Source organism: Centropristis striata, chromosome 14 (assembly GCF_030273125.1).
Source record: "Centropristis striata isolate RG_2023a ecotype Rhode Island chromosome 14, C.striata_1.0, whole genome shotgun sequence".
Classification (NCBI taxonomy): Eukaryota; Metazoa; Chordata; class Actinopteri; order Perciformes; family Serranidae; genus Centropristis; species Centropristis striata.
In genome coordinates this window covers 4331423-4403511 of record NC_081530.1, presented here as the reverse complement: position 1 = coordinate 4403511, position 72089 = coordinate 4331423, and the positions used below count along the sequence as shown (strand labels likewise).

General features: G+C 37.3%; 4 protein-coding genes across 4 annotated transcripts; 1 reads left to right on the top strand and 3 right to left on the bottom strand.

Annotated features, from left to right (window-relative positions):
- Positions 1-11849: 11849 nt before the first annotated feature.
- Positions 11850-47297, bottom strand: lpcat1 (lysophosphatidylcholine acyltransferase 1). Its single transcript, XM_059349665.1, has 14 exons — positions 46932-47297; positions 34086-34225; positions 31279-31493; positions 27702-27814; positions 27490-27550; positions 22847-22905; positions 19437-19471; positions 19145-19199; positions 18025-18107; positions 17808-17933; positions 16200-16353; positions 15648-15746; positions 14742-14883; positions 11850-13185 (listed from the first exon to the last, which is right to left on the bottom strand). Exons 1-14 carry the CDS (start codon positions 47016-47018, stop codon positions 13058-13060), a joined length of 1497 nt encoding a protein of 498 aa, XP_059205648.1. The 5' UTR covers positions 47019-47297; the 3' UTR covers positions 11850-13057.
- A 4395-nt stretch (positions 47298-51692) lies between these two features.
- Positions 51693-54217, bottom strand: mrpl36 (mitochondrial ribosomal protein L36). The gene is made up of 2 exons (XM_059349683.1): positions 54107-54217; positions 51693-52173 (listed from the first exon to the last, which is right to left on the bottom strand). The coding sequence occupies exon 2, from the start codon at positions 52160-52162 to the stop codon at positions 51782-51784; it is 381 nt and encodes a 126-aa protein (XP_059205666.1). The 5' UTR covers positions 52163-52173; positions 54107-54217; the 3' UTR covers positions 51693-51781.
- A 1690-nt stretch (positions 54218-55907) lies between these two features.
- On the top strand, positions 55908-58834 carry ndufs6 (NADH:ubiquinone oxidoreductase subunit S6). The gene is made up of 4 exons (XM_059349681.1): positions 55908-56078; positions 56918-56971; positions 57394-57516; positions 58698-58834. The coding sequence occupies exons 1-4, from the start codon at positions 55935-55937 to the stop codon at positions 58764-58766; spliced, it is 390 nt and encodes a 129-aa protein (XP_059205664.1). The 5' UTR covers positions 55908-55934; the 3' UTR covers positions 58767-58834.
- Positions 58835-66929: 8095 nt separating this feature from the next.
- irx4b (iroquois homeobox 4b) lies at positions 66930-70719 on the bottom strand. The gene is made up of 6 exons (XM_059349667.1): positions 70381-70719; positions 69900-70088; positions 69502-69608; positions 69012-69168; positions 68669-68822; positions 66930-68580 (listed from the first exon to the last, which is right to left on the bottom strand). Exons 1-6 carry the CDS (start codon positions 70423-70425, stop codon positions 68009-68011), a joined length of 1224 nt encoding a protein of 407 aa, XP_059205650.1. The 5' UTR covers positions 70426-70719; the 3' UTR covers positions 66930-68008.
- Between the last annotated feature and the right edge of the window lie 1370 nt (positions 70720-72089).

The window sequence follows — 72089 nt, the reverse complement described above, 5'->3', positions numbered from 1 at the left end:
AATTTCATTGAGTTTTATTTTATGTTAAAAACAAAACATTTCTTTAAAAGCCAACGTCAGACAGATGTGACCATTGTAAAGAACATAAGAGCTGGACAGAGAATATGAGATAGAAGAGAGGCAGGGATAGCAGTCTCACTATCACTCTCATTTGTCATTACATGCCTTCAGGCTCAAATTAGCATTTTTCCTTTAAAAGGGCTAAACATGCATGCAGCTCCATTACAAGTGAAGCAACAGCAGGCAATCACATTGCCAATGAACTCATCAGAATTCTAGAAATGGTTATGGCTGACCGTACGGATGTCTCACACATCCAGACATGAAGAGATGTTATTTCCCTCTGCAAGCACAACTCAATCTAAGCATTTGCAATGGCCAAATTCTTATCCGCAATATACAGTCCATCACCATGAAATACTTAACTGCAGGTCGTGTACAGTATGTGTGCAGGGAGGCGACAAAATGAATAGTGATATGCAGAAATTCATATCAGTCAGTGGATATTTCTATCCAGAAGGGTACTTCCAGTTTTGCACTCTAGCATTCCAGTACAATATGTAAAATTTTAGGCCATATCACATGTACTCTCCGTGCATTCCAGATAAAGTTCTCTACATCCCACAACCAATCAACCTTTGCTTAGTCGATGTTAGAGGCTGTGAAGATGAAACAAGATCTGGTGGGCAGACCAACAGCTTGTTTCATCAGCCGAAAGTCTCATTAGACGAGCACATCCTCCCACAGTAAAAAGAAAAAAGGAAAATCTGCAGAGAATATATTTATAGCTGCTATATCTTCCAATCAGAAGAGTCAAAGGGTCATGTTCAAGAAATGATGAGTGCATTGACACAAACATTAACTTAATTTAAAGTAAATTAAGGTTGATTAGTTATCAACTTGTGTGTTAAACTGAGGTGTTTTAGGTTAAATACTAACCGGCATAGTCGTTATTTTTAAAGTTCTCCTCTAGTCGTGTTTATATGAAGAAAACTTTTCTATGATTGATATTTTGTTTAATGATTTTCCTACATAAAAAGTAAAGAACAAACTGAGAAGGGCTGGAAGCACATCTACTCTACTTCCCTCACTGAGAAATTCTGGATCTGGCCTTGAGTCTGATTATTCATCATCAGGTTAAACTTTTTAATTGGTTTATTATTTAGGTTTTGACAGCCTCTGCTGTCTGGTTCCAAGACAATAGAGGCTGTAGCTTGCTGTAGCTTTATGCATTACTTTCAAGCCATTTGAGATAATAGAATGCTTCAAGATTTGTAAATCCTATAAAAAGTTGCTCAGTGGTGCCTGAAGCCAAACAACTTCTGTGTATAAAACTATCTGAATCCTCTGCATTTATGGGCCCATAAAGCAAGCACACTAACATTTTCTTTAGTCCCGCCTCCCAATCACTCTGACTAATTTACATGACTGAAGCAGGCGGCAACCTCCTGGTCTGAGCAGTGAGGCAAACCAGGAAGTGCCTTAACCTGCATTCTACCGAAAATTTCAACAGGGGTGCACTGACGGCGGCTGCAAAAGCATTTTGGCCCGTCCATTTCAATACAAAATGAGAAAAATTCAAAATTTTTACCTCAGAATGAAGGACATTCACCAGTTTGGTCTCTAACTTTGACCCTTTCACACTGTATTTTCACTTAACGACAATTTATTTGAACGTTTGGTTCATTAAAAATGTCTTGTTCAGCATTTGTCGTCATTTTTGAGGTAATCTACAAACATTTTGTTTTTGTTTTTTTGCTAGCCAAAATGAACATCACAGTTAATGCAACAACTAATGCAAACAAGAATAAGCAGCGACTTTGCTCAGTCAGGTTGCCGGTGTAGAGAGGTGTGTAGACATATAACAAAATCTTCAACCTAAACAACGGAACAGAGCGTTCATCAATGTCACCCATAGCGACTCATATGAGCGTATCTCCAAATGAGCGTTTCGCGGCTCACAGTACCCCGGATCGTTCTAAGAATAGCACACATATCATTATACATACATGTACGGTTCTCGGTTGAAAAAAAGACATGTACGGTTCTTGGTTGTAAAAAAGGCTGCAGTTTCTGTGAATTTAAGCTACAAAATCACCGACTTATGTTTCGGGCAAAAGACTTTCTTGTTAGGTGTTTCCTGGTTAAAGACCGTTTAAACAGTAAATAAATGTGCATAAATGGCAGAAGTGAAGTAGTTACGAGGGTGACGGGAGACAGAGAAGTTACGCAAGTAATGTAAAAAATGTAATTGACAAACCTTGAGCCACAGAAGTAAAAAACGTTTAAAAAAAAAACATAAGTTGTGTAAAATGGGACATAAACCTGTTCTCTTGGGTGGAAGTCTGCCATTTGATTGACCCATTCTCCTCCCCTCCCTTCCACCTTAAGTGTTAGCAATATGGCAGTGGAGGACAGTCTAAAATGTAAATATGAGTCGTATTTTGCTGCCTGTACAAATGCCCTATATGGACATTTTTGAGGGGAGACCAGTCTCCATAAATATGGGTTATTTGGATATTCATACTAGAAGGTGATCCTCCAAAAAAATTAGCCATGCATCTATTTACAGGCATCTCTTTTCCAGTGTAAGTCTATGGGCAAAAGCCTTTTAGGGAACAATGGCATGACTGGAAGTTACTATTCTAAAGTTTGGCCACTATGTGAAATTGACCTCAAACAACTCTGCTGTACTTAAAAAAAGTAATTTGGCCATTCAAGAAATGAACAGCTTACATTCCTACCAGGTGTAACCACTGCACTTTGATTTTACAATACATCTTACAAAGACACATGATGTAACAAAAAACAAGACAGAAATGATAAAGGTAAGGTGCTGAGAATAAAAAATTCAAAGCTTAAGATCCTAAAACCTTCCAGAAGTCGTATGAAAACTTATAATTCTTCTGCCGTAATATTAATAAACCCGTACATCCACTGGGATTGAAGCAGCAACTCATTGCATGTCAAAAGTCATTCAGCAAAAAGCAGGAAATCACTAACTGAGTGGAGGGGAAGTACAAAAAAAAGTAAATTAAAACACTTCATCACAAAATAACTCCAGGAATACATTAAAACATTAGAAATTGATGATATATAACAACGTCACATCATGTGAGGCAGACTTTAATTTCAATTTTAATAACTTAATTTTAATACATAGCAAAAATCGTTCTTTTTTTTCAACAATTTCCTGTACCGTGTTGATCTATCCTTGTTAAGTATTTATGAGAGGAAGGTGATAATAAGGTAGCTAAATTCACTGCTGCAGGTATGCAAAGACAGATATTAATAAAGTCATATTAGTGGCAAGTAGCATTTTTGATTATTATTGTGTCTTAAGAGAATGTGTTGTGTAATAAATGGAGATCTGTAATTCCCTCCTTCTTATCAATAACCTAAGCAGTGTTTGCTTATGAAATAAATGTATATGGAATAAAGTAGGTATATGTAAGATTGTTCCACTTAGTGGAGGCAGCTCTGTCATCCCTGATAAGAATGATGAATGTAAAATAAGTATTTTGTGTTTACAGCACAGTGTTTCCTCTCCTGCAGTATATTTAAAGATTATCTATTTCTCACAATGTCAATTTAAAGTCAACTGACAGAAGAGCCCAAACATGCCACTCACCTAATCAAAAGTTTTCATTGTGTAAAAGTTATTTTTCCTTCTCCTTTGTCTGGAACCCATCACGAGATTTGGCACAGTCAAACACCTCTGCATATTTGCAGTCACCATTGGTTTGTTGAGCATTAAAAATGTTAATTGGAATTTTTAAAAAGGAAAGAAAGTATCGCATTACCATCCCACCTCCTCCAGTCACAGGCTGTCAAAATGCAATATTCCAAATTAGATTGTATTTGGATAATCTTTTGAACTGTAATAGGTTTCCAGCCAGCAGGCATATTACTATTGGCACATCATTATTAAACAAAAGTGACACCGAACCATCACTTTGCAGGCGGCGCCAGATAAACGTTCGACACCGTGCAAATAATATTAGTTCTGCTTCCAGAGTCACTGGCTTATCTCTGGGATGCTATATTGGGTTCATATCCCTGTCGGCTGGCGAGGGCCTTCTGACGGAAGTGTCTAAATTTATGAGTAGCCCATATGTGTGAGGTGCATGTATGAATAGGCTGCTGTGTGTGTGTACTATGTAACGTGTGTGTCGCACATTAACGCTTTTATATGTAAATGCTGTGTTTGTGTGTGTGCATGTGTGGGTGGAGAGATGAGTGTGCGCCCGCTTGTGGGTGTGTGTGCAAAACTAGATGCATTCATATGTAAATAGGCAGTGTATGCGCGCCTGTATATGCAGACGCGACCCATATCATGGCATAATGAGATCCGCCACTGTTGGTTACCCTCAGACAGTGGTAATTATGGCTGCAGTGAAAAGGACTGATGCTGAAGGCAGGATGGACGCTCACACACTAACATATTCCACCACACACAGGCCTCAGTCCCACTGACAGCCGGCGGCAGGCAAAATGACGACCTGTCCATTTGGCAGCGGGATGGGAATGGGATGCCTCTAACTGGATATGATAAATTACACCTGCATCCGCTTTCTAATCAGCTTTACAAAACATTCATACCTGTTATAATATTCAACACCAGAAAGATACAGGACATTCACACTGATGTCAGGTCAATAAAAAAGTGATAAAGAAGCTTAATATCAGGCAGCATGATGCAAAGAGCTACCAATAAAAACAAGAAATTTGAAAAAAGAAAAGGTTTTCTTTCACCATATCATGTAGGGTCCTCAGCGTGATCATGCTTCCAGCAATGCAACATTGAATATCACATCTTCTAACAGCGAGTAGAGTCGTCCGTAGGTTCTGTTCAATGGACCAAAAAACATCGCCCTTTATTCATATAAAGGAAAGGCCTGGACTTTAAAACAATGTGCATGGTCAGTGCCTCTTGGCATCAGATATAGACACTGCGGGCTTTCAAGTAATTTCAATGAAAGCCCCTCTGCTTCATTTTTAGCCACTTAGAGCAACTGGAGTTAGCCTGGGTATACCCATACTGCCTTGCGCGCTCGAATTTAATTTCGAACCTCCATCCAGTCTGGCAACCAGGAAGCTTTCTTAGCCCTGTTTTAGGGATCCAATCACAGAGCGGGGAGGGACGGCAAGACGATGACACGTACTACTCGGCACTTGGAAGCTTGTAGTTTTGTAGTTTTCTTACGGATCCAACATGGCTGCTGCAGACGCGAAACTCTCTTTAGCTGTAGATGGTGTTTTAAACAGTTTAGAGCGAAAGTTGAAAGTTGAAAGGCGAAAGGTCTCTCGGCGGCTCCGCTGTCCCCCGGCTCGTAGCGAGATCACCGGTAGCGCCGGTGATTAGCGCCGCTATCGGTGCTACGAGCCGGCGAGACTGCTGGTGATCTGGCTAGGGAGAGGAGTTGGATGGATCGAACAAACCAAGACTAAACAAAGCCTGGATTTTGACCCAGGAGAACGGTGTTAGTGTATTGAGTGAAACTAAAAGTTAACCTTAAATTAACCATATGTAGATACTTCATAATCATGTAAAGTAGTTGGATACAGTATTGGAAACTCATTTTCATTTCAACCTGCCAAATACTGCCCCTCAGCGTGTGATACTGGCCCTGAACACTTTGCTTCAGCTCTTGACTGTGTGTCACTTTGTGCTAGTTTTATGCATAGTGGCTTTTCAAAAATAAACTTCAGTGTTCACTGGAAACGGTTAAAACCACTTGACTAAGGTTAGAGTAAAAAGAACAGGATTGGGCTTAAAAAACTACTTCAACTCTCAACTACCTGACCCCAGAGCATAAATGTGAGGGTGTTTTTGTGGCTGTTTTGCAATGATAATGTACTTGATAAATGAATTAAATTATTGCAATTCGTGTTTCATGCTGTGTTGTTGAAATGAATGGGAGATGAAAACTGCCTTGAAGGTAAGGAATGTTTTATTTTATTTTATTTGAAGCACTAGAACATAGTTTAAAGTAAATGGATGAAAACATGAAAAAAATAAATGCTCCATAAAGAAGCTCACTCAAAATGTTTGTACCCAGGCCTTTCGTGTCTCATCTCCATTTATAACATTTGTCATCACTGTAATTGTCCTTGTCCCAGTGTTTCTCCTCTATGGACAGACCAGGCTGTTCTCTGACTGCTGACAGCCTGTTCTACCTGACAGCCTCTACATCCTGTTTGCACACTGACAATTGCGTCAGCCAAGTTCTGATTTATTATCTTGGTACTCGCCTTGAACCTTTCAGCCACAATCTCGCTCTCTTTACATCTCTCCATCTCTGAGTACAAGTGTTACCTCCCTGCTTGTCTCAATGGCTAATGGACTCTACACAGCACGGCGTATCTTTTATGGTGAGGGCTACTTGATCAAGTGCATTTTTCAATGCCCCATATATGCAACATGGAGGAAAAACATAAAGGATGAATACTTATATGGTGCTGTTCTATGGGTTCAACCAAATGACCATCAATATGCAGCACTCAGAGAGCAGACGCATGCATTTATCCATTTTCTTTACGTATTTGATGTCAGGTGAATGGGTTTACATCTACGTATATGTCAACAAAGTTGGATTTTTTTTTCCAAACTAACTTATTTAGAATGTTAACCCTTAATAGGGCACTTATTGAAATACTTGCAAATTCCAAATTTCAACCCTAGAGAATATTAGAGGATATTACATACTGTGAGAATGTGTAAAAAAAAAAAAATACATACGGACCCAGGGGGAGGGGGATAATATTTTGAGAAAAAAGTTTACGAGATTAAAGTGACAAATCTACAAGGAAAAAAATACGTAGATTTATGAGATTTAAAGTGGTGAATCTGTGAGAAAACAAATTGCTTTTTTTTTTTTTAATTCTCGTAAATCTGCATCTTTTTTTGCACAGATTTCCCACTTTAAATCTCTTAAATGTGCAACTTTTTTTCTTGTAGATTTGCCACTTTAATCTAGTAAATTTGCAACTTTTTTCTCTAAATATTATTAAATTATTATCATACTGATTAGTCAGATGTCATGGTGTCACCGTCTGTGACATAGCCTGATCTTTGCTGATTAGCTGGAAGAAATCCATGTGGTTCTACGACCAAACAGAGAGACATGGGGACCTCAATTAGATATCCACTGAATATACCAAATATAGTTATTCGCCCAATAAAGGGTTAATAGCAGTATTTAAAACCCATATTGTAAGTGGGAATGCAAAAGCAACAAAAAGTTTTCAGAGTTTATTTTTAGTGTCTTGCTTTTGACATTACCAAAAAAAAAGAAGACGAAAGAAAACATGTTTGGATATAACCTGGAGGAGGAATGTTCAAAAGTGAGCAGGTTGAAAACATGGAAAGTGACTCAGAAGAACCTGATACAAGCATGCCTCCCTCCTTCGACACCTACAACACTCTGTTTTTGGAGGAGGCATTGCACGAAATTCTCATGTGGGAAAAGAGTCTGTGGTGTGAGGCCCAAACAAAAGTAGTGAGAGTGAAACCTCCACAGACAGCCTACAGATGTCGTGCTGCTCTTAACACCCAACAGAACAAAGTGAGTTCAACAGCCAATCACATAAAAGCCTTTTTTTGTACAGAATATCATTGACAAAAAAAGAGTTGGAGATAAACAGATGAGGAGAGGCATTTAAAAGCCGCCGAAGTACTTGATAAATGAACACAGCGACACGTTTGTACGGTCAAAACTGTCGCTAAGCAATTATGCGATGATCAAAAACAATACGTCACCTCCAGAGTTTTGTAAATCCCTCTCTGGCCTTTTTTTGTAATGGAGACACGCTGAGTGAGCGGACATTTAAGAGGGCGTGGCCTGAAGCTTTCCCAGCAGCCACTCTTTACCCTGATGGAAGCACGCCTTATGAGTCTGTTGGCAGACCACTTTGGACTAGACCAGTAGTTGTCAACCTTTTTGAGTTGCGACCCCCAATTTTAACATGCATGTTGTCCGTGACCCCCGCTCACTGAACACAATCTCACACGCACAGTTCAGGTCACCCAAAAAAGGAACAAAATGACCCAAAAAATAAAACAAAATGACCAAAAAACACACAAATTGACCAAAAAAAGACACAAATTGACCAAAAAAGACACAAAATGACATAAAAAAAAAACACAAAATGACCCAAAAAAGAAACAAAATGACCAAAAAAAGACACAAAATGATCAAAAAAAGACCAAAAAAGACACAAAATTACCAAAAAAAGACACAAAATAACCTAAAAAAGACACAAAATGACCCAAAAAAGACACAAAATGACCAAAAAAAGACACACCATGACCAAAAAAGATATTAAGTGACCAAAAAGACTAAAACACATTAACACATGAACACTTGTGCAGACAGAGCTGACATCCAAAATGATTTGGCGACCCCCAGAAATCATCTCGCGATCTTGGGACCCCAATTGGGGTCCCAACCCCAAGGTTGAGAATCCCTGGTCTAGACTAAGGTATCTGAACAGCTGTAAGATGGACCACCACGAGATATTCTTGGTCCCCAGAGCATGAATTCTAATAACTTTGGCGATCCCTTGACTTTTCTTATTGCACCATAATGAAGTCAAAGTTCTCACTTATCAAGTGAAATATTTTAACATATTGGCTACTAGATGGACACATTTTTTACAGACATTCATGGTCCCCATGTGATTGACTCACTGTATCTTCAGGCATTTTTTACACCTGTGATCTTCAGACTGGTTAAATCGGTCTTGTTTTTGTCCTTGTTTGGGTAGGTGAGAAAACCATAACCAGGTGCACACTCAGACCTTTTTGAGGTGCTCGGTCCTGTACCAAACGAACTTTGAAGTTGTTGTTTGTTTGTCTGGGAACATGATCCGACCTCAATCTGGTCCAACAGCTGTGCTCCGCAAGTTTGAGCCAAGGTGTGTGGCCGGTTGCAGCTGAATTAAAAACTTGAATTCACTGAATTCTCCCTGGCAGACACATGCTGCTGCCGGCCACCAGCCCGCTGTGATGCTCTCTGTCCTCCCCGTAAAGTCTCTAGTGGCGGGGAATGAGGCAAAGGGTCCGCGGGGTGTGCTAGTAGGTTAATTCTTGTCTAATTAGCACTCTGATAAACAGAGAGAGAGAGAGAGAGCAAACATGCTGAGCAAACTTCTGTTACGAGGTGAAATGGGCATTCAGGGACAACAAGGTACATTGTACTCTATTAGTGTTGATAACCATCTACTCACCCCAATTTCTAATCACTATAATTTTGAATGAAAATTAATCTCTAGAATGAGTTTCTTTCCTGATGGGACCACTGCTTTTCAGCCTGACATAGCCTTTCAATCCCAAGATTAAATTGAGGGCTATCTTTCCTTGTAAATAAAAGAGAGAAAATTGAATATATGAAACTTTCACAAATGTGTAATACATTGTGATTGTGCGTTTCTTTCTTAATGACTGACTTATTTCCTGAACAGGGAAATTGGCTGTAAACTAGTGCTGCCATAGTAAAAACTGAATTTCCCCGGTGATGATTTAATGTACTATATTTGTCAGTGAACTCAGTGGGTTGATGAGCGTGATGATACCACAACATGAAGCAGAGTGGCAGGAGACATGTTTGCTCAGATGTGTCATCAATCACTACACCCAAAATACATTTCACAGTAGCAGGAATAGCAGAATCAGGTCACAGCTAAAACCCACTGAAAGGCAGTTTAATTGAATAATGCCAGCAGAACAGGAATTAAACAGTGAAAGTCAAAACATGTCTACAATTACTGGGTCAAGATTATCCTACAACTAATTTAGTATAAGGGACAAGGAACAGGCCTGCCAATGTCCAATGTCCTTGCTTTTAGCTAAATATTTCAACTGTTTTTCTGTTACTTTAAGCTATTTTTTCCCGTTGTTTATCCTTTTAGCAAACTATTGAAAATGCTTATTTGTTACTTTTGTCTTTTTTTGTTGATTTTAGCCAACTGTATTTCCATGAATGTTACCTTTAGCTTATTTCAACAGCTAATCCAATACGTTAGCTAACTATTTCAACAGTTTGTCTTTTACGTTTGGCTAACCGTTTATCCATTACGTTTACTATTTAGCCATTACTTTAAGCTAACTTTAGCGTTTAATTTTAGCTAATTTATACTGTTTATTGGTTAATTTGAGAGAACTATTTAAACTGGTTATGCCATACTTTTAGTTTACCATTTCAACCATTAATTAATTACTTTTAACTGTTAAGTGTAACCATTATATATTTGAAAAATGTTTCCATTGTATACATTGCTTTTAGCTAATTATTTAGACTTCTCTGCTAGCCGTCATGCACTCACTTAACTTATCTGTAATTTCCCAGCTTCTGTAATTTCCCAGCTTGGGATAAATAAAGTCTATCTATCTATCTATCTATCTATCTATCTATCTATCTATCTATCTATCTATCTATCTATCTATCTATCTATCTATCTAACAAAAAAAAATTTAAATCTTAATTTAGATTTTTTTTTCTTTCAAAGTAACTAAACTACTGCACAATCTTTCCACATAACTGCTGTAGATGTTTTAGACCACAGGTCCCATTAGAAAAAACCTTTACGCTGGCACAGCCATAAAACAATATGGCGACAGCTCTGGCTATGCAAGTCTATAATCACATTAATCTGTATTAAAGCCATCGGATAAAACTATGATTCAAAGTATATCATTGCCAGTGAAGAGCCCAAACAACATGGGAAAAGAAACAGGCTAATTTCCAGGCATAGGCTATCAAGAGGCTCAACCACTTGGCCTGAACAACAAAAATAAATAAGACAACTGTTAGCCGAGCTGGATCTTTGACCCTGCAAAGTACAGTAACCGCAAGGGATCTCCAGTGGATGTACTGTGATGTTCCCTCAACTACAGTCATTGGGATTAGATCCAGGTTTGTGTTTACTGTAGGGGGGATTTTGCTTGGCCAGGATAACGGCTGGAGACGGATCCCTAAATACTGTGAACAGATTCCAGCCCAGCTATGTGGTGGGCTGCGGGCTGTGGCTGCTGTCTTTTATGGCAGATTCCTTTGAGGCAGGAGTATCTGAGAGAGACTGCAGAGAGGCACTGCTCAATGAGCAATTTATATGTTCTCAACAAAGCTTCTTCTTTAGACCCTGAAGGCAGGTCTTAATTGTTAGACGTGATATCTCCACTCCCCCTCTGCCTCTCCTCTTTCTTTGACTGTTTTCTTCTCCCTCCTCCCACCCACCCTCCCTCCAGCTATTAGGAATTGGATTTGGAGCAGAACGATCCATTTAGTCTCTCTCCTCCATCTCTATCCCTCTCTTCCCTGCTTCCACACCTCCTCTGTAGGTTTCTCTCATCAAAGCCCAGGCTTAATCTGTCTATTTTTACCTGAAGGAATGAAAGGAAGAGATGAGGTAATGCTTTTCCTGTCCATCAGGTGGGCAGTGGTGCATGGTCTCCCTGGTGCATATAGCTCAGGGAGCTAGCGCCACCATGTGGACGGAGAAAAGATGAACCGTTATGAAAGCAGCAGCAGGAGGGTACAGTCTGAAGTCATTTACTGGATGATTATCAAAGTGATCAAAGGGAACATAGAATCTAGAGCTACAGTAAAAAAAAAAAAAAAACTAGAAATATTTTCTTTTTTAAATAGGGCTTTATAAAATTTAAGAACCATTTATTTAATTTATATGACAACTCCCTTTGAGGGACTCCAAAATCAAAACACCTTTAAGTGAATGCGTGAGAGCAGAGCTCCACCTAGTGGATAAAGACAGTAGGTAACAACAACAACAACACAAAAGTGATTTTTTTTTTGATTTTTTTTTTTAGTTTTTTATTTGTAAAATAAAAGCCAAGGAGCTTTGATTTCTGCATTTAGGACTCTGATTGAAAAATTGAACTTTTCTGAAAAATTGCAGCCAAAAAGGTACAAAGTGTGTCAACCCAGGATAGCCCATCTGAGATCAATATTTAACAAGCAGAAAAATGCAACGTCTCAGGAAAATGAACATACAGTATGTGTCGTATACCTCTATGCCTGAGGTTTAACCCATTGAAGCCTGGACAACGGATACGTCGTTTTGTAGTATTTGTATAAGCTCTCAAATACTTTTTGAATTTCATCTGCTACAGAGGCTGAAAAATCTATTATTTAGTAGAAGCGTTGACACTTCTGTTGAATTTCCAGAAAAATTTCAGGTTTTAGGGGTTAGTTATTTTAAAATCGCCCGTTTTTTTGCCGGTTTTACAGGCATTTCAGGCCTCAATGGGTTAAAAGAAGGAACTGCTGGTCCAAAAACACCAAACAATCTTCCTCTTGAATGTGAAATTGGTTCCTTGAAGTGTGAGAACAACTGTTTTTGAAGAACAGTATGCAGATTTTTACAAATAAAATGAAGATTGCTCATCATATTACCAAATAAAATAAAGAAAACAGCAAAGTCACTTCCTGGTCATCGTCAACTGTCCTCTCAAACGCTTGTAACTCTATGGCAGTGACACAGCTGGTTAAAGTAAGAACTAATTTCTCTCAATGTGCATAGTCTTTATTACATAGTTTGGTGTCTTATCACAGAATGGGAGCATGATTTATATCCTGATCCCTTTTACCTGAAATTAGGTTCCTATGTACGCTATGATTATGAAGAGCAGCAGACAGGGCAGTGTGCTAGTGTCCATTTTGCCTGAGATCAACAAAAGGGCTAAAAATATATATATATAAATAAATTTAAAAAACCCTTTTTCATCAGCTATCTTCTTAAACATCTGTATGTCATACATAAGAAAATACATGTAAAAATAAATAATATATATGCAGAGAAAAAAAGTGTTTCTTTATACCATAATGGGAACAAAAATACAAAGGAATGCAAAGAAAGATCTGAGATATGTTCCATTATCTGTGCTGCACTGATCCATCCATTACCGTTCTTCACAACTTTGTTACTGTCTGTCTCTTCCTTTCTCTACCTGCATTAAAAAGGCACAGAGGTGATGGGAAAGATGCAGCGTTTGGATATGCTGTTACATCAGATAGAGAAGGTCAATAAAGTCCGTTCTTCAGTCATCTTTGTTCTCGCCGTTGCGGCTCGGACGTCGGACGCAGCAATGTTTGCGCGGATGGTTTTTAAAATCGAGGACATCCTGGACTAAGCGTGGGTGCTGCTCTATAAAACGATGAAGTTCATCTGGAAAAGACATGAGAATGATTAATGTTAAAGGTATAATATGAAACTTTTCTGCATAAACTGCACAAAAACATCAAAACCTCTGTTACAGATTTTGTTTTATTCCAATATACCAAATTACTACAACAACAATACAACAATTATCAGATCATTTTAATGAAAGTAACGGTTTGTTTATTTTAATGCCTGGTACAGCTAAAGGTATATTTGTTTGGAGAAATATAATAACAACAACAGCTCATAAGAGTTTAATATAAGAGCTGATATCTAGACATTTTCCATGGTTTTCTTGATAATAACCAAAATCATTATCAAGAAAACCATGGAAAATGGCTAGATATCAGCTCATAAATTGAACTTAAATTTTTTTGTAGTTATCATTATATTTTTCCAAACAAATGTAAATGTACTGTAATGTTAATTGTACCAGGTATTAAAATGAACAAGAAATTGAAGAAAACAAGGGTGGTCTAATCATTTTTTCCATGACTGTAACTCCTCTTCAAACAACTACAAAGACAGTAAGGCATTTTGTTTCATTATTCTTGATTAATGTGGAACTGGAACTTAACAACTAGAATGGAGAGTGGTGGTGTTGGCTGAGGCGGACTCTTAATTATTGTATGAATGTGACTGTCTGCAGACTGTCTGTGGGAACTATGTCCGAGCCTTAAGTTTGTGATAAACAAACTGAGCAAACGGTAACTACAGCTGTCCACTAAACAGTGTTGGAGAAACAGTGATTTTAAAAGTGAACCTGCTTTATAATGGTTTAAATTTTCTGGTCTGTTTGTTTGAGGAAGGAGGAAACTGCTTGTAAAAACCTCCTGATGATAACTGACTGAATCCTAACTGTGGATTGCAGGTGCTCTGAACAATACTGAAGGAGCTTTTGTACTTGTTTGATTGAGATCCCTCTAGCAGAGTTGCTACAACTGTTGATGTTATTATAACTTTGATTCCAAAAAGGTTGGGAAGCCGTGAAAAACATAATAAAAACAGAATGCAATGATTACATTCAATTAAATACAGTACAAAGAGGAGAAGATAACCCACGTTAAAACTGGGAAACTTTTGTTTTTGTTAATATATAATTCCATTTCTATTTACGTTTTACACAATTTGATGCGTGTTGCACTTTAATAGCATTATGTTATTACTTTTTCTATTTAGAAGCATGAGTATAATTACTATGATGAATCCAGAGCAGCTTCCATTTGTTTGTATACTGCATTTTACATTGTGTGCAGATGGGAAATGTGCTGCAATGTTTTATGTTCAAAGGAGAGATTGCTTTATAGGACAAAAGAGAAACAAGGAGTGTATGAAGAAGCTTTGACAGTTTCTAGAGGAGGCAGATGGTGCATGTAAAGGACGCTGTAAAATCAGCAACAGACGGTGCTGATCCTCTTCAGTAAAGCCAAGACAAAATCAAATGTGATGGTGACAGCACTGAGGAAGCACGGACACACTCAGAGATGCTGTCAATCATCTCCACAACAGTCTCACATGCACCAAGGTATCATAATTCATTTTGTAGTGAAGTGGAGTCTCACCATATGTGATCTTCTCTGCGTCAGGTTGGTCCATCACTAAAAACAGACCTGAAAGTTCCACCTCTTTCACTCCTAACATTATTTCCAAGATGGCGGCGAGGTCCTCCTCTAGGACGTACCGGTCCTCCTCGCTCTCATACATCTGAGCAACAAAATATATATTTAGGTCAAGGTCAAGGTCACGTTTATTTCTAGAGCACCTTATATACAACCAAGGTTGACCAAAGTGCTTTACATAAATGAATAACATCAAAAAAGCCAATCCAATACAAGATACATAGTTGAATAACGATAGATAGATATATAGATATATAGATATATAGATATATAGATAGATATATAGATAGATAGATAGATAGATAGATAGATAGATAGATAGATAGATAGATAGATAGATAGATAGATAGATAGATAGATAGATAGATTACTTTATTCATCCCCGAAGGGATATTCGGTTGTCACAGCAGTCCGGTATTCAAGTACAATAAAATACAATAGAATAAAAATACTGAGGTAGCATAAATAAAAACAACAATAGAAAAAACACAGAATAGAACAAGGACACTTAAGAAGTTAAAAAAAGAAGATCAGACTAGTCGGTATATAATAATAATAATAGTACAGTATATAATATAATATATATAATATAATATGTAATAATAGATCATAAACAATATAAAAACAAAATGAAAAATATAAATAAAGTCATTTTAAGTAAAATAATATACATATTATAAATAATATACAATACAATAAACTCACAAATAAAAATAAAAGACAATTTGATCTAATAATATATGAGATGAGATGTACAATACAACACACAGAAACAACTATTAAACAACAATTTAGAGCAATGGGCAATGGCAATAAAGCTGAATCAAACCCATTGGTTAATGTGCTCACCTTAAAGGCCAGTCTGAGGCTCTCCATGGACTCTAATGGCCGATGAACAGTAGACAGAGCAATAACATAGAGTCTGACGTCTATCTGTCCATCTCCACGCTGTCAACACAAGACGGAAAGGAACATCATCCTGTATGAAAATGTCATTTGGTGCGCAAAGAATTACATTAAGACTGGGATGGCTGTGGCTCAGTTGGTAGAGTGGGTCGTCTTCTGATCGGAAGGTTGGTGGTTCGATCCCCGACTGAACTGACTGATACTGAACCCCAAATTGCTCCCGATGCTGTGAATGAACTCCCAATGGTGGCAGGTGGCACCAGTGTGCCCTGGTAGCCTGGGCCACCAGTATGAATGTGTGTGTGAATGGGTGATCTACAAAGTCTATTTGTAAAATAAACAAATTAATTTGTATTATGGATGTTTTCTTTCTGCTTGTTTGAAAAAAGTTATCCAAGTAAAATAGCACACAATGTCAAAATTGACCAGTGCTGTAAAGTGTTTTTGCCTGCTAAGAAAACACCTCTATTGTACCTTGGATGTGTGTGTGTTTACCTGGTCAAAGAGACTGTGGACTTGTGTGAGTGTGTCTGTAACTGGCTGGTTGAGGAACTGGGCGAAGTCGTCCACACTGAGCCGCTCGCCCTGCAGCTTCCTGGCTCTTCTGGCCTGCTCCTCCAAGTCTTTGTCTCTCATTCCTGCTCTCAGCCTGAAAATACCAAAAAAAAGAAAGTCACATCATGCAACAATGTATTACCGAGTTAGGGTTATATATATATATATATATATATATATATATATATATATATATATATATATATATACACAGTACAGGCCAAAAGTTTGGACACACCTTCTCATTCAATGCGTTTTTCTTTATTTTCATGACTATTTACATTGTAGATTCTCACTGAAGGCATCAAAACTATGAATGAACACATATGGAATTATGTACTTAACAAAAAAAGTGTGAAATAACTGAAAACATGTCTTGTATTTTGTATTCCTCAAAGTAACCACCCTTTGCTTACTAGAATATAAGACATGTTTTCAGTTATTTCACACTTTTTTGTCAAGTACATAATTCCACATGTGTTCATTAATAGTTTTGATGAATTTACAATGTCAATAGTCATGAAAATAAAGGAAACGCATTGAATGAGAAGGTGTGTCCAAAATTTTGACCTGTACTGTATATATATATATATACATATACATATATATAGAAACAAGGTTTGTCATCCTCATATTGGTTGGTTGCAAAAACCCAGCAAAACTCCCCAAAACAGAAAAAGCATGAGTCATGTATTCATGTTCTATCATCTCATCAGTCCTCACACTCAGTCTGTCTGTTTTAAATCTAGAGTATTTTGCCAAACAACTGCTGGAAGTGTTTAGCCTTAAAGTGACTGCAATCACATGAGGCCCAACAATTAGATATTGTCCCAATCCTTCACTCATGATACTGCCGTTTTAATCATTTTGCCATATGCTTAGTACTGTGATTACATTTATTACAATTTAGAAAACCTTGTCCGAAATGTTGCATGAATTATTGTATTACAGTCTACATAGTCCAGCTGAACTGATTGCAAAAATGTGTGAACCACTGTGCAGGTGGACATAATAGAAAAATCTGCCCTGTTTAACCTGCTACCTCCCCCTAAAAATCCACTGCCTCCCACCCTCAATTCTCTAGCAAATGGGCGCCATTTTTTCACAATTTTAGGATATTTAAACTGCTAAATTGTGTGGCAAAAAATTATTGAAAAATGGCCTTTAAATAAAATTTAAAAAATTAACTGATTTTTTTTAAAAAGAAGAAAAAAAAGTACTTTATCTAAATGATAGATTTCCAGTATCTCAGTACAGGATAATTGCTTCTATATGATCAAAAAAAGGTAGAAAAACAACATACATAATCAAATGAGAAACAAACAATAACAATTGATTAATATTCTTTAAAAAGGATATCTGACAATGGATCCTCTGGATATAAAACCTGATAGCAGAGAAAGGTCTTTAGTCTTGACATTTGCTCATTTGATTTCAAATATTCTGCGTGTGTTTCTGTCCTGCCGCCACTAGGTGTCAGTGCTTCGTCTTGGATCCCAAACACCCTCCACCCAGTCCGACCAGTCGGTCCAGTCTCCCTCCACTCACCCCAAGCGGCACACCAGCTGGTTGAACTCCAGCAGGCTGCTGCAGTCAAATATGCGCAGCGGGCCCTGTGATAGGCTGATCTCACGGTCATCAAAGGAGAGGTCTGTGAGTGGCAGGTCCAGCGCCCTATCAGGACACAGGTTCACATGTGTCTGTGTGTTATTAAGATCCAGAACAAGGATGAGCGGATGATCAAAGTAAGATCAAAGACACTTACTTGGCCATGAGCTTTCTGACATTGTTGGCAAACAGGGCAGGGTTCTCCTTCTCCTCTTTGGATGGAGTATAAATAGGCAAATACTGAGGAAAGAGACAATGTGACCTGTCACAAACCTGTTGACTGATCAGCCACTATACAATAATTATAGAATTACACGTCACATTCATTCCAAATTAAGAGAAACATTGGCTTAAGATATGCAAGGAAAACTGAAGATACCGTGACAAAAAGGTATTCTTTATGCAAAACTTTACCAGCAAAACTGGTAATTTAAAAAAATAATTTACAGAATGCTTTTCTTATTAACATAACACAGATTCAGAAATTAAAACCAAAAAGATTACTTGTTTCCTTTTTTTTATGGCCAGGATGCTCCTAAGTGGTCACTAAGGAGGTGCAAATTCAACCAATTTTGGCAATTTACAAAGATCTCACAGCATGGCTGAAGCTAATACAAGGCATTACATATGAGGCTATTCTTTATGCAAAACTTTTTTCAAACTTCAAACTAAATCTGCAAGAAAACTCACCAACAAACGGCATTAAAAAAAAAAATTCCACACCTGTCTCAATAGACAGCTGGGCAAAATTGTCCCTAAGCTGAAGTAATTCATGTCATTTCATGTCTTTAAAAAAATAAATAAATAAGAAAAAAAATTGACAAAGCGTCGACAGCTAGATTAGCATTGCCAATTGATTCAAACCATTGTCAATCAATTCATTCAACCATCGGCCCTTAATCCATGACCATCGGTAATGCCTTGTATTAGCTTCAGCCATGCTGTGAGATCTTTGTAAATCGCCAAAATTGGTTGAATTTGCACCTCCTTAGTGACCACTTAGGAGCATCCTGGCCATAAAAAAACATGAAACAAGTAATCTTTTTGGTTCCGATTTCCGAATCTGTGTTATGTTAATAAGAAAAGCATTCAGTAAATTATTTTTTAAAATAGATATTACCAGTTATTTTAAGATTTTACACTGTAATGTCAGAAATAAAAGTAAACATAAAAGAGTCAAAGTATTTTTAAGACTTCTGAAAGATTGATTTAAGACATTTTAACACTATTAATGGCCTTCTTTTTAGATCTGGTCTTACTTAAACACTGAAACTCACCTCTATCTCCATGGAGTTATGAGGTTGGCACAAAGTAAGCCATAGGATCTTGAACCTGAAAGACAGAAGAGTTGGCTTTGTCTATATATGACGAGATCATATCAGAAGAGTATAATTATGTAATGGATGGAAACAAGATTGCAGATAATGGAGGTTTCCCTGTAGCATAATGGAAAACAGCTCACTGGTGTTTCAACCACAGATTCAGCTGAGGGAAGTAGAATATGTGTATGTGTGTGTGTTATTGTTAGATGTGTGTGTAAGAGTGTAGGTGTGTGTGACAAGCACTCACGCTCCGGGACCTTGCCACGTCCATGAAACAGTATCCTGTGGAGAGGAAGGACAAAGAGGAAATGGCTCTGAACAAACACACAAACAGAAACAGGAGGGTGATTTCCTACAACTTCTCTCACTTCCTGGAACTGCTTGTTGGTTTTTCTTGGTTTTGTGTTCTGTGGGTTCTGAAGATTGCTGAAGACTAACACTCATTACTGCTGATTAACCCATTGAAGCCTGGAAAGCGAATACGTCGGTTTTTTTTAGCATTTTGTAGCATAGAAATGAAATTCAAAAAGTATTTGAGACTTTTTGAATTTCATTTCTATCTGCTACAGAGGCTGAAAAATCTATTATTTAGTAGAAGCGTTGACACTTCTGTTGAATTTCCAGAAAAACTTCAGATTTTATTTTAAAATCGCCCAGAGGTTTTACAGGCAGTTTTAGGCGTCAATGGGTTAATGCCTTAATACTGTCATGCTGATTTGTAATGATAATGTAGACGCCATGTTTTCCTGCTAAAAAACTAACCAGTGTTGCATGTGTCACTCAGTGCTTTGTCACAAATCAACTTTTATTTATTTATAGAGCCCTTTAAGACAGCGTTAGCTGATACAAAGTGCTGTACATGGCAGGACAGACCAACAATAAAAACAATAAAAACAAAGAACAAGCAAAAACAACTAAAACAAAGCGAGTCTCATGCTGGGTAAAACAAAAACAGTAAATAAAAGTGGGTTTTAAAATTAATCTTAATTTTAAAAAACCACAAAGAACAAATAAAAAAGAAACTTTGTTGCTCTGATTGGTTGTAGGTCTGTTCAGAGGCACTTCAGAGGTCTGTACCTGTTTATACAGAGAGGTTCTAGACTAATATTTATTTTTTAATAAGTCTGCTGATGCCAGGCTAAAAGACTGCATACAGTACGACTGCATATCAGGAAAAAGTTGTGTAAAACTTTTATGACAGCACAGGGAGGTGTGCCAAGTTTAATAGGTCTAAATTTATGCAGGGGTTTTTTTATGTTTTCCCCTCCTTTGTTCTCAAAAATTCCATTCACAAAAACATTTTTTGTTCAAATGAAAACGCAAAAACAAAACTGTGGTACTGTCAAGAGCACGTCATCAAGTCACACTGGCCAGTCAAAACATGTAGGCCAACCTTAAAACATGAAAATAAGCTTTTTCACTGGAAAGCCACTTAGATGCAATGACGCATCGATCGGTTTGTAGCAATCTGATGCCTCTTTTCCTCAATATACAGTACAGGCCAAAAGTTTGGACACACCTTCTCATTCAATGCGTTTCCTTTATTTTCATGACTATTTACATTGTAAATTCATCAAAACTATTAATGAACACGTGGAATTATGTACTTAACAAAAAAGTGTGAAATAACTGAAAACATGTCTTATATTCTAGTAAGCAAAGGGTGGCTACTTTGAGGAATCTAAAATACAAGACATGTTTTCAGTTATTTCACACTTTTTGTTAAGTACATAATTCCATATGTGTTCATTCATAGTTTTGATGCCTTCAGTGAGAATCTACAATGTAAATAGTCATGAAAATAAAGAAAAACTCATTGAATGAGAAGGTGTGTCCAAACTTTTGGCCTGTACTGTAGTTTAAGAGTCCTGTTTGAAAAGTTAGAACCAGCACTATTTGGCCATGTCCACCATTGCACAAAGAAGCTTACAATGCAAATTCTGACATTATAACTCAAAAACTTGTCCAACTGAAAACAAAAGTTTTACAAAATCTCTATTTTCAATTACCTAAAACACAGTTTGCATTTGGACAAATGGCCAAAACGCAAAGAAAAGCTATGTTTCAGTTATAAAAATAGTCATATGTGTGTGTGGACTCAGTTTGAGTGGCAGCATGAAGGAAAAAAAACCTTGTTGAGCTGCACTGATTTCACAACTGGTAAAAAAATGTCTTCTTGTGTCATCTGATTTTATCAATACCAGAAGGCTTCTTGGCTGCAATGGCAAATCAATCACTCTGTAGCAAATGTTGATGCCTCTGCTCCTCAGAGGAACTGTATATTTATGTGTAAACATGTAAACAAGTCCTGTTAGCAAGGTTAGAACCAGCACTATTTTGACCATGTCGCCTTATTTGTGACAGCTCACAAAGGAGGCACATCCTGCCATCAGCATCCAAAAACTGTTGTCCCTGTTTACATAAACAAATGGAGCTTCTACAAAGCTTCTCCCTGGATGAAGCTTTGCAAAAGGTCAGATTTCAGTGACCTAAAACGCAGTTTGTGTGTTGACAAAAGGACAAAATACATAGAAAAAACTCCATAAAAATATATACAGTCATGGAAAAAAATATTAGACCACGCTTGTTTTCTTTAATTTCTTGTTCATTTTAATGTTTGGTACAACTAAAGGTACATTCATTTGGACAAATATAATGATAACAGCATGGTTTTCTTAATAATACCCAAAATCATTATCAAGAAAACCATGGAAAATATCAGCTTTTAAATTAAACTCTTATAAGCTATTTTTGTTGTTATCATAGTTGTCCAAAAAGCATACCTTTAGTTGTGCCAGGCATTAAAACGAACAAGATATTAGAGAAAACAAGGGTGGTCTAATATTTTTTTACTTCAAGGCTATATTAGCTGCTACCAGCATAATATATCTAAAGTGAGCTGCATCTGAGCTGAGATGCATCATGGGAAATGAAGGCACCAGGATTTGACAAGGAGGTGCAATATGTGTGGGGAAAAACACAGCTCTGATTGTGGTGCACTGATTTTGCTATTTTTTAGGGAAAAAACTGTCCAACATGAGTCCAACAATATTACAGGGGTGCGATGCTTTTAAATTGGCTCGCTAACAATCAGTATTTTGTGTGATTTGTTTTCAATGGTCATGGCTGGGTGTACTGGCTGGACTGCTTCCTGGTGTTTCCATTTCTACTTGCAAAGTTCCTCTAGAGCTAGATGAACAGATGGAAACAGATGGAATGGAAACACTTCTGCCGGTGGAGAAATAAGGAGTGTTACTCAGGTTTTCTTTACTTCACATAACTGCCGTGTGCTGCCACGTTGTCACTGAGGTCAGCACAGTGACTAAAGTCAGCACAAAGGGAAACAGTGACAAAAAACCAGGTAATAAGAGCTGCATAATTCATGAGAGAGCGAGGAGAGGCGCTGAGAGAGCGACACGACACCTGCATGTGTAAGAAAGAGAGAGAGAGAGAGAGAGATAGGGAGAAAGAAGGGATGAAATATCATCCCACGAGAACATGAAGTCATTCAACACAGGAGGAGCACTTACTAACGCGAGGGAAAGAAACCATTACATCACAGGTGTGGAGGTTTGTGTACATGGTGGAGTCGGACTTTAAACTTGGACTATGTCCAAGGTCACACATGTCTAAAGGAATAAAAGAAAGTGTGTTTACCAGTTTGTTTGGGTAGCGTAGCACCACAGGCTGCACTGGGAGTCCTGGTATAAAAGCACCTGAGGAAGACAAGAAAGAAGGGAGGTGATGAGAGAACAACAGAGGAGACAAAGGAATGATTTAATTACTACACGCATATATTATTAGCAGAAGAGACAACCTCAGGATAACCTCCAGCCCAGGCAGACAAGCTCTCCATTGAAATTCTATAATGTCCTGCTGATGACAGACGAGCTGATAGAAGCTACATACAGTATTTATTACAGGAAGAAAAGACAGATTCAGGCTTCTGTGTGAGCTTTGAATAGGTGAAAATGTGATATGAATATTACTAATGGGAAGTAGAAGGGCATTCAGAGAGGGTATACTAAGCCATGCTTCTGAGCCCTGCCAGAAAATGTTCAGAGTTCATCATTAATATATTATTTTGGGGATTTTTTCTCCCCATTGGTGTTAGTGATATTTGTGTTTTGGTGAAACAGCGCCCCCACTGGCATATGAGTAACAATTCAGGTGGACAGTGGTACTGCAGCATGAGAGGCTTCTAAAACAAAAACCTGCAAAATTTATCATTACTATTTATTGTTTTTTTGCTTATTTTATGTGAATATGACTCTCTGGTTCGGGGGGCGGGGGGTTGTTCTAAAAGGGGGAAAAATGGGTGAATTGTACCTTTTCTGATTGAATATGTATTATGTCCTGACAACCCAATAAAGATATATATGAAAAAAAAATAAAAAAAACCTGCAAAATGATGATAAATTCAGAAGAAGTTCTATGAGAAGAGCTTACGATCTGAGGGAAAAGCTGCTAAATGCACCACAGCAACTAAAGAAAGTGCTGTGTCGTGTCGAAATGGTGTTTGTGATGAGAATGTCACTATTGACAAACACATTTTCCTTCTGTCCATTTCTCATAAATGAGGAACAAGGCGAGAAAAAGTACAATTTTGAGGTACTTTCCACATATGTAACTTTATACTTCTACTTCACTACATTTTAGAGGCAATATTCTGCTTTTTACTCCACTCAATTTAGCTGGCAGCTTTAGTTACATTTTTCTGGTTGAGATTTACCATTAAAAACACAACAAATATGATCAATTAAATTTAAAATGATCGCATAAAAAGTATATTATGTAGTTAAAATTTGCCCCACCTTGATTACAAAAAAATGCTGCTTACATAAAAACTTCAAAAATAATAATACAATAACATATTTAGAAGATAACAACAATCTGAGTTGGTCCATTCTGCATAAAGAGTACTTTTACTTTTAATCCTTTAAGTACATTTTGATGCTGATACTTTTGTACTTATACTGAAGTAAGTTTTGAGTGCAGGACTTTTACTTGTAGTGGAGTAATTCTGCAGCGTGGTAATAATACTTTTACTTAAGTACGGGATCTGAATACTGACAACAGGAAATGCTTGGACGGATTCACAGATGTAGGTGGAGGAGTCATAGAAAAACATTGAAAACATATTAAGTCTGAGCAGCTGTATTCATCAAGAAAACCTCCATCATTTAACATATATTACATCTGATTTCCAATAGAGCAATATTGGCCCCACACATACTGGTCTAGCTTCACATGAGACGGTAAAGGACATAAGGGAGATCAGTGCATACACACTGTGAATAACAATGTGACTATAGTAAAGGGACGGACAGGGAGAGAAGGGTGGACTTGAAAGTGACTTCTCTATTAAAAGACCTTTTGAAAATGACAAAAGGACTGGAGGTATGTGCAGAGTGTGTCATGCACAGGTGGCACCATGCACACACACACACACACACACACACACACACACACACAGAGCAGGACAGCTGATATATAATGCTGATGTCATGTTGTAGGGTTATTTTTGCATCTGATAAAATACAACAATTAATAATAAAAAACAAATGAGACATAACATTGCTTAAGTTAAATGTATGCAACACTGTTTTTAAGCTAGTGAGGCTTACATTTCGTATTCCAGCTCATGTTTTTTGGATTTTCTCCCTAAAAAACTGAAATCAATCTAATTATACAGACAGTCAACATTGTATACGTTATTAAAAGTGGTCATTTACATATATTTAATAGTTAAGAATTTAAGTGAGACATTTTCACACACACACAAACACAAACACACACACACACACACACACTTTTTGAGCTAGTCATAAAATACTGGTATCATGTGAAACTAATAGATCTAAGGAATCCACTGGTACCAACCACAATACCTTGCCGTAAAAGGGGCTAAATAACTCTCAAAAGTTAGGCTTAATTTAAGCGAGGGAAAACGGACATGGATGTTTGTCAATTTTCCACAAAAAAAGGCTATATTTGGCGCCAAATCTGTGGAAGAAATAGTATCAACACAAAAATTTCTGCAACAACTTGTAAAATAATTGAGCATGGGAATGTACTTCGTATACTCATATCATAATGTTCAAATCCATTTAACTTTACACTTTAACCAATTATTAGTTGTGAAATAAATAAATATTACAGATTTATGACCATAATAACTTGGCACACCGTGCTGAGATGCATCTCAAATTAATCCTCAGGTTCCAAGCTTTCAGGTTTTCAGGTGGTTTGAACTTTCTACAGAGAATAAATACATTAGTGTTTTTAATAAGACTTCACCACAATGAGGAAACACACACACACACACACACCACACACACACACACACACACACACACACACACTGTGTTGTGCTGGGAGCCAGTGACGAGACATAACTAGAGGAGACACATCCAGAGAGGACTGGTAACACACAACAGACAGATCAAGCTGGACACACACGCACAAGCAAAGCAGGGCAGAGTGTGACCAACAGGGCTTACTGGGAGTGACAGATTTACAGACTGGAAGAAAGGGGATTAGACAGAGCAGGCGGGGAACAATGGCTGACAGCGTAAAAACACACAGGACGTGAGCAGAAAAACAAGCCCTCCAAAAAGATGGGTGCAACCGTTATGTGTCCTGCTGAGGTGTCCCGGAGCAAGACACTGAGTCCAAACCTGCCGGGCCAACACTAAATTAACTTGCCCAGACAGCTACACCTGGAGTTGGCAGCTAGCCGGCTGCAGGCGCACAATATTAAATGAACACTAAACAAAGTGATTGCACACATCTTCTCTGTTAACACACAGACACACCCATGGCTGGAAATTACCAAAAACCACAACCAACGACTCTTCTGAACTGCTTGGATAATGTTTGATCAGCTGCTCTGGAGAATATCAACTCAAACTAAGACTTTAAGAAGCTCAAGATCAGTGGTGGAATGTAACTAAGTACATCTACTCAAGTACAGTACATAAATACAGTTTTGAGGTACTTGTACTTTACTTGAGTATTTCCATTTTATGTAACTTTATACTTCTCTCTTCTTTCTACTTTACTACATTTTTTATTGTACTTTATACTCAACTACATTTAGCTGCCAGCTTTAGTTGCTTTTCACGTTGAGATTTAACATAAAAAACATGATACGTTCAAAGTGATAAAAGATTATTTTTTAGTTAAACCTCATAACAGTATATTAAATTACCCTTATCCTTACAAAATTAAAATGCTGCTTACATAAATGCATCAATACAAATAATCTTATAATATATTTGTGCATGTATTTTTTGACAATATATACATACATATTTTTTTGTCGTGTATATGTGACTTGTGTATTCCATTTTGTGAAAATTACTACATGAATTCTTGGGTTATGGCCAAAAAACGGGTTTTGTTAGGTCACAAGCGGCATCTGAGGATGGAGGTTTGTGGTAAATTTGAAGAAATTCCTTCCAGACATTCCTGAGATATTGTGTTCATGGGAATGGGAACCTGAAAACATGGTTATCATTGGCATGGAGGCATAAAAAGAGGTTAGTTTCCTATCCTAACCCAACAAAAAGTATTCCTATTATTCTGTACAGCTTTTAGATTACTGATATGGCGGCCAAAATAGTAAATATTTTGAACTAGAATAAAAATATACTTTATCTGTGGGGATTTTGCAATGATATCACTATGTAAACATTCTCAGAAGGTTGCTTTCTTCACCCCTTTTTAGCCAACGTTTTCTAGTAATGGACTTTTTGAGTTAGTCATAAAATACTGGTATCATGTGAAACTAATAGATCTAAGGAATCCACAATACCTTGCCGTAAAAGGGGCTAAATAATGCTCCAAAGAGGGAAAACAGACATGGATGTTTAGCAATTCTCCACAAAAAAAGGCTAAAATTGGCGCCAAATCTGTAGAAGAAATAGTATCAACACATTTCTGCAACAACTTGTAAAATAATTGAGAATGGGAATGTACTTCGTATACTCATATCATAATGTTCAAATCCCTTATACACTGTAACCAATTATTAGTTGTGAAATAAATAAATATTACAGATTTATGACCATAATAACTTGGCACACAGTGCTGAGATGCATCTCAAATTAATCTTCAGGTTCCAAGCTTTCAGATGGTGAACACCACTGTTTTGTGGCATCTAAGTGTGATGTGGTTTAACCTTCTACAGAGAATAAATACATTAGTGTTTTTAATAAGACTTCACCACAATGAGGACACACACACACACACACACAAAGTTTCATGATGCCTGAAGTAGAAAGGGGAACACATACCAGCCTTGAATAAGATTAGCCCCGACCTGTTGGTGCACGTCCCCTCTGGGAATATCATGATCTGGAACAAATAAATACACATTAGAAGGTGCACTTACACACACACACACACAAACGATGCATCTTGCTTGTGATTGTTGTGAGCTGAAGTGACATGAGTGTTTCTCTGTGTGTATGTTTGGCTATTTGCATTGCATTTTCATGCATGTTACCTGAGGCCACTCGCCTCCTGAACGGGCTCTCCGCTTGATCTCCTCCACAGTTTTCCTCCTGGACTCCTGATCCGACCGAAACACAAACACAGGCCTGATGTAGCTGATCAGAGCTGAGGGGATGACGGTGCAGAGAACAACGTACGTCAGAACAAGAGAGAAAACACAGATGTTTTAGTGAGTTCATGTCCAGAACATTTCAACTAGAAGAAAAGCTAAAAAAGACATAAAGATGCATGCTAAGCAGTAAAAGATGCATAAATAAGGATCACAATGAGATATTAATGTCCATTAAATGTACCTTTTTTACTATTTTCACTCCAATGATTGTCCCATTCATAAAAATTCATAAAATATTTTGTGCTGCAGGAAGACACTTTCACTGTAGTTTATAGAAATCGAGGGGTGCTTGAGACAATCACAGCTCACATCAGAAACTGCCTCACAGAGAGCATCGATCTGAGCATGTGACTCATTCTCTACCATGCAGGTAGCTAGTGATTGTCCTACAGTTATCTGCTGCACCCTCATGTTAAAATGCAGTAAAATATGACTAAAAAAAAAAAAGAAAATAGTTGAACCAACTTAATTGAATTGTTTCATTTGGTAACACCTAAATGAATTAAGTTCTTTCAAATGAATTTAAAATCAGTTGTGTTAATCTAACTTATTAAATTAATTTGAAAGAACTTAATTCATTTAGGTGTAACCAAATGAAACAATTCAATTAAGTTGGTTCTTTTTTCAGTGTAGTCACAAACACGGGGTAGTTTATGTGAAGGTAAAAATGAAGGATGATCATTTTCTTTCATTTTCTACTGTCTCAGAAAGCTGAATCTAAAGAGAACTGAGTTTCAGACCCTGTTTACACTTGGTTTTAACACGAGGCAGTCGGATCACAAGTGGTCAGCGCTCAATACAAGTGTAAATAATCACCAAGATGCATTGTGATTGGACCACTCGAACCACATGCAGAGCTGCTAATGTAAATGCTGTTTCGTCCTGATGGTCGTCCCTGACAACGTAGTAACAGGAAAATACTTCATCAATTAGATTAGATTAGATTAGATTTTATTTGTCATTGCACAGAAATACAACGAAATTCACTGCACTCAGGTACTGGACTCATAAAAAAAGCATAATAAATAGTAAATAACAAGATACATTCTTATCATCTCATCTCAATAAATAGTAAATAGAAAAGATACATTCTCATTCTCTCAGCACTTAGTATATTCATGTCATTGCAGGCCTCGTAGTGGTCCAACGGTCCAACACAACAGTTTGTTCATCGCAAATTATTTTGCTCCACTAATGTTATTAATTGCAATAGGCCATACATGTAAATACATTTATCAAACATCTTCTGGTAACACTTTACAATAACCAACTAAGTAATGTTTATAAATGGTTTATAAACCAATTATTAACCATTTACAAAGTGCTATACATACTTAATCTTTAAATGTTTTCAACCAATTTCTTAAAGGTATATGAATCATTTCAAAATCATTAACATACTTAATGATGGTGTTGAAAATGTTAAATTGAGTGCAACTAAAACTATTAATAAACTATTAATTATAATTTATTGGTTTGTTAACGGTAAAAAATCACTATAAACTTACATTAATATACCATCTATAAATTATTTAGTTAGTTCAACATTATAAAAAATATGTATTTACCATTCTTAATGGTCTATATACGGTTTATAAATGATGATTAAACATTAATAAACTATCTGTTTACCATCTATAAATGATGGTTATTGTAAAGTGTTAGCCATCTTCTTAGCTAGCCCAAGAAAGGTTGTTTTGATGTAATCCAACGTAATAAATGTGCGTGAGGCAATTTCACCTTCGAGCAGAAGTGTTGTGAGCTGTAACAAAATCTGACCACAAATGGTCAGCTGGTCGCCATGGAGACGCATGACACACACACACGTGTAAACATTAGTGTCTCATCAGTCCACTGATGTTTGGATCATCATGACTAAGTGTAAACAGGGTCTTGGTTTGGAAAACCAGATATGAAACTACTTTTGTTTAGTATTTAATTCAATACAAGGCAAAAATATTTTGAGCCCTACCATTTCAGTTTTAGCAAAGCAAATTCACAGTTTGAATTCATTTAAACAAATTACAGTTAGAGCACGACCCATTTATCAGTCAGCCAATTTTATCAGCTGATATTGGCTTACCACAGACATAACTGTATTTATTTGTACCGTTGTTTACAATTTCCAATATGCATTGAAATTTTTACATGATATTATAACTCTTTATTCAAAGGATCAGCAATTGACCAATGCTGAACATACAGTATTGATGTTTATTTAGCTATTTATTTTATTTTCTATTTATTATTATATTTGCGTCATCACATCATTGTAAAATTGGTGCAAAATATGAAAGGTCTATTTTCATTCCAGCCAAAAAAAATTTGTTTTGGTTTTGCCATATTGGTTACTGGTGATTTTATTTTCCCCCTCTAAAATAGTATTAATAGCATAGTAATTCCCTTGTCATAATGCACAATGTCAGACTATTAACACCAGATATAAACTATTACAATTTAAATGGATTATTGCGCACATACATCACTCCTGCCCTGTTACATCGCTTTGATAACAATAATCCTGATTTCTGTATTAAATGCAGGCAAGAAGAAGGAACATTATTACACTACCTATGGAGTTGCCCCAAAATTAAAACATTCTGGGAAAAGGTCATACAAACTACATCTGATATTATCTCTATCAAACTGCCTGTCTGCCCTCGGGTATTTATCCTAGGACTACTTTCAGTGGAGTTAGGAGTGTCAGGTGCAAATAAAAAGATTGTCATTTTGTGCTCACTTCAGGCTAAACACTGTATAGCAACTTCCTGGAAGAGCACTGAATCTCCCACAGTTAAACATTGGTTTGACAGTCTTTCCAATGTTCTAGCCATGGAGAAGTTAGCCTATGCCACCAAGGGAAAAATACAGAGCTTTTTTAAGCTATGGGGACAATTTATTGAATATCTTGAAAGTCACCGATCAAGATGTTGAACACTTGAAAAGGACAATGAAGTCTATAAAGAAAATGTAATATTCAACACAGCAGCTACATAGGAAATACAGGGTTGTAATTTTTATTATTATTTTTGTATCTATTGGTTTTTTGTTTTACTTTGTTTTGTTCTTTGTTTTAGTGGTAATTTGTCTTGTCTGTTTTGTTTTGTTTTTATCTAAGAATATGGGCATGTAAACCCTCATTAATGTATGTGTCATGTTAATTCTAAAAACCCAATAAATATAATTTTCAAATAAAAAAAATAAAAAAAATAGCATAGTAATTTCCAGTAAAAAAATCCGATATCTCTCTGGCTGTAATAATATTAATTCAACATGAGCATGAAAAAAACTGTGCTGTTCAAGTTTATCCAGCTTTAAACCCTTTTTATATTACAGTCTGGTACCTTCTACACAGCATGTTGAACCATTTGCCAGTAATTTGCATGACATGGAAAATAACATGTTTTTTTTAGAGCATCTACTCGTTAAAGGGATGATGGAAAAGTGTATTACTCACTGCCCCAGACGGGAATGCTCCTGCTCTCCAGCTTGGTGACTATGGAGCACATGGTCATGGTGACTGGGATGGCGTCGAAGTAGGTGGAGTGTGGTGCCACGGTGATGATGGGAACTTCAGAGGGCGGCGCCCGTTCCCCTTTCACCTTGATCCAGTGGAACCCTCCGCAGAACCACATCGCTCTCATGATCACACGTAGACACAGATCTACAAACCTGTTAGAGGACGCACACACAGGTCACATCACTGTAAAACAAACTAAAATGTAATTTTAGTATGAAAATGAACTTGTAAAATTCAGTTGCCTAAATTTAGATCATTCTCACATCCTCTGGGTTCATAAACAGTCATGGAAAATCATTTTAGACCCTTGTTTTCTTCAATTTATTGTTCATTTTAATGCCTGGTACAACTAAAGGTACATTTGTTTGGACAAATATAATGATAACAATAAAAAATAGCTCATAAGAGTTGAATTGCCATTGCAGCTCCAAAACTGTGGAATGAATCAGACAGGCCTCCTCACTGTCTCATTTTAAATCTCTTCTTAAAACCCACCTCTTCTCGTTGGCTTTTAACACCACGTAGAGTGTTGATTTTATGTTGATTTTATGATTTTATGATTTTTTGTTTTTATTGTATTCATGCATATTTTATTTTGTGCGGGCAGTACATTTTACATTTTATTTTATTTATTTTTATCCCCATTTTTAATTTATTTTATCTTATTGCATCTTACTGTTCTATTGTTTACTACATCTCTTTGTATTGTGTTATGTATTTATTGTTTGTGCAGCACTTTGGAAACCTTGTGTTTGCTAAAATTGTGCTATATAAATAAAGTGGATTGGATTGAATTTAAGAGCTGATATCTCGACATTTAACATGGGTTTCTTGTTAATTATTTTGGCTGTTATCAAGAAAACCATGGAAAATGTCTAAATATCAGCTCTTAAATTAAACTCTTATCAGCTATTTTTGTTGTTATTATTATATTTGTCCAAATAAATGTACCTTTAGTTGTACCAGGCATTAAAATGAACAAGATATTAGTGAAAACAAGGCCGGTCTAATAATGTTTTCCATTACCGTAAAGACACTGTATATTCATGACACTTAATCATTTTCAGTAGACATGAATAAACAATCAGCAGATACAAGACAGTGATTATCAAAGAACTTGTTTGTTTAGATCTGTATTTCATGAAGCCTTTTGCAGGATTTTGCAACTTTCACACGTTTCTGCGTAATCCCATATGTTTTATATCTCACTTTAACAGCTTGAAAGCTGGATGAGGACGTTCTTGTAACTGCCTTCAGTGTTTTGATTTGTTTGTTGTTGTTTTTTTGTTCGTTTGTTTGTTTTCTTTGCGGGAGTAATAGAAATTCTCAGATCTAAGTTGTTTGATATACTATGGTTGACTAATAAGAAAATAAGTAAATAAATAATAATAATAATACATATTTATTTGACATTAAGTGGCTATATATAGAGATACAATTTCTTATTTTTGAAGTGTTGAGTATCAGGGGAGAGGCCTAGATAAGTTTTTTTTTTTTCGAACCAAAATGATATAAGGAAATGCATATTGAATATTAAGTTAACTGGTTCTTATTTCTATCTTATTACTTAAACGGGGCAGATGCATGTATATGTATAGGGCTATATACACTACCGGTCAAAAGTTTTAGAACACCCCAATTTTTCCATTTTTTATTGAAATTCAAGCAGTTTAAGTTGAAAGGGTACAAAGGTAAGTGGTGAACTGCCAGAGGTAAATAAAAAAAGGTAAGGTTAACCAAAACTGAAAAATAATGTACATTTCAGAATTATACAAGTAGACCTTTTTCAGGGAACAAGAAATGGGTTAACAACTTAACTCTATGGAGTCTTGGGCTATTTTGTCCATTTTTTAATTCTTTTCATGTCTTTGTAAGTCATTTTGTGTCTTTTTTTGGTCATTTTTGTGTCTTTTGGTGTCTTTTTTTGTCATTTTGTGTCTTTTTTTTGTCATTTTGTGTCTTTTTTTAGTCCTTTAGTCCAACATAAAATGTGATTTTGAATCTTTTTTTTACTTTCAAAACACTAACATGCTCAATAAAGAATTTTAAATGTTGCAAATGTGCATTAATTTCAGAGTACACTGAGACATTAAACTGCATAATTTTCAATTAAATTCAGGAAAAGTTGGTGTGTTCTAAAACTTTTGACCGGTAGTGTATACTGTATGTGTGTAAATGTTTATATGTTTATGTACATCTGTTTAATGGTGCCTATGTGAGTATGTGTATGAATATGTACAGTACAGGCCAAAAGTTTGGACACACCTTCTCATTCAATGCGTTTTTCTTTATTTTCATGACTATTTACATTGTAGATTCTCACTGAAGGCATCAAAACTATGAATGAACACATATGGAATTATGTACTTGACAAAAAAAGTGTGAAATAACTGAAAACATGTCTTGTATTTTAGATTCCTCAAAGTAACCACCCTTTGCTTACTAGAATATAAGACATGTTTTCAGTTATTTCACATTTTTTGTTAAGTACATAATTCCACATGTGTTCATTAATAGTTTTGATGAATCTACAATGTAAATAGTCATGAAAATAAAGGAAACGCATTGAATGAGAAGGTGTGTCCAAACTTTTGGCCTGTACTGTATATGCATTTAGCCTAAGCTGTTGTAGTTTATGTTGTTTTGGGGTTTTTTCGGTTCGAAAAGAAGAATTAATAAAATTAAATGAATGAAATGAAAAATGAACACATTCCGACACACAGAAATATTCTCCACAAACACACCTCCTCCACCACGACTGAGGCTCGAGGACAAAATCCGAACGTCCCAGCGAGGCTGTGAAGGCGAAGGGCCACGCCAGCAGCATGAGGAAGGACACCAGCAGCAGCCGCACCGGGAACACGGTGACTGACATCAGTCCTATCTGAGGAGAGACACAGCAGAGATAGGAGCTGTCACATTGTTGTCATTCCTCTGCGTATCTGCAGCCGTTTCTTTACTGCTCCCTTCACTTGTCATTCCTGGAGCTTTCAGCAAACTGTCAGTTAACATGCTGTACATTCCTGCAGAGCAGAAGAATACGCCTGCAGGTCCTGCAGGGTTAAAAGGAGGAGAAGCACATTCCATCTGTGTCTATAGGAAGGAACAGCAGTCATGCTCTAATCACACTTTCCTGGTTAGGAAGCCCCAGAGCTCACAGGCTAAAACAGCATGTACTTGAGTTACTGAGCTGTTAAGCTAGCTGTCATTATATAATAAATTATAGGTTACTTTATGCTACCCATTCGTAAAGTTCTTGGGTTTTGCTGCTTTTAATCTTCCACAGGAGAGCTCTAGTTGGTCAGTATCTTTGTATAATGAGGGTCATTTTGTTATTCATTAGACCAGTAGTTCTCAACCTTTTTGAGTCGCGACCCCCAATTTAACATTCATGTTGTCCGCGACCCCCGCTCACTGAACAGAATCTCACACGCACAGTTCAGATCACCCAAAAAAATAAACAAAATGACCAAAAAAGACACAAAATGACAAAAAAAAAGACACAAAATGACCAAAAAAGACACAAAATGATCAAAAAAAGACACAAAATGACAAAAAAAAACCACAAAATGACTAAAAAAACCCACAAAATGACCAAAAAAAAGACATTAAATTACCAAAAAGACTAAAACACATTAACATATGAACACTTTAACACAGTGGAGACAGAGCTGACTTCCAAAATGATTTGGCGACCCCCAGAAATCATCTCACGACCCCAATTAGGGTCCCGACCCCAAGGTTGAGAACAGCTGCATTAGACGGGTGGTTTCCAGCAGCAGACCATCATGGTTTTATTAGTTTATAGCTTTGTTTGAAATGTCTGTTTAATGCCAATCATTGTCATGTATGAGGCTCCTGATTTTTCATCTTTAAATAACCAGAACAACTTTTTCATACAACACATGACCTTTATTTAAAGCCCTTTTACAGCCCTGTAACACAATGTATTTATTGTGAATTCCAAAAGGAAATGCAAATAAATGCTTATTTCCATCGAGTTCTGTTGTGTTACTGTTATGAGTTGGTTTATTGAGATAAGAAGTAGGTGGTGCCAATTCTTCAGTTGGAAACCATTATGCCATTGTAGTTCAAGAGAGCACTACAATAAAAGCTCCAGTCGAACCTCTGATGGTAAAAAAAAAAAACAATGCTGAGAACTCGATGGAAATCTTGATTTAACAGACGACAAAAAGGACAAGAATGAGCAAGCTAGCATCTAGCACCTTCAGTTAGCTGATGTAGAGATGCTTTGAGGTAAGTGTAACAATCAGCATGCTAACATGCTCACATTAGCCCTTTTCATACTGCGTTTCTGCAGCAAAAGTGCCGTGACAAAGCTCTACGGTAATCACGCCTTTAGGACATTCATACTGGTTCCACAACGCTGTAATATTAGTGTCGCCAGTCTGTGAATTCACCTCACAATCCAGCACTGCAGAACGCAGTGGGAGGAGACGGTATGTGTGAAGCAGTATGTGTATAATAAGCATAACACAGTGATGAGTGCATTCAAAACAATAATGGCCCGTTGTGCCGTTTCTCGCTGTAGAGACTCTACAGACTCAAGCAAAGATTTTTTTTTTTGCATTTTGCTGAATGTGATTCAATTACTGTCGGACTCTTGTGAGAGGCGTGTTTCCGTTGTAACGGTCCACTTCCTAATTAACCATGAATAACGAACGTAACGGGCTCCTACATTTGAAATGTGGTTGAGAGAGCTGGGAAATGTATTACACTTGGAGAAAATCAGGTACATAATATCTACCTAAGAGGATATCTTTTTTAAAATATGGCAACCTTTTCTTGATTTAATGTCTAAAAACTGAATTAGTGCTATTCTGTTGCTGTGCCATTTATGTTATACCCTTGTTTTGTTTGTCTAATGTCAAACAAACATGTATTGTTCTGTGTAGCTCCACCAACTATCTCTAATTTGTATATATAATTTGTTTATATTTTTCTGTTATGAAAACAATAAAAATAAATATATAGGCAGTACAGAGGGGGGATTAACTTGGTCCCCCAGTTACGCCTCTGGGACGTTCAGACTGAAGGTAAAACGTCACAGAGACATAAATATCACGTCTTGAAACAGCAGTCTGAAAGGGGCTAATATCATCTGGGAACCATGAACGTCTGTGCTAGATTTTGTCTCACTGCTCTAACTAGACAGAGAGACATTGCTGTCCCTCGAGCAACAGAATTGCTTAACATCTTTTCGCATTAAGGCTCCCTTAAGACTGAGTGTCCACATGGCACTTTATATTCAACAAAGACAGAAAAGTCAATTGGTGGGAGCAGATCAACTGGACAGTGAATGCTGCAGGGGATAATACCAATAAGGCTTTTGCATAACACCTGTGATATTTTACTGTATAAATAAGAAGGTAGGAAATAAGATAAGGCAACTTTGCAAACAGTGAGTGAGGAGAAGTTCAACTTCGGGTCAAACTGTTTCAAGTCTCTTCAGTGAAAAAAAGTTCATTGAGTTAATTGAAGCTACACTGCGACAGTAGAGAGGAGCAGTCATCTGACTGACCTGTCATGCCTTTTCCCTTACTGTGTAATGAGAGGGACGTGGTGTGTGTGTGTGTGTGTGTGTGTGTGTGTGTGTGTGTGTGTGTGTGTGTGTGTTCTTGTGCTTCCTACATAGCGAGGACCAGAACACATTTTTAACCAACAGTGAGGACATTTCAGCCGGTCCTCACTTCTTTAAAGGCTTTTTTGATATTTCAATCTTTGTTTTCGGGTTAAGGTTACAATCAGGTTTATGTTAGGGTAACCATGGTTACCTTAGGGTAAGGGGCTCGGGAACAAGGTTGTTATAGTTAACGAAATAACGGAAACTAGAATTGAAAAAACATTTTTGTTATCTGAAATAAAAATAAAAATAGTTGTTTTTTTTAAATGATAACTTACTGAAACTGTATTTTGTGGTTACAAAACAAACTAAAATGATAGTGAAAATGTCCTTCGTTTTCGTCTTTGTCAACTTTTTTCATACATAATGAAGATGGATAATAAAAGGAAATAAAGGCAAAATTTATTATGACTTTTTTAATCTCCCACCCAACAAATACCCCATTACAAAAAACTAATAAATACTGAACTAAAACTAAGCATTTAAAAAAAAATACTAAACTAAAACTAGCAAACTCACTCTAAAATCTAACTAAAACTGACTGAATTTGAAATAAAAAAAATCCCAACGAAATTAAAACTAAAACTAATGAAAAATCCAAAACAATTATAACATTGATAGGGAATTCACTATTCCAATGAGGGCCCTCACAAAGATAGAAGTACAAGAATGTGTGTGTGTGTGTGTCAAGGTTATAATAGTTTTGGATTTTTCATTAGTTTTAGTTTTAATTTTGTTGTGAATTTTTGTTTTCAAATTCAGTTAGTTTTAGTTAGTTTTTAGAGTGAGTTTGCTAGTTTTAGTTTAGTTTTTAGTTTTTGAAAATGCTTAGTTTTAGTTTAGTTTTTATTAGTTTTAGTTTTTTTGTAATGGGCTATACGTTGGGTGCCAGATTCAAAGAGGTCATAATAAATTTTGCCTTTATTTCCTTTGGTTTATCATCTCAGCCCCAATAAGGTTATTAACTCTTACAGTTCTGGGTGTTTTGAATTTTGGTTCTAGTTTAGACATCCCAGTCTCAGTAAACATATTCACCATGTGTTGCATGTTCAAATAGAAACACTGAATTATGAATGAAAAAAGTTGACAAAAACGAAAACTAAGGAAATTTTCACTATAATTTTATAATTTTAGTTAGTTTTAGTTAGTTTTGTAACCACACAATACAGTTTCAATTAGTTCTCTAGTTTTTATTTTTATTTCAGTTAACGAAAATGTTTTTTCAATTCTAGTTTTCGTTATTTCGTTAGTTTCCGTTAACTATAATAACCTTGGTGTGTGTGTGTGTGTGTGTGTGTGAGTGTGTGTCTGTGTGTTTGTGTGTGTGTGTGTGTGTGTGTGTGTGTGTGTGTGTGTATTAACAGGGTCACAAAGTCATGGCCTCCAGCGTAAATCCAGACTGTGACATTTTAAACCCCTTGTCCGACCTCTGTTCGATCTCTTCATCCCGCACTTTCATCGCACTCCTTCAGCCCTCAGCCCGCCTTACAGTAATCACCACTCCCCGAGGAATTCTTCTCCTCTACTATCCATCCATCCATCCATCCAGCCATCCATCCATCAATCTCTCCCTCCTTGTGTCTCTGTGCGCAGCTGAAACCTTCATTTATCATGCTGCTCTCCCTTCAACTGTTTCCCTCCTACTTTGCATTGATGTGCTTTTTGTGACCACTCTGGGGAATCGTATCTAACCCCCCCGCCCTCCTTTCCTGTCCCGTCTTTCCTTTCTTTCCTGTGTGTTTGTCTCTCCGGAGGAGCCCAGGTGCACACTGCAGGGCTGTATTAATAAATAAACAGTATGGGGGAGATTTATGATGCTCTAACGCCTCTCCTCGCCTTCCCACCCCCACGCCTGACACGCAGTGCACTCATCATCTGAGCTTAACGAATCCATCTGGGAGGATCTGCTGACATTTTCTCAGGAGGTGGCATGAGAATGAGCCGGGGCGTGGTGGAGGGGAGGCCAGCAATATCTGGTGTTTTATGAGAGCATGGGCTCATGCTCCGCTGATGATTTGAAATCTGCTGTGAAAATGCACTTCTGCAGTGCTGGGCCCCGCTGTACAACACATCATCATATCATCACATCTCTATAAAGGGATCTTCAAAGTGTTATTCTCTGAGTGTAAATATTTGTTACTGTACACTGTATATTACAAGTTATCTCTTATGTGCAATATTGGACCTAATATAGTGTGTTAAAGGGCCATTCAGTGATTTTCACCCATGAAAATCAGTTTACTTGTCATAAGGATTAAGAAGAAGAAGAAGAAGAAGAAGAAGAAGATTACTTTATTAATCCCACAATGGGGAAATTCAACCTCTGCATTTAACCCATCCTTTTTTACACACAAGGCTTTTTTGATATTTCAAACTTTGTTTTAGGGTTAAGGTTACAATCAGGTTTATGTTAGGGTAACCATGGTTACCTTAGGGTAAGGGGCTCGGGAACAAGGTTGTTATAGTTAACGAAATAACGGAAACTAGAATTGAAAAAACATTTTTGTTATCTGAAATAAAAATAAAAATGATAACTAACTGAAACTGTATTTTGTGGTTACAAAACTAACTAAAATGATAGTGAAAATGTCCTTCGTTTTCACATTACAACTTAGCCTGGGAAACAGTTAATATTGTAATGTGTTGCTCTGAATTGAGCTTTCTCAGAGAAAATATCCAAAGAGAATACATTAAACCCCTGATGAAACCATCAGGGTTATCTCAAATTGGGCTTGTGACATTTTGGAAATGTTGACAGAAAGATTGTTTCAAATCTTGGGCGTGGCATTTAAATGATGAGGGTGTTAACCAGGCTTAAACAAGGCCCTGTTTAGTTGCAAGATGGGAACTGTAGGATGCATTATTTTTTAACTTAAAGTGAGGATATCATTCTTATTCCTTGTCAAAGGATCACACCTACATGACCCACAATGAAACATCAATGAGGCAGTTAATCAAATTTTGTGCAGCTCCCACTGAGACCAAAAAAGGTTGTATACCATTTTAAAGTGTTTTATAGCAGCTGGACATTTTCAGAGCATTCTGTGTTTTCAGCTGGGAAAAAAGCTTTAGTGGAAACGATCAGAAGGTGTCAGCTCTAATCAGGTTACTAGAGAGAATAATAATAGAGAATCTATTGAGAAAAGATCCGTCATATAAGCAAAAACGCTTCGACCCAGACTCAATAATCTGATTTTTCTGTCGGAAAATTAGAGTCTAAAGGTGTTCAGTATAAAATAAGACACAAAACAGGTTTTGCCCTGCGGCATTTTTAAATAAATCAATACTTTTTCTTTGATTCAATTTCATTCCAGCAGTTCTAAACCCTGTTTTTATTTTATAACAGTGATCCTGTTGACTGAAAGCTGTTGGCTCAACCACAGCCCAGACCATTTCTCAATAATAAAAATAACAATAATTTTGTGTTTTCTTAATATATAATATATTAAATCAATACTGAACATTTTGGGTCAAAGTAGTTAATGACTACTTATAATGAAAAGTCACAGATTACGGGGATCATTTCACTGTAATCTGATTTACAGTGAAATTAACAGTAATTACTTATGAAAAAGTAAGTGTGATATTAGAGGTAAGTGGAATCAGAAAAGTTACAAAGGCACAAAGGAAATGTTCTTTTGTCTACTCCTAATGGTTAAAAAAACAAAGACCTGCAAATGACCTGAGGGGAGAGGTCAGTGATTTGTTAGGCTATTCTGTAGTATGTTAAATATTCAGGAGACGCTGGGAAGTACACACACACACACACACACACACACACACACACACACACACACACACACACACACACACACATACTGGTTTTAATAAATCATGGGGACTCCAGTTTTTATCATCAGTTGTGGGGACCACCTTTTTTAGAGGTTGTAGAGAGCTGAAAAAAAATTGAGTAAACTTGCCACAGCTTAGTTAGCCTATACACGCCTTCAAACCTCTGAAATGTTGAAGTGATGTTTTATTCAGGCTTTATGGGGACATCCAGAAAAAACAGTAAACATGCTTTCAGGGTACATCATTTATATGAATTAGCATATTTCACACAGATTATTTGGTAACTAATGGGGACCTACTTTTACTTTTTTTCTATAATTGTGGAATTTGCAAAATTACTAAAACTTCAATTCAAACCTTGAACCAATTACACACACACACACACACACGCAGTGTATATGTTCTCATATGTGTCGTTATAAAAACTTTTTACCCCTTCTAAAATCAGCATAGGAATCAGTCTCAAAAATCCCTATATAAAATATAAAATCTATATAAAATCAATCAACTGTTGATCTTTGCAAATCATTACTTGATTCTAACCGCGGCATAGCTGTCAGTGCTGAAATAAAAATCGTGAATCCGGAGAATCATGTTCCCCTAATGCTCCATTTCTTATAATCATTTGCAGACCTGCGCTGACACTGACTGCCTGCAATCTTACATACTTTTCCATAGCCCTGCCACACAACCCCCAACTCCCCAGTGCACAGCAGCCCAGCACACTCCTAACTGCTCTACAGTATACCCTGCAGCGAGGCCTAATTGCCCTGGGTTGATTGTTTTCAATGAGCCAAGGGAAGTGTGCTCTGATCTCCACCTGGGGGCCCAGGAAGCACTCAGCCTACTGTTTGTCATGTTGTTGGCGTACAGACTCAGTCAGTGTGTCAGGCCAAGAGCAAAGACAAGCAGTCCACCAAGGGCAAGATAAAGGTAGAAGAATGTCACACACACACACACACACACACACACTGACTGTTAAAGGCACAGCTGGTATTCAATATGCGTTTGTACTCTGAAGGAAATTGTGTGGTTCTGAAAAAAATATTTTAATAAATACAGTACAGGCCAAAAGTTTGGACACACACCTTCTCATTCAATGCGTTTTCTTTATTTTCATGACTATTTACATTGTAGATTCTCACTGAAGGCATCAAAACTATGAATGAACACATATGGAATTATGTACTTAACAAAAAAAGTGTGAAATAACTGAAAACATGTCTTGTATTTTAGATTCCTAAAAAGTAACCACCCTTTGCTTACTAGAATATAAGACATGTTTTCAGTTATTTCACACTTTTTTGTTAAGTACATAATTCCACATGTGTTCATTAATAGTTTTGATGAATTTACAATGTAAATAGTCATGAAAATAAAGGAAACGCATTGAATGAGAAGGTGTGTCCAAACTTTTGGCCTGTACTGTAGATAAAGCTGAAACTTATCTAAAAGTGGATTAGGTTTCTATACTGAAATAGATAAAATACATTATTTGAGATGTTTACTGAGATCCGAGGAGGGTCACGCTCCGCTCTGAGGACGCTGCAGCTCGATTGGATGTCACAGGTACTTTGTTTGCAGGCTGGACAGTTGGCAGCCATGTCTGTACGATGTTCACTGTTCAGCAATGTGTGACTCAGCTGGAATGAGCGCTACAGTCTGTCTGTCTGTCTGTTTTATATGCTGACCCAGTTGATCTGCAGTGCTGCTGATCATGTTTGTGGGAAGTTAGAAAAAACACATACAGGAAGCTGAAGTGCCAGAGGGAAGCATGCGCTTATGCATCAAGCAGCACGTGCCGTCTGAGAGGAACAGGCCCACGGATTTAAAAGCAGGCGTCCACATAGAAAAACACACACGTCACACTGTAAAAAAAATTGGTAGAAATAACAGTAAAACACTGTCAATTTGAATCAGAAATAGGTGGTAAAATTAAACATTGTACATCACCCTAGCAGATACTTTTAATTACTGTCAATCAAAGAATAGTAAAAAACTTTAAATTCTACCGCCATAAACTGTAGAAAACACACAATTTTGCTGTAAAAATATAAATTTTTCATGTAAAGTTAATGGAGAAATACCACGATGACACAATTATCCTAAAAGTAATGGGATTATTCAGTATAAATTACAGTTTTTGCTGATATTTACATTTACATACGCTCACTGTATTTTTTACGGTGATGTTCTGGCAACCACAGCTGCCTGTATTTTACCGTAAATTAAACCGATTTTTTTTTTACAGTGCATGCCGCCATATAGAACTAAAGCCTATGACATCTATGTACATCTCTGTCTTGTTCAGACAGAGCTGCTGTTTGTTTACATGGGGACTGTGCATGTGTGCATGTGACTGCATCCACATGTGTGTGTGAAGTGGAAAAACATACCTCAGCGCGACAGTAAAAGCAGGCAGTGGGAGGTGTGAACCAGACGCAGAGACACACATGGTCCAGTTTACACTGACTGGACTGCTGCTGTCATCTGGCACAAACACACAACTGTTTACAATCTACTGCAGGCTCCGATAGAATATGTTCTAATAAAGACTTCTTCCAGCAATAACACTAGGAAAAGGTGTAATTACAGCAATCAGCTTGCCAGGCTGAAGGGATTAAAAGGTCTTCACAAAGTCGAGCTTACTTCTCCCCGAAATAATAAAAAACAAACACGTTTTTACCCTTACCTATAGTGCTATTTAGTGCCAAAAAATACATTTGATATCTAGTTCCACAAGGAAGACTTATGGTCTGATATCTTCAACTCACACCAAAACAATCTAGATTGATAAACTGCACTACAGGTAGGAGAAAGATTTTTATTTGTGGGTGCAGTGACTCTTTAAAAGCATGCTTTACTGCTGTGAAAGCATGTAAAACCCAAAAGGCAAAAGGGCCTTGCCACTTTCCTCAGTGGAATGTAATTGTTTTGAACCGGCGGTGTCCACATAAAGGCCAATTTCCTGAGCCTTGTGCTTTGTGTGTTTTGCTCTGAATGAAAGCAGGCACCTCTGGGCCCTGGAGCTATGGGAAAAGAGACAAACCTGATGGGGTGAGCAAAGGGTGTTACCACTTCTCACCCTGTCTGCTTGTGCGACTGCACAAATAAAATATAGGGAAAAACACATCTTTGATATTGTTTTCAGTGTCAGCAGGTCTCTTTAGGAAGAATGACAAGAGAGAAAGGGAAAATGCTTTCATGTTAAAGGTATATTACGTAACTTTTCTGTGTTACAATGTCTAAAAATAATTAGACCTGTGCTTTTTATTTTATTGAACTGTGTACTGACATTATCCCAAATGTTAATAATTATTCTCAAACCCAGAGAATTTTAATCAAAGTTAATGGTCTGTGTCAGTTGGTCGCCTGTCGATGGCGTCACATCCACTTTGCACATACTTGTCATAAACTGCCTTGGCAAGTTTCAAGCTACATTTTTTTAGAGACACTTTGCAGATCTTGGTATTTTGTAATTGTAAAGGATTTTAGGGCTACACGGTGGTGTAGTCCAAAAAAAAACACATGCACTTAGGTTTAATTGGTGACTCTAAATTGGTGTAGGTGTGAGTGAGAGCGTGATTGTCTGTCTCTATGTGTCTGTGATAGTCTAGAGACCTGTCCAGGGTGGACCCCGCATCTCGCCCACTATCAGCTGGGATCAGCTCCAGCCCCCCACGACCCGTTAAGAATAATTAATTAATGAATAAAGGATTTTAGTTATAAGATGTCTGGATCTTTAGTTTTCAGAGAAACAAGCTGAGCAAAGGTTAGCAGCAGCAGCAGCCCACCAACAAGCTTCAGAGAAACACAGATTTTTATTTTATTTTATGCCAAACTGCAACAGTAATTTAATGTTTTTTTTATAACTAGGTCTGTTTGTTTTGGAGAGGAGGAGACCTTTCTGGATAATTCAGCTCCCAGTGAAAGCTTCCTGAATGATGAAGGAATCCTAACCAGCAGAGGCTAACTGCAGCTACAATACGCCAGACTGAAACTCTGTCTTTTGTTACTTTTTAGATTGAGAGACGCCTTGTGGCAAATTATACATTAATCTTGCAATCTGTCCATCATAACGAACCCTAAATGAAAAAAAAAATGTATTAAATATTTACATAAAACGACGAAATGACTTGTTTAGTTGGTCAGTAGGACTAGTTCACTACCAATCATTCTGTCAGCAGAGCCACAATCACTAAGCATGAGGACTCATTGATCTATCGGCTGATTGATGAGGAGACATGTCAAACAGCCTCCTCCAGCAGTGAGAAACCATCGATCCCAAGGGTTGATTTAGGACGTACCACAGCTGTCCATGTGTAGCAAAACCAGTATCAGAGTATCTCACACACCACTCTAAGTTCATGGCTGGCCTGGAGCGCTTACCTTGCTTAAACAAGGTGTGTGTGCTCTTCTACAAACATACTGCCACTGTGTTTAAGTATCAGTGTTAGGATGGAGCAGCACCAACTGGACAGGCCCTGACCTTGACTCAACACAAACCATTAGTCACTCTTGCTACACTATTGTTGAAACTGATCCATTCTAATGAAGACTATCTGAGTACACATGAAACTGTGTTAGCTGACAGCTTGTTAAAAAAAAAAAAAAAAAAAAAATATATATATATATATATATATATATATATATATATAATTATTATATCAATATCGTTATTATTATTTTTATTCTATTATTATTATTATTATTATTATTATTAATAATAATAAAATATATATATATAATTATTATTATATCAATATCATTATTATTATTTTATTTTATTATTATTATTATTATTTTTATTTTATTTTATTTTATTATTATTATAATTTAAACTTTTTTTTTAATTTTTTTTTTAAACACAGTATTTTAAAGTGAAAGGTGGTGCAGGGATAAGAGTCAAATGCAAATCTGACATGCAAATTTGGTCATTCAAGATCCAAGTCTGGCTTGGAAGGTCCACCTCGAAAATGCGCGGCCGTATAATGACACCACAGGACTCAGATAACACTAATAATGGAGCACATGGGGGAGAATGGCAGTTACATGACTGATCTCCAAAAAATTATAAAGAGACAGGCTTAAAGAGACAGGTACTAAAACTGGTCGTTTCAGACCGTCAGCGAATACAGGTATATTCAGACTGACGGTTGGGGAAAGTAAAGTGTTTTTCTTTACTTTTCTTAACTTTAAAAGCATGAAATCATATTCTGGTAGAAACCAAACATACATTTATGAAACTGAAATTTAGCATTATATGCCCCCTTTAAGATTTATCATGGATCAATATGGTTGTTTTGCGTATTTGTATGTTTATTAGTGTACTTCATGGAGACAAAGCCTGTGGACCCCTTGAAATTTGGGGGGCAGGAAAGGGGTTATCTATCTATTTTTCATTATTATTATTATTTTTTCTTCTCTTTTTTTTCCTTTTTCTTATTTTTCAACACTCAATAATGTTGATATGTTTGGTTGACAGTATTGCCATTGTTATTTATTTATTTATTTATTGTTTGCTATGCTACACTAATATTTTATCTTCTTTGTTGCTGTTGCTATTATTGCCCAATTGATGCTTGCCACACCTGCTTGTTTGTTTGTTTTAAGCTAAATGGAAAAACCAATGAAAAATTGATCACAAAAAATATGGTTGAATTCTTATCCTGATTAAATAAACTCCAACCATGCTTTACAGTCAGTTGTCAAATTATATAAGTTATATGATATGGCCTTTTTTCTTAACTTTAAATAGTTTGTTGTCATCCTTAAAGGACCACCTGAATATAAGCTTTGCTCTCTATTATCACTATGAGGAAAACATTGTGGAACTGCATTCTCTGGATGGTCAAAAATTGCTTCACTAGTTTGAAGAACTACTTTACAATGTTTTTGTTATCTTTTGTATTTTTTTGGACTACAGGTTCTACCTGTTTAAAGGTTATGTCACCAGTGAAAACTGGCCCACAGAGCAGGACATCATAAGTGCCTGTCAGTCCTGACAAGGTGGCTGAAGTTTAAGTGTAGTAAATAAACCAAAAACACAACATAAACAAGGTACTTTATATTAGCCTCACATGGCGGAGGGTGTGGTTTGTCTATTCGGTTTGCAGGATAATTATTTTTGCATTCAGCATATTAATTATCTTACCTTTATTTTCTCTCCCATGGTGAATTTCAGGTTGTGGACGAAGGGGTTGTTAAAGACTCTGGAGGGACGACTGCTTGATGAGTTCATTGCTGACAGCCGGAACTTAAACTCCAAAATAATAAAGAAAAGTACAAAACAATGTCAGTGCGTTAGTTGAGTTCGTCGATTTATGTCGTAGTAGAATATCTCCTTCAGTTTTCACTCCACCCTCATCTCACTAGAGGAGAGACTGATGTTGGGAGGGGAGGAGGGCTAAACTCACTAACACACTGGCCAGATGAAACGGCGTGACTTCCGGTTTTAAGTTTCAAAATAAATCTCTTGTGGCTGTGAACAGCGTCAACACAATGCAGTCTAGTTTTAATGTGACAGTCAAAAAATCATTTCCATCGCAGTGTCTGCATACCCAAATATGTACCACATACGGCGAAATAAGAAGTAAAAAAATCAGTGCAAGTTTGACGAGTACCTCGTCTATAATGTTGAAAATATCGTTTAGCGTATTTGAAAAATGACGAATTTTCTCTTCTACATTTGAGAAAAAAAATCTCCAATTTTTTTAAGCTGAATATCTGTGTTATATTCTAAAATATACATTAAGTTCACAAGTATACTAACAGAGTGTTTGGGTATACTGAAACATTGGCAAATAGTCAGCAGTGTAGTATTCACGCTTTTATTTTGAAGGCAATGACAGAATCTGAAAACGCAGCCGCGCTCACGCCTGTGTCACATATGTTCCAATATTATATTATTCCAATCCAATATTATAATAAAATCAACCACATTAACCCGACTACACCTATAAATCTTTAAGATGCCATGCAATAAATATGTCAGCTCACCACAGATAGTCTACAGTACAGTACAGATGGTGCTATGTGGTTTTGTAGAATCTGTAGCCTACTGATCTGGTTGAACAACTATGTGTTTTATAACAACATGAACCTTTTTGAAGACATGTGGACATCTGACATGTTTAAGTCACTCATCTTAGTGACACACAGGAACAGCATTGACACACTGAAAGAAAAATGATGATAAACGCTCTAGATGGCCTTCAGTGGAATGTGTGTTTAAGATGTTTGGGGTGATTTGCCTTCAGTGAGTTTCGGTGTGTTGAAGCCGAGTTTCCTTCTGCATGTGATCCACCCTTCAATATCTGTACAGTTTCTTTTATGTTAGATAACAGCAACTGCCAATTAAACAGACTTTGTTGTTTCTTAAAGCTGTAGGAAGACGCTCTGCACCCTAAAGTTGTCTGGTGTATAATAATAATACATATTTATTTGACATTAAGTGGCTATATATAGAGATACAATTTCTTATTTTTGAAGTGTTGAGTATCAGGGGATAGGCCTAGACAAGTATTTTATACTTCAGCCTACTCCCTTTTTTTTCAAACCCAAATGATATAAGGAAATGCATATTGAATATTGAGTTAACTGGTTCTTATTTCTATCTTATTACTTAAACGGGGCAGATGCATGTATATGTATAGGGCTTTATATACTGTATGTGTGTAAATGTTTATATGTTTATGTACATCTGTTTAATGGTGTCTATGTGAGTATGTGTATGAATATGTATATGCATCTAGCCTACGCTGTTGTAGTTTAGGTTGGGGGTTTTTTCGGTTCGAAAAGAAGAATTAATAAAATGAAAAAAGAAAAAAAAAATGAAAAAAGGTGTGTGAACAACAATCTATGCATACATGTTGTTATTATAACCATCAAGTGTAAACTGTTTGCTCACTGACCTCAGTAAAAATCAGTCGCATGTGAGCTCTAACTTGTCCATTTCTACCTAGAGACACACCCCTATTACAGTATTTCACCATCTCTACTGCATTAATGGGAAAATCTTTGGAGCAGCTATAATAATTTTAGTGCATAAGTGCACACAAGCAGGTGTTTTGTTGTCCCTTGTTCCTCCATCAGTGCATATTAACCTTTGGGACATCTATTCAAGTGGGTGGAAGCTGTAGGCTCAGTGTTTGTTGCAAAACATCAGTCAGGTTTCCATGCCTGCACAGTTTGAATGTTACAGCCAGTTGATACTATTGTGTGCATTGTGATTTCTTTGTCTCTCAGTAATGATGCACTGATAGAAAAGGTGACTGTAGATTTTAAGATTATCAGCGAGTTTCTGACATGACCTGAAAAACATGTAAGCAGACTAGTTTGCTAGATAATATTGCAACAACACTGGTAACACAGCTGGTCTGGAACGACAGGAGCAATAGGTGACAGATACAAAAAATCTTTCCTTCCAAATGCCATCACACTGTACAATAACAAATAATAGTCTGGTTCATTACATACTGTCTATGCACTTTATGTGTTTTTTATGCACACTGTTCATTGCACCTTATTTGTTTCATAGCACCAACATTTTTATACTGTATATTCATATCTATTCTGCACTGGAATTCTATTCTACTCCTTAATACATACTCCTTCTTTAGACACTTTATTTTTTATTGTATTTTATTGTATTTTTATATTTTATTGCTTGAAGTATGCCTAGGTTGTTCTTTTTATTTAATTGTGTTGTTATTGTCTCTGTGTGTAATGCTGCTGCTACACTGTAATTTCCCAGCTTGGGATAAATAAAGTATATCTATCTATCTATCTATCTATCTATCTATCTATCTAAAAGTGTATTACTTCCAGGTTCCTACACCTTTTTACAATGTCAAATTAAGGCACTTTTCAAGCATTTCAAAGGTGCATTTTCAAACTTATCCAGCACATTGCAACCCAGGTAAATTACATAATTATAAACAGTACATACAGTAAACTATTTGCTCTACTTCTTCATCATACAAAATTGGACGTTATTGTGCTAAAATGAAACCAAAGTTATGTTAGGTTTCATTTTTCAAAAATGTTTTACCTGTTTGTAAATAGTCTTGGCATCCTATATGCCATGAATTCCAAGTAGTTTCAATAACTTTTCCAACTGTAAATACACTACATTAAAATTCAAGTGTTTTCAAGGATTTCCAGCACCTTTAGGACACCGATGACAAGGCAGGCTGGATTTATGTAGCATAGACTTTGGCTCCCTCATGTGGAAGAACGATGAAGTGACTCTGAAACAACAGGATAATGTTTGTGTGATCAAAGCATTTTTGTTTACTAAATTTTAGGGGGGGGGGGGGGGGGGGGGGATTCTTCAGTCTGGTATGTCAGTGATTAGAAATATTTGTTTTGATGCAATTCTATTTTCTCCAACTTGTTCCCTAGAGTCCCAAAATTTCTCTCTCCCAAAATTGCTATAAAAACACTAATTTCTTTAACCAACATCAGTCCTGATCATAACTACAAAAGACCTATTGATATAGAAGAATATTCAGTTAGTTTACATAATGCCACTGTTTTTTCACATGATAAACATGCATTACATTGTATTATTTTCTGTATACTAAATGCAAGAAGGGTTTCCATTCAAAGTCTGGGGTATGTCGGTGCTTAACAACATATATTTTTGATTGATTGCATCAAAAACTGCAGTGCTCCATAATTAGCACTATTAATGCAAGCAGAAACCAGGGGACTGTTCCAAAAACGAGTTTACCAAATAAGCAAGGTTTATTTCAGTTAGTCTGAATCAATGTTGGTTGAGTCTGTCCCATAAGGCATATTCTGCTGGCATAAGTTTCAATAATTACTGACCTTCAACTGTGTTTAATTGCCTTTTTTCTAAGAAATCAACTTAAAATGGGTCAAACTAAACAAAAGTATTCAGACTTATTTAAACACGCTTTTGCAACAGGCCAAAAGGACAATAGCATGTACTTGCCCCAAACATAAGCAAATGGTTCAGTCTAGTGGAAAATAGTAAAATGTATCATATTTAAGACAGTGTTCTGGATTCAAAGCCTGATATAATATAATGCAGTGTCAAGTGATCAAAAGTGGTTATAATTAGGCATTTTTGTCCTTCAGGTTCTGAGCGTCTATTTTCGGAAACAGTTTATTAAACACTTGACTATGACAGGAGCTGAAGCTGAACTTCCAAAATTTGGAAAGAAAAATAGAAACTCACACCCTGGCTAAATGTATTCCTCATGCATTACCAGAGCCAAAAGTATAAATAAGGGCAAAGAGAAGCATTTTACATAATCTTGGAGACTTTGCCCTCCTAGACTAATCTTATATTAGCTATGTTCACATGTTGTAGAAGTATAAGAATATGATGGTTAACCCTTTATCAGGCAAAGAACTATATTTGGTAACTTCAGGTAATATTTCGAGAAAAAAGTTGCAAATTTACGAGAAAAAAAGCAACTTTTTTCTCCCAGATTCACTACTTTAACTCTTAATAGGACACTTGAAATACTTGCAAATTCCAAATTTTAACCCTAGAGAATATTGGAGGATATTACATACTGCCAGGATGTGTAAAAAAACGACAATAATATTGAGAAAAAAAGGCAAATCTACGAGAAAAAAAATGCGTAGATTTATGGGATTTAAAGTGGTGAATCAGTTTTTTCTCGTAAATCTGCAACTTTTTTCGCACAGATTTGCCACTTTAAATCTCTTAAATCTGCAACTTTTTTTCTTGTAGATTTGCCACTTTAATCTAGTAAATTTGCAACTTTTTTTCTCGAAATATTACCTGAAGTTACCAAATATAGTTCTTTGCCTGATAAAGGGTTAACAGAATGCTACAATTCACATTCTTCACCTTGAAAAAACTGTGTTCTGAGCCACAAATGTTAAGAAGAAAAGAGGAAAGCAGTGAAAAGAGTTATACACATTGTTCAGCCAAACTATTTATTTTGCATCACAGTTTTTCTAAATTTCCAGAAAAAATCTTCTCAACACTCCTTCAACATTTTAACCCTGCCTCTGCTTGTGTCTTGGATGTGCCCTGCACAACACAAACAAACGCCCCCTCCGTCGAGTAAAATAACAGTCTTTGCAGCGCCTCTTTAGGGCCGTCTTGGTTTTCATCCCTGCAGAGGGCTGGATGCAGGGAAGATGCTGATACTGTCCCAACAGAGACGCTCCACACTGAGCAGAGGAGCCGGACGAGGGGGGCTGGATGGAGCTGGTTCTGGTTGGAGCCAGCAGCAGTGTGCGGGGAGCTGTGGTGAGGGTGCAGAGACTCCTGTAGGCACTGGCTGCTGGTGAGGAGACGCACAGATTGAACCGGCTCATGTGGGCCACTTGGCGAGTCAGGGAGGTGGCCAGGTTCTTCAAGAGGAGGGAGGCCATGGTGTCAAACACTACAGAAGGAGACAGAGAGACATGATTCAAATGCAACTGCAGAGGGAAAATGTAGATATCACAATTAGACATAGCAATGTTTATCAATAAGCTTCATCCCTTGTGGTGTGGAAGTGACCGGGGTCATTCTTTTATGTGTAAGGCATAATCAGGCTTGACTTAAATATTGCTTTCCTATTTTTGGTAATATTTCGAAAAAAAAGTTGCAAATTTACGAGAAAAAAGTGGGAAAAAGCAACTTTTTTCTCCCAGATTCACTACTTTAACTATTAATAGGACACTCATTGAAATACTTGCAAATTCCAAATTTTAACCCCAGAGAATATTGGAGGATATTACATACTGCCAGGATGTGTAAAAATTTTTTTCAAAAATAATATTGAGAAAAAAAGGCAAATCTATGAGAAAAAATGCGTAGATTTATGGGATTTAAAGTGGTGAATCAGTTTTTTCTCATAAATCTGCGACTTTTTTCGCACAGATTTGCCCCTTTAAATCTCTTTAAAAACTAAATATAACAAATAAACACACATACAGAGTTATTTAATATGAAAGTGAGCCATCTTCCACCAGCAACTTGGCATTTTTTTTAAATTAACTGGAAATACAATAGTATAGTATATTATTAGTGTAAACATTTAAAATGCAGCCACAAACTGGTCAAAATTTCAACAGGAATTAAAATTCTAGTATGTACTGCAGTGGCAATCAACTTCAATCCAACCCTTTTCTTATTCACATTGAAAAAATGTTATGTCTTTTTTAATACAGATCCCGTAAAATATGTTAATTGTGCTTTTCATTCTGTCCCTGGCAGGAGCTGTTTATCTTTATGAATTATTCCAAAATCCGTGTGACTGCATGATGGAGGAGATTCCAGTGATTTTTGTATTTCTTTCAAATGAAACCAAAGCATTTGCAACTAAAATGCATAAAAAATTTCTGCCTTAAATATCAATCTGGTTTTGCTGAGTCAGACGCCATCATACATTTCCTGGAGAGCTTATTGACTAATTGATTAATTGCAATGGTACTATTGTATAAAGGCAAAGGTGTCAAATATAATGGTAATTTTCCAATATAAATATCATAGGTGTTGATAGACCGTAGAGCAAATACTGCTCAGCTATTCTATGAATCATGAAAGTCTAAATCATATATAAAGCAAGACTCTTGAAACATTTAGCAACTTAATGCAAATACACGTGGAACCTTGCATGTGCCTGTTCAGACTGAAAGCTGTTACACATGTACACGTATTCCTTACTATTTACACAGATTCAGCTATGATGTACATGCACAGGTTATTACTTCTGTGTTATTGCGCCACCTACTGGTCACAGGCCTGTACAACAACAATTCAACAACTTCAAAAACTCTTCACGAGCTCTTAAAGCAACAAAAACTTCTTAAGCTTTGATCATTTTTGTTTATGTCCAATGCTTTTATTTTATTTTATTTTATATGATATTACATGGTTTAGCTGTGATATCCCTTACACAAATGTATTATAAAAGCCTGTGGTAAAAAATAAAAAAAGACAACAAAGGATGACTATTATATAAAACATTTACTCAAACTGCCTTTTCAATCACATCAACAAAATAGTTTTGTATATTAAGTTTGTGAAGTTATAATTGTAAGTGTGCATTATATAAATAACAAGAACAGATTAAAATTAGCACTGTGTAAAGTCTGGTACTATAACTGTACTGTACACCGCCCCTGTTTTAAATAAACCAATAAATAATGAATGGATGAGACAACAGAAGGATGCCCCTGTAGGATAGTTAACGTCAGCTGTGCACATGCTAAGGAGACTAGCATGTCACAGTTGACCTGCTAACGCCAAATCCAGCCATAAAACAGCCCACATATTACTCCCCGACATGGCACTGTCACATGTCACAAAACCAAAGAGCGTGTACAAACCTGTCAGGAGTCCCTTGGAGGTCAAAATAAGGGAGATGTCCCTGAATGTTGCGTTTTAATCGCCACAACGCGACCGTGGTGCCGTTCTTACTTGTGGTTGGGATACAACTGCTTCCGGTTTTTATTTTATGTCATTTTTGCCCTCAGTTTAGACTTTCAGGAAGTCAATGCCTGCCTCCTTTGCTATAAGCACAACCTAAATCCAAAATGACTGCAGTGTTAGTTGTTATCTTTCATACTATGTACCTAAATACAGTGGTGGAAAGTAAAAAAGTACATTTACTCAAGTACTCTACTTAAGTACAATTTTGACTTACTTGTACTTTACTTGAGTATTTCCATTTTATGTCACTTTATACTTCTACTCCACTACATTTTAGAGGCAAATATTTTACTTTTTACTCCACTACATTTAGCTGCTTTAGCTTTAGTTACTTTACAGGCCGTGATTTAACATAAAAAAATACATTTGAAGTGGTTTGACTTGTTGTTTTTTTAACTAAACCTTGTAACAGTATATTAAATAGTTAAAACGATCCCTAACTTGATCAAATTACATTTGATTACTTGTGCTGCTTACATAAATACATCATAATATTAATCCAATAATATGCTTGATATATATAAAATAATCTGAGTGGGTCCATTCTGCATAACGTGTACTTTTATTTTTGATACTTTAAGTACATTTTGATGCTGATCATTTTTTACTTTTACTTCAGTAAGTTTTGAATGCAGGACTTTTACTTGTAGTGGAGTAATTTCACAGTGTGGAATTAGTACTTTTACTTAAGTAAGAGATCTGAATACTTCTCCCACCACTGCCTAAATATAAGGATTACGCTGGAAAATTTGTTGTCGGTGGTACATTGTTGAAGGGCTTTGAACCTGTGAGGTAAAACACGGGGCAGATAAATACTAATACCAAATCCAAAATGACTGCAGTGTTAGTTGTTATATTTCATACTATGTACCTAAATATAAGGATTTCGCTGGGAAACTTGTTGTCGGTGGTGGTTCTACACAGGGGCCTCCAGGGGCCACTGCCCCTGTGAAGAAGCCTTTGGCCCCTGCTGTGGCCCCTGTGTCAAATTGTTCAAACAATATCTCATTGTACACAAAAGGAACCCAGAATGTGTACATTGTATAATAGTTTAACTCTATGGAGTCTTATTGGGCTATTTTGTCCATTTTTGAATCCTTTTCATGTCTTTACGTGTCTTTGTAAGTCATTTTGTGTCTTTTTTGGTCATTTGTGTCTTTTTGTGTCTTTTTTCGTCATTTTTATGTCTTCTGTGGGGTTTTTTTTGTTATTCTGTCCTCTCATTTTGTGTCTTTTTTTTGTCATTTTGTGTCTTCTTTCGTCATTTTTATGTCTTCTGTGGGGTTTTTTTTGTTATTCTGTCCTCTCATTTTGTGTCTTTTTTTTTGTCATTTTGTGTCTTTTTTCGTCATTTTTATGTCTTCTGTGGGGGTTTTTTTGTTATTCTGTCCTCTCATTTTGTGTCTTTTTTCGTCATTTTTATGTCTTCTGTGGGTTTTTTTTTTGTTATTCTGTCCTCTCATTTTGTGTCTTTTTTTTGTCATTTTGTGTCTTCTTTTGTCATTTTTATGTCTTTTCAAGACATTCAAAGATTTTGAATGCAAATGTGCCCCTCTGATTAAACACTGGCCCCTCCTTGGCCCCCACAGTAAAACTGGTCTAGAACCGCCACTGGTCGGTGGTACATTGTTGAAGGGCTTTGAACCTGTGAGGTAAAACTCGGGGCAGACACATATCTAATACCAGAACACTGCAAGGCATCTTGGGAAACAGGCTGTTGTAAACATGGCGGCCGCAGTAGGCAGAGTTCTGTCCTTCAGTAGAAATGCGAAGGTGCTTGTTTCGCCTTTGAAGCTGTCTGCTGTACCTGTTCACCGGTACAGTCTAGAGGTTTCTTCTACCGGCGAGGCTATTACTCACACCGGACAGGTAAGCTTTAAAGTGGTTATCTATCTGCTCTTACTGGGTATGCTAACATTAGCTTAGCCTTGCGTCAGTGCAGCTGCTACCATTATCAAACAGCATTACTTCTGACTTGGCTCTAAAAGTTCAGCTTTACCGTTTAGATCTCGGGCATTGCTTGTAAAAAGCTGATATCCAGTGTGTCTAAATATCAATGTTATTTAACCCTATAAAGCCAAGTGTATCATATTTGATACATAAGTTTTTGAGACCTCTACATCATCAGTGTGATATTTTTCCCCCTGAAAAACCTGATGAATACATGAATTGATGATTAAAAAAACTGAGCAACAAATTTCACAAAAATACCAGATGTAATAAAAAAGATTTGCTGGTTCCACTGGTGGATCTGTCATTACTGCGTGAAAACTTCATATCAGCAGATGTATGATGTTGTTTTATATGGAAAAAAAAGATTTTGTATGTTTGAGGAAAATGTAAAAAGGAAAGTCAAAGTTTTATTTGGTTAAAAATATCAGGTTTTATGTGATTATGTTAGTTCAAGAAAAGCAAATTGTGAGCAACAAATTGCACAAAAAGACCTGATGTATCAAATATGATCCAAATTAAATTCATATATGAAAATTGATATTGAATTTAAAAAAATGTTAGCCGGTTCAACAAACACTCCAGTATTGAAAATTTAGAATTTTTTGGCAATTATTTCACGGTTCAGGCTTTATAGGGTTAAACGAATAGCTGATGCACTTGTCTGTGTCTCGGCTAGCAAGCTAGAGTCCAAAACGAACATTAGTAACAGTTGTCTTCTACTCCAATTTGTAACGTTTTGTGTTTTTATCTCTCAGGTGTATGATGAAAAGGACCCCAGGAGAGCCAGATTCGTTGGCAGACAGAAAGAGGTAAGAAGTAACTAACAAACAAGTTTAACACTACCCAGAGTGTAGCTAATTTAACCTCAAAGCAAATCTGGGTTATACGGTGTTTTTTAAGGCAATCTGAAATCGATTTCTGTCTCTAATGTCATCATATTCGTAAATCAGGCCACACAACCACAACTATTCAAATAAAAAATTCAGCACACATTGTTGAAAACATTTCTATTGGAAAAATGGCCATGCTAACCCATTCATAAACAGGATGTATGCAAGCACAATGAATAGATGGCACACACAGAAGAGCAGTCATAATCGAAATATAAATTATGCACACTATTACAGCTTCACTGACAAATGTTTCTGAAAACTTTGTGTCGTTTACCTGTTCCCAGTAAAAACCTACTTTTATTAAGCCAATAATGACAGAAATCACATTTTGTGTTAAGGTGAATAAGAACTTTGCCATCAATCTGGTGGCAGAGGAGCCAGTGACCGACATTGGAGCCAGGGTGGTGTCCTGTGATGGAGGCGGAGGAGCACTGGGTCATCCCAAAGTCTACATCAACCTGGTAAGAGCCTACACACACACACACACACACACACACACACACACTCTAATATGATTAAATAATTTGGAGTGGTTCAATTTGACCATTATCACAAAACATGACGAGCACAACCAGTGACTTGATCAGTCATTGTGTTTTATGGTGGCTCTTTACTATTTGTTTACCAGCAACCAATACTGTGGTTACTGTGAATCAGATCAAAGTGTTGTTGTAGTTTAATGTGGCACATGTTCCTTAAGGTTACTTGTATTTATTTAATTGAGATAATTGGTTGGTTGATGTTTTTTTAATGGCCGATACCAATAGTTAGAGAGCAGAACAGCTGATATATAATTCTGATATCATGTTGTTGGGTTATTTTTGTGTCCAATAAAATACAACAAGTAATAATAAAAAACAAATGAGACATAACATTGCTTAAGTTAAATGTATGCAATACTGTTTTTAAGCTAGTGAGGCTTACATTTCGTATTCCAGCTCATGTTATTTGGATTTTCTCCCTAAAAAAACAACTGAAATCAATCTAATCATACAGACAGTCAACATTGTATAAATTTTGAAAAGTGGTCATTTACATATATTTAATAGTTAAGAATTTAAGTGAGACATTTTTCGTAATTGGCCTTGTAAGCACTTGAAATTTAGTCTGTGCCGTGCCCCAGAGACAATAAAAATAGCAGCTTATACCTCTAACAATGAACAATAGAATAATGACTGTGGCCAAACACCATGGGTGCTTTAAATTGGTTATATTCAGATTTAAGTGTAAAGAAAAACTGTCAGAATTCCATGGCAGACCAGAGTGAGTCAACAAAGTGATGCAAGTTAACCTGCATTGTTTACAATGAAGTGTCAATAATACAGCTATATTATGTAGCATGGAAGCATGAAATAAACTTCAATTTTGGTCTCCGGTTAAGTCTGGGACAGTTGCAGGTCACTAAAAGTGAATTTTCAGCTGATGCACATTATTTAAAATTGGCATCAATCTACCACTTATTGAGCTCCGGGTCATAGGAAATGTTAAATTGTTTAATCTGATTTCAGGAATAGAGTCTTAAACATGAACCATTTTATCCAAGCCATATTACTCTCAGTGATATCTGAAGATGGAAAGAATTCCTATAGACCTTTGTTCCATATTCTAGATTCTAACTATCATTTTTTGTCGCTTTTTCCAGGATAAAGACACAAAAGTGGGCACATGTGGATACTGTGGACTACAGTTCAAGCAGAAGCATCATCACTGAACATTTCCTCTGTCTTTGCTTCTCTGTATAAATTGCCATATTGGTTAATAAATTATATGTTGTCTGTCTCTCTGAGAGTGCATTATTCTTGATTAATGGAGCCTCATGATATTAGTGTTGCAACACATCTGTCTTTATGACTACATACATGGTAGTGTATGTGCACAATGCATCCAGAATTGAGTGAATATCTACAGATGTTTATTTGATGATTGTATGACTGATTGTGCAAAGTGTAACTCTGGGACACTATGTTAGTTGGTTGCAGTTCCCCCTGTGACAGGCAGAGGTCAGCAGTGTCCTGCAGATGTCTATTGTCTACTACAACAAAGGTAGAGAGATGCTGTTGTGTGCAGAAATAAAAGCCAAGTTTCAGATATTCTCTTCTATTGTGCAAAACAAAGCTTTTTAGTTATGCAAAAGCTAAATATTTGTTCTAAACTATAATAAGAGCTGATGAAAGCTGCACTGCACCTTAAAATGCTGCTCCATCTGCTCTATTGTTATCTGCACAAGTAGGATTTCTTTATTTCCTGCATCTGAAAAAACACATAAAAAACAGATTGCGTGTGATTGCAGTTCTTTGAACTTGCCTTTATCAATAAGCAGTGGAGATATGGCTCATCTCTACTGTTTACTGGAAGGAGCATTGAGAGGACCTTAGCATTCCTTGTGCATCGGTCCCACACAATCTGCGATGTAGAGTCTCGCTCTGCCAAGCCTGGAGGACATCAGGAGGGAGCCAGCCTGATAAGACACAGTAGTGCGGAACAATACATGTTTGAAGAAGATCATATATATATTTCATCGGGCTTATTCTCCATAGACCTCTGCATGCCAAATTGGCCTACGCTTGGCTCAGGCTCCAGACAGCACTAGCCTGTTCTGTCCCCAGTGATGCAGCCAGTGGAACTGCATTTTCCACACCATAGAGCTCAGGTTGGGAAGAGTAGTCAGCCTGATATAATTGGCCCTGGTGACTCCTGGAAGTGAGGCTTATGCTGTAGTTAACCTCATCTATAGTCAGACCACTTTGGATGATTGAAGGGGAGAGAGGTGCATTGTTAAAACGAGGCAGGCGAGCCGGGTCAGTGTCAGAGAGCTGACTGGTTGGTCTTGCGGTTGGTAAGTCTGAGTGGTTCAGAGGTGGTGGTTGGTTGAGTTGGAGGCATTGCCACGGGCAAAATCTTCAGATGAAACTGAGCATATGAATTGAGCTGAATTAAACAGCACTGTGTTTTTGTGCTGGATTTAACCGCACTGTTTAATTATTCACTGCTCTTAAATGCACCAGCCGGTATAATAGAATATCCTTTAACATCAAATGTGTCAAGTATTTTAAGATTATAAATAGAGGTCTAACAAAATATCTATACACTTGAGTATTGTGATACTATGTTCTGTGACACCGTATTGATTTTCAGAAACACTATTGATTTTTTAATTTATTGAAAGATTCGTAGCAGACAGACTTGAAAGTAGTACTATGATGTTGGATGTTACAAAGGGACTCCACTGTTCAGACCGTATAAAAAAGGAACGTTTTTTTAAATAGGTTTTATGCATTATGCGGAGTATTCTTTTTTTATTATTGTGTACTATGATAAGATGTACAAAATTAGAATTAAAAAACTGTCGCAACATATAATAATTCAATAATAAATATTCAATCATATATTGAATCATAACCCCTGTATCATGATACGTATCATATCGCCAGATTCCGATCAATATACAGGCCTAATTATGAAGATTCAAACATGCAGCAACCTTTGAAAATGTCTTAAACATGCTTTATTTACGATTGTTTATAAATCTGTGAGGAAATTACTTCTCAATATTTTCCTAAACAGTTTATGGTCTCAATCACCTTTTTTCAAGTGTTTCTTAATTCAAAATGATTTAATTTAGTTAATTATGGTCACATTTAGGATAAAATAGATGATAAAGCAAGGTATGTTTATGGTGGAGCTACTTTATGATTGACAAGTTACTACAAAGGTGACCTGTGTGCTAATGACCCTTTTGTACTGTGAAAGGCTCAAATTTTTAAAGAGGAAAATTACTGATTACTGATTTTGCAGCCAATATGATATCATTTTTGAGTGTGAATGACAATAAAGCTTGTCTATAAGAATTTGTGCACCAGTCTGATGATGCAAACATACTTAGAAAGCTGCTTTCTTAAAAAAAAAAACCTTCCTTGAAGAATATCTAATTGTCAACTACACCACTACACCACATCAAGTAGTCACGCACCGTACTTCCCATCCCGTCGCTCTCCAGCTGCCTGTAGGTGACAGAGGAAATAATTTGTTTGTATCAGGTTGTTTGTCCAGTAGAGCACTGCAGGCATTGTTTTCTGCACTTTAGTTACTGTGAATTGTATCAATCACATATGAAATGATATCAGTGCATACAGGATAACATATACACTAAATAGCAATGTATCCATGATAGGCCAATATCGTCTGAATGGCATATTCTAGTCTTGCTCTAATTCCCACTTTAAAGTTATCGCAACATTAACTTCTTGTTTGTTTAGAATAAAAAACACTCTAAGGAGTTGGATGTTCATTTTGGTAATGGATGCCAAGTGCTAACCAATCTAGCTAGCGTGCGCTAGCGTTAGCTAATTACTTAGCTTCCTCTCGGCTCCCGATCTGTTCTGCACATACACTGGTTGCAAAAAAACATGAGGGCAACGAACCAAGATGGTGACAGGCAAAATGTCTATCTCAAGACTTTAAAATCAGAGTCCACGATCCAGTGGGTGACTTTGCGGTGACTACGTCCATTATTTTATACTGTCTAACGATTCTTCAGTTTGCACACACACTCATTCAACCTTAAACTGTCAAATCACCACAGGGGTCTATGGCTACATCCAGTTATCCACTTTCTTTTAAAATATTAGAAAAAATACAACTCCTAAGAATAATGTGACCTGTACTTTTGGGTCAGACCATTCAGACAAAGATAAGCTCAAATACGACTGTAATCATATTGAAAATCTGCTCACAGCTGAGCCACACAATAGATAATAGAGTTAAATGCCATTGAATTCCTGAACACAGCGCCCCTCCACAACAATCACTCACTCTATACAAAACATCCTCCTCGTCCCTGTAATTGCCCTATTAAAATATTTCTCCTTGAAGATGTGTCATATTACAGACCCTCAGGCTCATTATGGAGCTCCCTGCAGCCAATTATCTGAACCTCCATGTCTAGAAGCCACTGTGACCAAAAGGGGCTCACAGGCAGATCTGGGAGCAGCCCGTCCTCTTCAAATCTATACTTACTGTATGAGAGGCAAAACAGAAAACTGACCTTTGGTCATTGTCTCGGGGCGACTCCACTCAGCTCCACTTTAGAGTCAGGTGACAGAGCTTCTGACCTTTACCATGGAAATAATGACTTGTACTTGTGCCAGGAGCTCAGAGGGTTACCGCAGGGAGCGAGACACCTCTGGCGACATGTGACAGTTTTTGGAGAGAGAGAGTTTGCACTCAGCACTTTGATAGCCCCGGGAAACCAAAGTGTGTGTGACAAGACGCAAGAGACTTAGAACTGTGTGTATATGTATGCCAGAGTGTGTGTTTGAGTATGCGACAGAGGCACAGACGGTGTTGAAAGGAAATAGGTGTCAGACGGAGGGTGCAGAGAGGAGTAATTTGAAGTTGTCAATACTTCCTGTGCAGACATTCCTTCTGAAATTTAAAAGTAGAGGTGATTTAGGAAAACGGGGCCACGGAATGAATAGCAGGAATAATTAATTCAAGAAAAACATTACTTTTCTGAGTGGAAAAAGTCTTAATGCCTATCGCCTGTGTGTCAGTTCTCCCATAAGACACAAAAGGCTATATAACTGCTGGTGGTATGAGCCAGACAAGTAAACAGTGGCTCCAACATTCCCCGACCTGTTCTGCAACACTCTGAGGCTTAATCACATTATATGGCCCAGGGAGCAGGCCTTCGTGTCAGACTGGCTGTTGAGTGGCTCGCTTGTGTGTCGAAAGCAGACAGAGGTGAGGTGAGACGAGTGGAGGCAAGGAGGGAGGGAGGGAGAGGAGACGGATTGTGGAATGAGATGAGGGGTTAGGGAAGGAGAAGAGGAAGAAGAGAAGATGGGTGAATTGCTGGAGGTGTAAGGGGGGATAAATGTGAGAGGTCAGTGGAGGAAGATGGCGAGTGTGAAAAAGAGAGAGATCAGGAGAGAAAATGTAAATTACCTTCCCAAAAATCTTTTGTTAACTATACGGTTCAGACTTCTTCACCAGTTTCAAAGTTCATACCGTTAAAGTTAGCGACTAGCTGGTAAAAGTCTGTATTAAGGATGTGGAGTCACCATGACGTCACCCATTGAGGACATTTGAGGACTACTGATTAAAATCCTTGAGGTCAACGTTTTGGCCGTCGGCATTGCTTTATGCAGGTTGCCATATTGGTTTGTATTTGCAACCAGTGAGAACAGATTGGGGGTTGGAAAGTTGCTATGTGATCAGCTAATGCTAGTGCAAGCTAGCCACAGTCTGGCCCCTTTAGGAGACTAAAGGTCTCAGCAGGTCCTGAGTCTGTTTACTTCAAAGTGAAGTTAAACTATTCTTTCCTCAAGAGACACATAAGTCAATATTGGAATCATTTTTCACAAGCCACTTTTTTTTTTTTACATTAGACATTTTGGGACTAAATTGGAGTTTTTCAGACGGCATAATCAGGAGAAAATGCATTTTGTTCAAGACCTGTCTCTGTCTCAGCTACACACTTTTGCAAAATCTGGAAATACAGGTAGTGTTAGAGTCAGGGCATGGTGCATGCAAGTTACCCTTCCCTAACTGAAGATTCACCCCTTTGCTGGACAAACTCAATCTGTCTTCAACTAACATTTTTCAAGTTTTCAAACTTTTACCCTTTCCTAGTTTGTTAATTTTAACACTTTGGTCGCTTAAAAAGTCTTGTTTATTGTGTAGTTGGCCTAAAGGACACACTAAGTAGAGTCAACTTTTCATTATGAATAACGATTTCCCCTTTCTAACAAAGCAAGCAAAACCCATGAGACACAAATACAGGAAATGACTCATCAGTGTGCCGTCTCCTTCCTGAACTGTCTCTGATTTAACAGCTAAAGACCCACCAAAACCCAGTGGTAGAAGAAATGTAATGTAATGTAAAGTAAAATGTACTCAGTCCCACTCCACCACTGCCAAACACAGAAATAAAAGGAGTGTGAATATTGGGCAGGTAGCCAGAAATGTGGCTAAAAATGAACAACAACGTTTCTCCATATCTGTTGGATGTTTAAGTAGAAAACTGCTAGTTCGCCTTATCATCTTACAATAATAAGTGTTGTCACAGCTGACCCGGAGTGACAAAAATGTGTCAATGAAGTTTAATGTGAATCGGTAAGCTTGCTCTGACTGTAAAATGGAAATCGAAACAAATTAAGAAAAGGGGTTCTAAAAAAATATATTAAAGGGACAGTTCACCCCGAAATCAAAAGACATATTTTTCATTTTATTTCCTACATGAAGCTGCTCACAACAAGGTGTGTGGATTCTCTTGAGTAACTGGAAAGAGACTTTGTTGTTAAGCTTTCAAATGTATATTTTGAGGCACTTGGAGCACCACAAGCAAAGTGCCATCTGGTTCCATTATATTCAAGTGAAGGCAGATTGCTGAATAGCACTACAGGTAAGAGGAATTTTTTTTATTTTTTTTATTTTGGAGTGAACTGTCCCTTTAATTGACACTGTAAACAAGTGAACGTGCACCCAACCCGAACATTCTTTTACTCTTTGAAAAGGCTAGGTGAGATTTAATGCTCAGCAGTGAATTGCAGTGTACATATATGTACTCTGACAGTCTTTCTCGGCTCTGCACCCAAGAGACAAGTCCTGTCTCAAACAGCTAAAGGAGAGAACAAGTATAACCTTATATCTCTTAACCCCACTCAGCACTGGGTCAGCCTCTTATCTGACCGCCTTTCTACATCCTCCATGACACCACCACCTCTTCTTTTGAAGTCAAATCCATAATAAAGACTTCTAACTAAGCAAACAAAATGGTAAAAACGTCTAGTACATTATATATCTTAGAAAAAGAAGGGGAGAAATTGAGCAAAAGCATAAAAAATATATTTGCTGCCAACCACAATGAGATCCTGTCGGACAGCGAGTGGAAGAAAGAAAACTTTACAGAAATAAGAAGTCAGATGTCATTATTTATCATCTTAAATCTTACTTATTTATGAGGCAGAAACAGAATGAAATTCTCGGTTGAATTCTTCCTGAATTATTTAATCTGAAATGGTTAATTCCATACAAAGCCCAGGAAGATCCCTCCTCTGTTCTGATAAATACTTTATCACTGTTCCTAAATCGAAAACAGGAGGAGGAAAAGGATGGGGGGTGAAAAAAAAAACAAGTTCTCGTTGTTTCTTGTTGTGCTTTGTTTTAGAGAGTGTTGGTTCGAATGTTTTCGGTGCTAAATTTGTGAAGTTTTCTTTAATAATTGAAGTTGATGGGAATGTATTTTTTATAAAACATTTAGGGCTAATGATTCCAGCCTTATTTCTCTGTTTATTTCAACGATGTTTCTTATTATTGGCTGTATGAAAAACTCACCGAAGTGGATAAAGATGTGACACTTACTTAAAATTACTTAAGAGGTTTTATGAAGCATTTTGCGCGTGGTGGGTTTTCTTGCAGTCCCAGGTTGACAAAGTCAAAAGCCGCCTAATGAAAAGGGACGCATCGCTGATTGCAGCTATATCTGGAGCCGGGGTGGAAGTGGCATCGATTTAACAATTTAGCAGCACCCTCCTCTGTGTGTTTCCATTAGTCACGGCTGAATACCACCCACTTCCCCCCTTTCACTCCCTCAAAACACACACACATGCACACAAACACACACACACACACACACACAAAGCTGCAGAGGTATATTCCACTATTCCCGAACAGGATTTACATCATCTCAACTGATAGCGCTGGTGGTTTTAGCACAGTGGACAGCTAATGTAAGGGCACACTCAGAGAACTTTGCCATGCTACAGAATACGCCTTTTATTTTTGTGACTCAGTGCATGTGCAGGCTATAGTGCAAGTGTACAATATTGTATATTTTTCATGTGTGAACCGTACAACCTTGCTGCAGGAACGTGTGTGGTGACACTTGTTTGCTCAAAGACATTTGACCATTAACAGGCCCGTAAGACTTCAGTCAGTTGGTAGAGGCAGTTTAGGGCCTGTCAAACAGAGGATCATACATTGTTCATTGACCGTTCACTTAACCCCTACCCCAAACTGTTGGTCAGTCATAGCTAGGGCTGGGTATCCACCAACATGACCCAGTACCAAGCAGTATTGGAACTTCTTGAGTCAAACGATACCTGCGTCCTTTTTTTACGTCAATCAAAAGACTATTTGTGTGGTTTTGCTCACAGCCAATTATCGCAATTGTTCTTTGATTGAATGCAACAAAGCAGCTGCAACTTATGTGAAGTCGAGCAGTGAATGTCACCCAGTGGGCAGTTTAGCTTGCAGAGATGCCGCCAAAATGTTCAAACCGTTAGTGGGTAGTTTAGCATTTTAACAATTTGCACACTTACAAAATATATTTGTGTAAAAATCAATTGGATGGGAAGAAGTGGCATTTTACACAAGTGAATGCGTCCATTCACATGATGGGCATCAAATTCAGTTTTTTAGAGTAAATTGCATTGCTATTATACAAAACGACACGTTGCATCTGTGGAGTGGAGCTGACCAGCTAGCTTGCCTATTTACTGGCACAGTGAACTGCATTATATACTCACCAGAGAAATTCTCCTGCTGCTCACACAGCTCCATGTATACATTCTCCAATCAGAATTTGAATAATGAGCCTTGAATTACGTCAGCAACACACCAGGACTGATGATTGATTTGATTGGCTGTATGGACCATGTGACAAGCTGTACAACTACAAAGCTCGTGCTGTAAAGTTGAGAATATTTTTACTTATGTACTTGTTTTTACTGCGTGTCTAAAAACTGCTAGTAAATGCGATGTGCAGCTCCATAGACTAGCACTAGACAGCTGCGCCGTGCCATAGAAAAACAATGGTTTTATTGGTGAAGCATTCCGTTTTAACGCCCCCTAAATGTTCTGGTACAGGTGTCGTGATGTTTTAAACAATACCCAGCCATAATTTGCAACCATAACTGGTCACACCAGGTCTGTCAAACTTTGGTTTTCTCCACATGCACATGGGACCGTAGTAGGAGCAAAACTGTTTTTAAAGAGTTTAAAGGATGGTGTCCTTTCTTTGAACTTTTCTAGAATCAAAAACTCAAAAATAAAAGTTAAGCACAAATTGATTAAACCGTGTTTATCTGCTCTAATGTAAATGCAAATGTCGGGCTAACTAGCTAACAAGACCTGTAGCTACAGTAATGCAGCATTACCTCCAAAGCCAAGCAGCAAACTTTTACCGTTAAGTGTTAGCTACGTTACTTTTGGGGTAACGCAGTTGCGCTACACAACTAGCACATACATTGTGTAGCATTTTCAATCTGTGTGGTAGTCAGTCCTGGATGCTATTAGAATTTTGGGTAACATTGGCAGATCTTTACTGGATTTCAGGATGTAAACACTAACAACCCAAACCAATACTAGCTGAGACAGTGCTACAGCTGCCAGATACATTGGTTAATCCTCATTACACAAGCCTACATGTCTTTTACATGAATCGTAAACTTGTGATGATATGCTGATTTGTTTTTAATGAGAAAATAAGCTTTAGCCTCTATATTTTAACACAATATCACTTATGTATGTATGCTAACAAATGAGTATTTAGGACACACTGAAACATTAATAAGTCAGCCAGAGGCAGGTTGTCTTAGAAACTCATGGAGCTAGTGTTAGCTTAACGAGCAACCTAGTTAAAGCTAACAAAATCCACCATTCCAGATGGCAAATGTAGTGGTTAGCTAGAATAATCTGTTTTTTATACTTCTGACTGGAATCAAGAACCCATAATTTATTTATTTATTTATTTTATTTTGAGGGTAAAACTGCTATAATCAATGTAAATGTGTGCAGTGTGAGAATAGAAAGCTTGACAGAGCAGTAACAGTGAGTATTGGGGATGGAGCTTAGCGAACGGTCAACTGGTCAAGTCACAACAACAAAATACAGACTTATTTTCCAAGTCCAGCAGTCTTGTTATATTCCGTTGATGATGAGTTGGTTGGACTACACAGATGATGTAGACCTTACAAGTTCAAAGGACTGTCTGGGTGTTCTGCTGTCCATCATGTCATCATTTAAGCCTTTCCACAACTCAGCTGGTTTGGGCTGCAGGAAAGGAGGACCGTGGAAAACTCCGTCCACCCATTCTCTGAGCGTGGCGACCGGTGACTCCTGTTCCCTGTCTGCCTTGGGTAGCGACATATTTGATGGATACCCAGGAGAGGAGGACCCGGTCGACGAAAGCATGCAGGGAGGGTATTCTGGCTGCAAAGACACAGCAGTGTGAGCGATGGACCAGATTTTCGGCTTTGTGTCTGTATTTCGAGGGTCTGGATTAGAATAGAAGGCGCTGTTTTGCTGATGGACCGGTGTGAGTTTGGGGCAGTCTGGAGACAGTCTCTCTTTTCCATGCAGTGTGTCTGGGTTGTGTGTGAGATGCCCGTGCGGGAGGTCTGTGTTTGCGCTTGCGTCACTGTCCTCAGGTAGAAACTGTGGCTTCGGTTCACAGTCAGAACCGTCCGACTCCAGCAGGTCGAAGTCCTCAAGGTCGCTCTGCAGGTCTGCGCACTGTTGATCTGCAATAATGAATCATACAGATAACACTAAGTCTGTGTGTGTTAAACAAGCTAAATGTGCTGACGGACTGATTCAGGCGCTGCTTACCAGGAAGGTCCTTGTCATTTTTAAGTGGCTTCTCAGCCTCGTCGCTGTCATCATCACAGCCCCGGTCATCAGAGCTTTTACAAGCCCGCGGTGACCACGTCACCTTGTTCTCCTTCTTCAGCCTCCTGCGGGCATTGGCAAACCATGTAGACACCTGAGGGAGAGAAGGAAAGGAACATAAATTCATACAAATAGAACATTAAACAGATGTGAAGAGGGAAAAAAGGGAAAAATTAGGAGAAAGTGTGAAATAAGCAAAGCAAACACAAAGAAGGACATCATTTAAAGCCAACGGAAATGGACAAAGATTATCCATTTTCTATCATATTTTGCTAAAATCTACCTGTGTAAGGGTCATCCTGGTGATTATGGCGAGCATTATCTTCTCTCCCTTGGTGGGGTAGGGGTTCTTCTGGTGCTCCTGCAGCCAAGCCTTCAGGGTGCTGGTGGTCTCCCGGGTGGCATTTTTACGTCGTGAAGCGCCGTCAGAGCAGGTATACCTGAGCCAAATGATCACAATCAAAATCAAACTTTGCAATGTCATACCAAAAATAGGTTCATTACTTTTGCTATAAAGACAGGCCTGATGAGTGACATTAAATCATATATTAATCATGTCTTAGGATAAAGACCATACCATAAAGTACCAGAAAACACCTTGTACCACTTCCAGACACGAATCCCAGTATGGATATAATAGTTTGAGTGTAATACTTGTAACGATGCCAAGACATAAAAGAATATGAGGTCAGCAGTCTTAAGTGGACTGAAGATATTACAGTTTAATTTAAGTGCAATAAAAGCACCCAGTCAATACGAAGACTTTGACTTACCCATATCTGTCGTATGGATACTGTCCAAATGTGTATTCATAAGGATAGTAGGCAGGAGTCTGAGAGGTCCCTACAGAGGCAGCTCCGTCTTTGGGATCTAGTGGCCCCTGAAAATATAAATAACTGTTTAATATGAATGTTTAAAATATTTCAACATATTTCACATATATTAACTTTCATACTTTGACTTCAGCCTGAAATTAACTTGTTTACTGTGATTTTTTTCATCTCTTCTAAGCATAAAAATATGATTCTAAAAATGTGAAATAAAACTAAATTATAAAAAATAAACACAGGGCCACTTTTCAGCCCTTCTGCCAACAAAGAATTGTAACTTTGTGCGCAATTCCGTATTTTTTTAAAATAGAGCAAAATAAGAGTAATAATGTGGAACTCACTCTGGAGTAGAGAGCGGAGGCGTCGCTGGTGCAGGTGTTATAGTAACCTTGGCTCTTTGGATAAGTTCCGCTGTAAACTCCGATGCCGGTACCAGAGGGGAGCTGGTGGCTCGGGGAGCGCAGCACCGGGTGGGACGGAGGCGTCCCCGGCTCCAGACAACCCGCCAGAGAGCCGGAGGTCATCAGAAACTTTGGCAAGAAAATTGAAAAATTAAACTCATTTGTCCCATACGTTATCAGTTTTGAAAGGCATTTTTCAAAACCGGTTAAAAAGTGTATTAAATAGTTTACAGGGCAAAAAGTAGACAAGTCTAATTACTTTTCTCTTGTCTTCTTAATGTTTATTTTAAAAATATTTATATTTTTTCTACAAAAAATGAAAAGAAAAACAATGATTTTGGCACATGTATGTGTCTTTTTTTTTTTTTTTTTACCATGCAGTCATCTAGAGTAACTTTAAGGATATAAATGCTGTGCGTACCTGCGGTGCGGTGGAGTAGGAGTATCCCAGCTGAGAGTAAGCCATGGCTCAAATAAGATCAAAAGCAGGAGCGCAGACCCGGAGCGACATCCAACAGCATCCGTGCCAAGCGTAGACTTTCCCTCTGACACTAGTTCAAAGCTAGTTTTCCCGTCAACTTGTCAGTTTTTCAAAAAGAAATGTGAATATCATCTACCGCGCAGACATTTACGCACCACTTTCATTTTACGCACCACGACTAACAGTCTGTAAAAGTAACTTCTTGGCTTCTCTTCCAGTTCCGCCTCAGTCACCGAGCTGCTGCAGCCTCAGTATCCTGCTATCTTACAATCCAAAGCGAGCGTGTGTGTGTGTGTGATCAAACCATGCATCTCCCTGTGATGCGCTCTTTGGTTTTAAGGCGCGTCTCTCTGACGTCAGCTCGACTCTTGTGTGGAGTGTGTGGAGCCCGGTGTTCATATCAAGATGAAGAAACTCACCTAATTAATTCCCTCCCATTTTTCCCCAGCTTTTATCCAGGAGAACAGCTCCACGCAAGCGCAACCGCACCAACAGTCCCCAGGCGTAATGAGAATGTGATCAATTCTGCTTTCCAGATAAACACACACACACACACACACAGCTGCATACATGCACACACACTCCTACACACACAGAGCTATGGCCAGAGGGGGGATCAGGAACGTAATGCCTTGACACCACATTGACACAAGATGATTGATGACTACAACCTGATATTAGCATAATCGTTTTGCCCTGTAGTTTAGATAACTTGTCACCACGGAGAAATCTCCCTGTCATCCACATATTCATGAGTGGGGAGATTTCAGGTCTCCTCCAAGCAAATTAATCAAAGAATAAACACTCTCTGCATTCCCTTGAGTAAGCACCTTTACCAACTGAATGGCTTGTCATGTTTTTAATAACAAAGTCTTAAGCCATCCTGGTGAAGTGGAAACATTTCTCTCATTTCTTCAAAGTATACCTAAAGATTCATTTTTTTATATAGGAAGGAGAGGATGAAGAGTAAGACAAGATTCAAAGGAATAGAGGGGAACATTAGAGGAGTTTGTGGTGTGTAAAATAATTGGATAATTTTGCAAAAATGGGGGAAAAAGTGAAGAATTTCAGGGCTAAAATTCTAATGTAAATGGAGAGGAGTTAGGGGCGGTATGACAATTATTAGTGGGTAGAAGGATAATAGAAGGAAAAAGTTTTTTTTGGTGAAGGGAGGTTAGTCTGAATATTTTTTTCAAGAGGTTTTAATTTTGTTCTCCTCCCACATTCTTTATAGTGTGGGCAATGCATGAAGAAAAAGTTTAAACTGATCAACTGACTTTTGTAAATATCTGTAGATAATTGAGTGTGTGGTTCTGAAGTAGTTTTTTTTTTTTTTCAAGTCTCCAATACACCAGCCATGCGACTCACGCATCATGTAATTGATCTGATCAATAGTCACAGTCACATCTTGTAAAAAATAGTTTTCTCAGTTAAATAGCTTGCAAGTTGTAATCGCTGGCTGGATTATGTTCAGAGTGAATGAAGTGCTACATTTAAGCATTGGACTTTGACACCAGGGTGTTATTTTGCATCCAGAATACCAAATGTGACTTGGTTAAGACATCAACAGTACTTTAGTTCATGTCAGGGAAAGATTGTTGTTTCTGTTAAATGTGAAGTAAATGCAGAAATGCCTTAAAGCTGCATTC

Bases quoted from the DNA above. Each gene is read 5' to 3' on its own strand.
- lpcat1 (XM_059349665.1), bottom strand. From the start codon at position 47,018: ATGAACTCATCAAGCAGTCGTCCCTCCAGAGTCTTTAACAACCCCTTC. The intron at 31,494-34,085 runs GTGTGTTTGTGG...GTCCTCTAACAG, and splicing joins CCTCAGTCGTGGTGGAGGAG to GTTTGTAGATCTGTGTCTAC. The intron at 27,551-27,701 runs GTAACATGCATG...TATTTGTTCCAG, and splicing joins CAGGAGGCGAGTGGCCTCAG to ATCATGATATTCCCAGAGGG.
- ndufs6 (XM_059349681.1), top strand. From the start codon at position 55,935: ATGGCGGCCGCAGTAGGCAGAGTTCTGTCCTTCAGTAGAAATGCGAAG. The intron at 56,079-56,917 runs GTAAGCTTTAAA...TTTATCTCTCAG, and splicing joins CTATTACTCACACCGGACAG to GTGTATGATGAAAAGGACCC. The intron at 57,517-58,697 runs GTAAGAGCCTAC...CGCTTTTTCCAG, and splicing joins CCAAAGTCTACATCAACCTG to GATAAAGACACAAAAGTGGG.
- irx4b (XM_059349667.1), bottom strand. From the start codon at position 70,425: ATGGCTTACTCTCAGCTGGGATACTCCTACTCCACCGCACCGCAG. The intron at 69,169-69,501 runs GTAAGTCAAAGT...CATTTGGCTCAG, and splicing joins TATCCATACGACAGATATGG to GTATACCTGCTCTGACGGCG. The intron at 68,823-69,011 runs GTAGATTTTAGC...TCTCTCCCTCAG, and splicing joins CCAGGATGACCCTTACACAG to GTGTCTACATGGTTTGCCAA.
- mrpl36 (XM_059349683.1), bottom strand. From the start codon at position 52,162: ATGGCCTCCCTCCTCTTGAAGAACCTGGCCACCTCCCTGACTCGCCAA.